The 71315-nt window shown below is 46.5% G+C and overlaps 8 protein-coding genes across 8 annotated transcripts; 7 read left to right on the top strand and 1 right to left on the bottom strand.

Moving 5' to 3' along the window:
* Nucleotides 1-2387: 2387 nt before the first annotated feature.
* On the top strand, nt 2388-3667 carry PtA15_11A278 (uncharacterized protein; the record flags this gene model as incomplete). The annotated part of the gene is made up of 4 exons (XM_053161169.1): nt 2388-2441; nt 2850-3081; nt 3149-3378; nt 3467-3667. 4 exons carry the CDS (start codon nt 2388-2390, stop codon nt 3665-3667), a joined length of 717 nt encoding a protein of 238 aa, XP_053025143.1.
* A 749-nt stretch (nt 3668-4416) lies between these two features.
* PtA15_11A279 (uncharacterized protein) lies at nt 4417-5744 on the bottom strand (the record flags this gene model as incomplete). Its single annotated transcript, XM_053161170.1, has 3 exons — nt 4417-5336; nt 5423-5488; nt 5588-5744. 3 exons carry the CDS (start codon nt 5742-5744, stop codon nt 4417-4419), a joined length of 1143 nt encoding a protein of 380 aa, XP_053025144.1.
* A 2907-nt stretch (nt 5745-8651) lies between these two features.
* On the top strand, nt 8652-9137 carry PtA15_11A280 (uncharacterized protein; the record flags this gene model as incomplete). The annotated part of the gene is made up of 3 exons (XM_053161172.1): nt 8652-8799; nt 8904-8944; nt 9048-9137. The coding sequence occupies 3 exons, from the start codon at nt 8652-8654 to the stop codon at nt 9135-9137; spliced, it is 279 nt and encodes a 92-aa protein (XP_053025145.1).
* Nucleotides 9138-26375: 17238 nt separating this feature from the next.
* On the top strand, nt 26376-27146 carry PtA15_11A281 (uncharacterized protein; the record flags this gene model as incomplete). The annotated part of the gene is made up of 2 exons (XM_053161173.1): nt 26376-26554; nt 26693-27146. The coding sequence occupies 2 exons, from the start codon at nt 26376-26378 to the stop codon at nt 27144-27146; spliced, it is 633 nt and encodes a 210-aa protein (XP_053025146.1).
* Nucleotides 27147-32671: 5525 nt separating this feature from the next.
* On the top strand, nt 32672-32945 carry PtA15_11A282 (uncharacterized protein; the record flags this gene model as incomplete). Its single annotated transcript, XM_053161174.1, has 2 exons — nt 32672-32687; nt 32761-32945. The coding sequence occupies 2 exons, from the start codon at nt 32672-32674 to the stop codon at nt 32943-32945; spliced, it is 201 nt and encodes a 66-aa protein (XP_053025147.1).
* A 5941-nt stretch (nt 32946-38886) lies between these two features.
* PtA15_11A283 (uncharacterized protein) lies at nt 38887-39855 on the top strand (the record flags this gene model as incomplete). Its single annotated transcript, XM_053161175.1, has 3 exons — nt 38887-38921; nt 38998-39144; nt 39573-39855. The coding sequence occupies 3 exons, from the start codon at nt 38887-38889 to the stop codon at nt 39853-39855; spliced, it is 465 nt and encodes a 154-aa protein (XP_053025148.1).
* A 9782-nt stretch (nt 39856-49637) lies between these two features.
* Nucleotides 49638-50327, top strand: PtA15_11A284 (uncharacterized protein; the record flags this gene model as incomplete). The annotated part of the gene is made up of 3 exons (XM_053161176.1): nt 49638-49730; nt 49796-50172; nt 50255-50327. 3 exons carry the CDS (start codon nt 49638-49640, stop codon nt 50325-50327), a joined length of 543 nt encoding a protein of 180 aa, XP_053025149.1.
* An 18211-nt stretch (nt 50328-68538) lies between these two features.
* On the top strand, nt 68539-70900 carry PtA15_11A285 (uncharacterized protein; the record flags this gene model as incomplete). Its single annotated transcript, XM_053161177.1, has 9 exons — nt 68539-68853; nt 68983-69024; nt 69112-69216; nt 69286-69351; nt 69415-69602; nt 69683-69817; nt 69886-70111; nt 70190-70483; nt 70592-70900. The coding sequence occupies 9 exons, from the start codon at nt 68539-68541 to the stop codon at nt 70898-70900; spliced, it is 1680 nt and encodes a 559-aa protein (XP_053025150.1).
* Between the last annotated feature and the right edge of the window lie 415 nt (nt 70901-71315).

The raw sequence follows: 71315 nt of genomic DNA on the forward strand, positions 1-71315 counted from the left end.
CCCCTTCTCAAAAGATCTGACGGTCTGTAACATCGGATGGAGAAAGGGAAGTCGATCCAAGTCGGCGTAGGGATCCGACACGTTCTGAGCTCTTGCATTGGTCGAGATAAGAGAATTGTACCAATTCTCCGCCGGACTGGGCTCGCGGGTTGTATCCGATGGTTTGTAACCAAAATGCCGAGAAATCCAAACGATCATCCTTGCTTGAGAAGAGAAAAACGCCTCCCGGGGGTAAAGGAAATCACGAATCAGCTGCAAGAAACAAGCCAAATGTCTGGGCTCTCCCGAAAACCAAAGATCCGCAATTTTCGGGGGCTCCAGATAAACTCGTCCCGGTCCCTGTCCTTCCACAGTTTCCACCAATTGATTGTTCGAAGGAAAGGGCATTGGCCTGCCCTGTTGAGGATTCCCGCCTGCCGATTGGAAGGTCTTGCCCGGCTGTAGCTGTGGTACCGGAGCCTCCGCGTTTGGAACAAACGCAAAGCGGGCGAAATTCGGGGTATCCGCAAAAGCTGTGGAAATTGGGTCGAATTGAACCGGAGGTGGAGGTGGATATTGACAAAGGTTGGTATCCTTCATGATGGAGATAAGCTGCTCCAAGCCCGACGCCACACGGCCCACTTGTTGATCCAACTTGTCCAACCGCTGCGATTGAGCCTCCATCGAAGAGGTATCCGCGGGAGTCTGTTCTTGAGCAGGGGGAGTTTGTCCGTTGAGATCCATCGGGTCAGACGAAGACTGCGCACTCGGAGGGGAAGAGATGTTCTGCGAAGGGACTGTAGGATTGCAAGAAGAAACAGAATCAATGTAAGAGCGTAGGCAAACACCAAAAAGGTCGGTCTCTGCGGAAAGTTCCTGCGCATGAGATCTGATCTGAGAATGAAGAATTCGAGAACGACTGAGCGGCTGGTTGTTTGGTTGATGCCGGCCAATTCTCGCCAGAGGTGAAGCGACGCGCGTCGGAGAGATGTCTGCGGGGGTGCAGAAAAATGGGGTGGGATTTGTCGATTGAATTCGGAAGTGTGAGAACCTGAGTCCGTTTGTTCTGGCAAAGGGGTATGGGATTGACGGAGGGGGGAGGGGGTCGTGGGAAGATATTGACGTGTGGGGGAAAGATTTGGAGAAAACCACGGTTGAGAGCTATTCGTTGACCGAGGCGTGGAGGATCCGGACTGATCAGACTCCTCCTCGGGGAGATTTGCGAGAGAGTAGGACGGAATTTTGAAACTGATTACGAAAGGCTGGACGAAAAGGCTGAACTAAATCTGTATACTCTGCACTATATATCTCGACTTTGTACTAAAAACACTAAGTTATGAACTATGCGCAATACTTGCTTTGTTTATACTCCGTTACTTTGTAAAAGAATTTTGATTTCAGATTTATTACCTAATTGAAGCCGACACACTTGGAAGAGAGACAAGTTAGAAGAATAAACAATAATGAGGAAATAAGAGAGGAACCAACATTGTGATCAACAGAGACATATGAAAGGCAGTTGTTGAGGATGGATAGAATAGGGTGAATGGAAAGAACAAGATAGGGACAGAACTGAAAGAGGATAACATCAGTGAAGAACCAAGAGTCGAGTATAGTGTTGAAGTGAAATCTCACCAGACAAGAGTGGAAGGAGTTTGAGTAAAGAGGAGAAAGAAAGAAGAAGAAAGAATGAGATCGAGGGTGTGATTGAAGGTTGAGAGTGTTGTGAGTTAAGGTTGTTGAGGTTGATAGGGTTGATAGAGGGTTGGAGTCAAGAGGAAGTCGAGAAGGAATAAGGAGAAAGCTGAGAATCAAGATTGAACTATGAGCGGACACAAATGAACGGACACAACGCAGAAAGGTGCATGTCACACAAGTGATATGTCTGTGATTTTTACACTTTGGAGTGTGAATTTTTGTGAGAGACTTATAATGTAAGGAACACGCCAAACTTTATGGCTTTGTGGACAGAACTAAAACTTTCGATTTTATAACTTTGAAAAGGATTTTGAGTAGGTAAACAATAATAACAAAATAAGTCTCTTGAGAAAAGGAAAAACAGCGTAATCTTTCGGTGTATTTATAACAAAAGTGAATAATTATAAAGAGAGATTTTAAATAAACCGTTTCTGATATGTGGTTATGACAACTGTAAAGTAACTCATCATAGGATCCGTACAATTGTAGATTCTTAAGAGAGATCTGTGTGACAAGTAGTTTGTAACGAAAGAATTTACATAGAATTTTACAACCGTTTATATATATATATATATATATATATATATTTTTTTTTTTTTTTTGTTCGCTTGTTTCTGACCTGAGTTTGACACAGACGATCTCGCTTTGGCACAGGATGTCAGACGATCATACAATCCATCAATGGTTTCCGGCGACCCAGGGCCAGACGGATGACGGCGGCGGAGAAACGGGTCCAAGAAGCGAGAGACCGGGAGGCCGAACGGGTCAAGAACGGCGAGCGCATCCTCGCTAAGGTTCCGATCCGGACCCCGCAGATCCGGAGAAATCCGGAAACCCCGCACGCCAGATCAGGGTTCGGGATTGAGCTCAAGGGATCCGGAATCCGGTCGGATAGTGAACAGCGCTCCAAAAGCGAGATTTATGCGGGTAAACCCACCCGAAAATAAGGTCTTTTCTCGGGGAATACCCGTTAAACCCGCATGAATCGGGCACCCTACCGGGGAATCCCCGGCATACCCGATCAAATTGGTACTTTTTTTGGGAAATGCCCCTTGCTTTCAGATCCGGGAAAATCCGGCCGGATTCCGGATAAGACCAGGGTCAGGGTGCGGGATGGGTGATATCCGGCTCCGGGGCACCGGATCGGAACCTTAATCCTCGCTGACCTCAAGTTCCGCGAATGGCTCGATTCAATCAAGGTCCATCATAAGCAAGTCGCCAAACAGGAGAAACAAAGACGCGCGGACAAGTTGATCTCTGCCCTTCATGCGGCTTATTTGGCGCTTCAGGCCAAAACTAATAACTGGTCATCGCCCAATCGCTTCCAAAATTTCTCAAACGATTTTTGTAAATGTGACCGGTCCAAAGTCAAAGATCGTCGCGTGAATTTGATCGACCTCGACAGTAAGTAGGGCCCTATTCTTGTCTGCATTTTTCCACTTCGGCCCCCAACTTATTTGTTTCCATGTAGGCCGGCGGAGAGAGCAGATACGCTTCTGTTGTTGCGCTTCCGATAACCTCCATTTGCTTGCCCGCGGGTACATAGGAGCCAGCCCCTTTGCGCCACACACCGCCTTCTCGATTCCGCTTCTCAGGTCTTATATTCAGCTCTGGAAGCAGTGCGAGGCTGGTAATCTACCGGTTGGAACGCAGGTATGGCTGGAGGCCAAGTTCGGCGACCTCCTGACACCATCGGGCAACGTATGTAGATTGTTTACATTTCGAAACCCGACTGTTTAATTGGTGCTCTTACCAAGATATGCTTGCGCTCTATACATTCTAACCCAAGCGACAAAGATTCCAGCGACATTTCCCAATAGCAGTCGGCATCTACGGGGCCCTCCTGGACCGATCGAACGAGACTCCCGAAGATACTCTGAACCTGACGAAAGAAGAAGCCGCAGGGCTCGTTTCTTGTCCGGTCTGTTCGGGTCGGACGATTCGCGAAAGCAGAGAGACCAGCCCGAACGAGATCAATCGGCCATTATGATCTGTCCCGAGGGTAACATCCAGCACCGCTTCCATTACGAAACCGACAAATCCTACATGTCGCTCGTCGTCCTGTCACCATCCTTCAATCCGAAGCAAACCCAGTCTTCCGAACCCTCCCTGCAGGCTTGAGCTCCATCTTCACGTCTCTCTTCCGGCTGCGCCCCTGGCACCGGGTACGCGATATCTTGCTACTCTTGTCCAGACTATCACTTCCCAAATTCCTCAAGTCTCCTATCTCCTACGTCCCCTCGCCGCCTTCCCGAGCCCTCTGAATGTGCCCCGCCGACCTCAAGATTTGACTGGCTGTTCCTGCTCCGAGAAAACTTGGTCACGAAACAACTACAACTGCAAGTAACTTGCATTCCATCCTCTCCAAATGAACTATCTTCGAGAAGTCAGCGGATCCTTCACCGCGGTTGGAGAGGCTCACTCCCAACCACCAAATATTTTTTAAAAAAAAACTGATGTACAACACGCTTGCAAATAGCTCTCTACCATCATTAAGTGAAGATATCATTTCACTTTTCATTCAAGATAACTACAATAGCAATAATGTAAGAAAATAGTCCATTCCAAAACATAAGTCCGTGAATGCGTGTTTTATCAATTGAACGGATAAGGTTAAGCCTCCTGCAAAAGTATGCAATAAAAAAACACGATGACAATTGGTGAGACTCGTATAAAGCAACAGCACAAACATTTTTTTCTGGGGGATCTGATTGATCATGAGACTACGCGAGAGACTCTTCAATATTCGTATTCAGCCATTCCGGCAAAATTTAGGCTGGGATTCGGAGTATCAGACAAGTGACGGAACCTGGCATCGATTGTTGGATCTGCAAAATCTTGGGGGCCGTGCGTATTTCTTTGCTCATATTGATTGGCTTCAACTCCTTCACCTCGGTCGGCGATGAGGTTCATTGCGCAGATATTGCATTCGCTTGAAGGTGGGTAGTAGGAGTCAGTTCCTGGATGGACGATCGGATGGGATGGGCGATGGTTCAGGGGTTGCATGTAGGTGTAACCGTGAAGGTCGCCAACTGGCTTATTGTTTAGCTCATATCGATTGGCTTCAAATGTTTCCCATGAGTCGGGGTTGAGGCCCATTGGGTAGATTTCATCTGGTTCTTGGGATGGGTGGGATCGAGTTCCTGGGTGGAAAAGTGGCTGGGGTGGGCGATGGTCCTGGGCTTGCACGTAGTTGTAAACCTCTTGCTCGCGAACCGGCTTGTCCTGGTGTTTGAATGGGCTACGAAGAACGGGATGGCTTGGAGGATGGTAAGAGCCATGTTCATTCTCCACTGCACTCGGAGTCGGAGGACTCGCCGGGGAGGGGCTATGTTGTGCCTGGGCCTTCGCAAAGTGCATCACCTCGGGAAAAGTCATGGCGTATTCAAGCTTCTCCGTCATCAGCCGCTTGAAGTCTTCACTGGGAGTCGGAAGCCCTTCTAGTTCTTCAGCCGTCCCGGGTAACATCGGCGAGCTGAAGTTCACGCCTCTTGAGTTCGGCTCAAAGGCTGCCGCCAAATTCGGGCTCATATTGAGTGATCGAGCCTTCGCGAGTTGCATGTATCCCGGCACGGTCAGCATCTCTTCTAAGCTCTCCCTCATCATCCGCTTAAGAAATTCATTCTCATGGTCGGGAAGGTCGACCGGCCTCGCGTTTCCTATGTTCAGTTTATAACACGTCAATTAGGAACGACAAGAATGAGAGCACAGTAACAACAACCTTGAGAGAGGGACGTCTACTTACCCGCTGCGGCAAATATCTGTCTGGAATTCTCTGGAATGATCTCGCCAATGATTTCTTCACCGTTGCCTGGCAAATCTCAAGCAGAGAGGGGGATGAAGAATGACTCCGGTTAGAACAAAGTTACACATTTTTTTTTGGAAATTGAAGACGATGAAAATGGCTGACCACGGCCATTTTCTGATGAAACTGAAAGGTTTGAAGTATACATGATATCGCCAAGCAAGTTTTGTAAAGGTTGGATGTTAGTAGTAAAGAATTGGTGGGAGTCGTCGGGTGTTGCAGGGAAAGAATGGATTGGGAAGGTGGCCTTTTGAACCTTCATGTACCTCGAATTTCTTGACTGAGGAGAGGAAGGAGCTGGCAAACGAATCTAGGCTGAGTGGCCGACATTGGTGCATCCCCTCAGTCTTCTTTGGTTCTACCTGAGATGATGTATTGGAGAGACTCAGGGGGTAGTAGATAGCCCATATTCCCTTCGTCCCACATAAGCAATCCTCCATGCTCATAATTATGGAAAGGCTACGGTACATTTAAGCTGTGCCAAAGTCAGCAAAGGCTCTACGTGACGGAGAAAAACCTTACCGTTTAACGAGATCGTCGCCTTATGATTTATCCTTACCCTAGCTTCTATCGAAATCCTGCTCAGTGTAGCTTATGTTTCCGCTAGCATCTACTTGTTACGGCTCCTGAGCCGGGCGAGGGCAGCGACGCCCCAGGCAGCGTCGTCACACTTTTGGTGAACGCGAAGCCGGCCCAAAGCACATCCGCCTGATAGCGGGATAGCGGGTCCCGTGATGTGCTCCACCTATGGTGCGAGCCGAGGCCGGTTGCTCGGCGGTTTAATTACCTGCGCCGCTTGCTCGACAGTAGCGGGCAAGAACACTCGAGTCTCGACTTGGTCTGACCTGTCCGTCGCGAGTTTAGCATACGTCGCCTGCCGGGAGCCACAGCGCAAAGGGCTTCATACCTGCGAGACAGAAAAAACGCTTGAGTCTTGACTTGGTTTGATATGGCACTGAAGTTAGCAAAATTTCTCGAATCTGATGGAAATATTGAGGTGATCAGCTGTTCACTTTTCTTTCAAAGACATCTGGGTGCCACATTCTGAACGGTTTGTTTTTTATTTGATTATTTGTGCAGTATAACACGTATATTTATGATGCGTCCAAATTAAGGATGCCACCCGGCGCATTGGGCTCGGGCAAACCTTGTCCGACATCCGAACCCGGCAAATCCGGTCCCAGCGCCGGGTACCCGCCGGATCTTAACTTGCGCTGGGGTCTCTAGACGGTCAATTGAGGCAGGGGACGAATGATCAAAGCTATGACGGTCGCTGAGGGCCACCGAGGGTCGGTAGAGGCTACCGGGGGTCGCTGGAGGCCAACAATGGTCGTTGGAGGCCATCGAAGGTCGCTGGAGCCTGGAGGCCACCGAGGGTCATACATAAAGCTTGAACAGGTCCGTAGAAAGTTGATCGGCGTGGAAGAGCGTCGATCGACAATGGAGTGATATCCCTGCGAGAGACGACGAGATCCAACGATCCTGGGCAGCCGTGAAAGGTCCCGGCATGCAGTGACGAGTCCTGACTTCGGCAACGAGTTATTAAACGATCCAACCAGTCCCGGCAAGCAACAAGTTCTTGAGCAGCCACAGAGAGCCTCCCACCAGGGGGGACTTGTGTTAAGTTAGTAGGGTGCTCAAGGGGATCATCACTTTGACTGGAGTCCCAGTTGGATGTTTGCGGTTGTAGAAAGTGGATGTGGTCGCCATTTGACAGCCGGGGGGCCATTTGACGATGGCTTCCACCCCCTGTCAATCTGACGGGCCAGACCTTAAATCGTGCAACCGCCGTTGTAGTTGAAAAGGTGTCGACATGGGTGTTCTGCTTCGGAAACACAATACAATGATGAACAATAGGTGCGATCGGTAGAGTGAATCTCGCGCTGGGAGAGTGGTGATGTGCGGGCTTGGCCGTGCTTGTCGAGGACTCGAGAGCTCTGGCCTCCACCATAAAACGCCCTGGCTCGCCCCACAACGCCCCGTTGCCCCCAGAGCCCCATCGAACTCCAGAACACACACAGAATACAAAATACAGCAAACTTAACTAAGTCCGAAGGTGGAGGCGCGAAGCGCCTCCACCGGAGGGACTTATGCGGTATCGGTGATTTAGGACTGAGAGCAATGCCCAAAACCACCATGCCCCACACATGTTGCTATAGCTCTGCAACCTGCCCTGAACCCATCAATATTTTTTGATAATCTGAAAGCTGTGGATCTTTCCTAATTTTTGATGCACTAAAATCAACATAGCTCCTCCTGCTTTGCTCAGAATACCTTGTTGAAGATGGTGGACTGCAAAAGCCAACCTGAGCTCCTTAAAACAGCATCTCTATGCAAATCCATAAGTTGCCTCGAGAAAAAAAAATGTCAACTATCCAGGACTAACATCAAACAATGTCAAATGCTATTTCACATTCCCATTTATGTACATACCCAATTGTGGCCATCCACTGTTGGTGTTCGATGCGGAGATGATGGCGGTGGACGAGACGATCAAACAGGCCCTCTGAATCCGCGACCTGCTCAAATCCCTGCTCGGCGCCAGCCTCACCATCCGGCTCAACTGCGACAGCAACCCCGTCGGCACACACGTCCATGCCGGCAAGACTATCCTGTTGAGAATAGCCGACCATCCCACTATTCGCACCGGACTCGCCGTCCTCGCCTGGATCCCTCCCGCAGACCAACTCGCCAACATCCTCATCAAGTTTTTGCTCGCTTTTGGCACTGGTTTGACAGATCTGAGACCTTCGGAAAGGTGCAGGATGCTTGTGGGAACATGCATTTGCCCCAGTTCAATCCAAATCCCGAGGGAGCCAAATCAAAAAACAATGATGCCTTGGCTGTTTTAGCAAGCATGAGGTTTTTTTTACTACATGCCTCGTATCTTGAGTTTGGGAGGGAGAAAAATAAAGATGAAGGTGGCAGGGGATAGCCAGGCTTCTAATGATTCTAAGTGTAAATGTAGAGGGTGATTAAACAAAGATGGCACCGCGCAGGGGCCTTAGCATAAAAAAGGAAGGATTATCAACATTTCTCTCAGGCAAATTTCACCGATAAGGCATAAGTCCCTCCCAGAGGGAGGCCTTCGGCCTCCCTCGGGAGGGACTTAGTTAAGTTAGAAAATACAGATCCCCTCCATCCGAGCCCCATTCAATACGATTCCAACATGAAACTGTTTGACCATGCGACCAGCATCGTCGCCAGTGCGCACATCGCGATCACCATCCTCATGCTCTCCGTTCACGTTGCGCTTCCAGCCGTTTACGGCGGTAGCGACAAACCTCCTATTCCCTGCAGCCAAGTCGGATGGGGATGTTGACGCTCGGTAAGCCAGCCACTTTTAGGCTCTCAGCACTCCAGAATCATCAGAAGCAGATCATTCAGCTAACCATTTCGGACTGTGTGTTGCTCCCCTCAGCGCCGGACACAGATGGCATTAGCAACACTCGCTTTGGTGCCGTAAGTAGCCTCTCCCGGGCCCCCTCTGCTTCCAGCCTTTGTTGCTCATCTCGGGACTCGTCACCCTCATCTCCCGCTAACCTTCAGTCGAGCGACTTCCTAGGGCAGAAACGCCGATCCCGGACTGCAGCAAGATTTCCATTCTCCTCGCACCTTTTTCATTTCTCCGTTTACAAGAGTAGTCATCCCTTAGCCAATCATGCATCATTGCGCAGAATATTTGCACACACTTGCTCTGCTCCACTCAATATGTCGCATGTCAGTGCAACTTGTACTACCACCCCTTTTCCCTCGCAATCATCTGGCCTATATTCCTATCTTGTGCGCCGCTGTGTCTGTGTTGTATGAGATATGTTGTTGCCCCCATCTCAATATAAACGGATGATCTTGATTGTCAGCAACTACTGCACTCCAAGGCCACCAAGGTATGGATTTGGAGGGGAAGACCTTGAGGAGATTCAAGAAGTTTCTTATATGTGTGATTCCCAGTGTCTTCCTTGCCCTACTCAGTTGAATTTGCGAACTACACATCCTCAGTCTCCCAATCATCAGTCGACCTGTTTGCTTCTCAGGAAGAAATTGATATGAACATATATTGCACCAGGGAAAAATTGAGGTCACCTGAGGGCAGGTGATGTGAAGAAGACTCTTGTTCAGTCTCCAATCATACTCCAAAACCCATTGAGTGGGACTCCCCAATGACCACAAAGGGGCCATTGTTTTGATAGTGGAGTCTTGCCACAGTAGCTCAGGTGTCTGAACATGTTTTACTCAATGTCACCTGCCACCAGCTGTCATCACATTTTCCCTGGTGTTGTGTTTACCAATAATCTTGGACCCAGTGCTCCTTTTTTATGGATTTATGCAAGAGGATTTAAAAACTTGAAATTGTATTTCTGCCTTGGATGTCTCACGGCCTTCATGTTCCCTGTCAGGTTGGATAGCGGACGGGCTCTTGGTTGGCCCCTCCGTTGGAGCAGAGGGCAATGAGTTGGAAAGCTGAGGGATGGGTCCCAGGGTCTACAAACTGCCCTGGTTCTGAATATGAGCTTGGATTTTCACTGGCTCTACTCCAACAGCATCTACTGGAGAATGGTGGCTCCAAGGGTAATTCCCGGTGTTGGCCTTGTCTGACAGATGTCAGGATAAAACCCTGAAGAAAAAACAACTGTATGTCTTATGTCAATACCAAGTTGAGGCAAAAGAGGTGCAAGCTTTTTGGTAAAGAAAATATAACATTCAATACAGCTGCTTGTTGACAGTGTCGGGCTGCCCAGCTAGTCCAAAGCAGAGCTCAACCGCCCTCATCGCAAAATCTCTCCCGCCAAAAGTGCGGTTCTCCCTTGCGGAGGGCAGTTCTTCCTTGCGGAGGGGAGTTCTTCCAAAAGTATTTCTCCCTTGCAAGTTCTTTGGAAAGCCGTTCTCCCTTGCGGAGGAGACGCCAAAAGCAGTTCTCCCTTGCAGAGGGCAGTAATTCCGATTCCCCTGGTCTGAGCCAACTGATGATATTGATTTCATTGGTTGGTAGTCTCCCGATTTTTATTTGCCTCGGTGAGCTACAAACCAAGTGTGATTCCATTTAAGGCTGTGCCCCGGGGTTTGGGACAGGGCATGAGGGTCATCCCAAACCCCACACCCCAACCATGCCCTGGAATGCCCTGAAGCCCTGGGGCATGCCCATTTTTTTTCTAGCCGCTGAAATGATGTGGTTATCATCACATTAGGTTTACATTTACTGTAAATGTAAAACTAACGTGATGATATCAGAGTTAACATGATGATATCCGAGTTGAGGGCTGTTGGGGTCTGGTTATTGGAATTTTAAGCTTGAAATTTGACAAATAGCATATTTACCTCCGGAGTGGAATTATTACAGATATGAAGCAAAAAGCCCCTCATCTAAATCCTCCACCATCCAACAGCCCCTCATCTAAATCCTCCACCATTCAACAGTACAATTATTGAGCTTGAAAGCAGTGACAAAGATCAAAACTCTGCCCATAAAGCCAAGCAAAGTTGTGTTTGGAATCACTTTTGAATTACAAGCAACGGCACCGGGGCAATTTGTCAAGTTACCCAGGAAGGTGGGAATATATGCGGGACCAAATTGAAAAAAGATGAAAATGGAAGCACCAAGAACTTTCACGACCATCTCTTGCAAATCCACCACCTCGCCAATCCTAAGCTCCTGAAAAAGACACAGAAATCAAAGCATATTGAAATGGAGAAGTGTTTGAAGTCTGGCTCCTGTATACCAAAAGTGAGTGCCTTTTTATCTTATAGTTATCATTGCATTAGAGTCAGGATTATTTCTGACTATGAAACATGGGTACTCTTGTAGTTGGAGCTTAATAATGTTTCATTGAAGAATGCACTTGTATACTTCCTTGCCAAGTGTGATCTACAGTTTACAATTTTTGAGCAATGTGGTAGATGGAAAAGTGAAAAATCAAAAGTTTTTTCTCATACATATGTTTACTCGTAATACACCTCAAGATACCATTAAAAGGACCTCAGAAATGGATTCTACGGCCAATTTTACCCCTAGTCACCACTGGAAGCATCACCTGAACCCCACTGGATTGGAACCTACACTTCTTTGGACACTGGACACCCATCACACGTTCAACATACCCAGTCACCAGCCTGTCACAAGCCTCAAGTCAAGGATCACAGCATTATGCTTATACACATCACAGGATACAAACATACATCTCCCCATCAGACTACAGTCATTACATATTATCAAGTACTCTTCTATTTCCATATTATGATGTCATCACACACTGACTCTGCAGCCTCAGACTTTATTTATGCACTCCCTGCATTCACCTTTTAACTCATGCAGTCTACTGTCACTTTACGCAGCCTTCACGCAGCCCTACTGCATTCTTCTGACATCATTTATGTACCCTTGACATATTATGACATCATTTGTATCTACTCCCACCAGCTAAAATCCCTCACACTGTTGTCTAGATTAGTTGAAACCCTAACCCACAAGCCCCTCTGGGGCTCCACTTTTGTCTATATAAGGTGCTCTCTCCTCCCCAGTTGTCAGCTCCTCAGCTCAGTACTCACCAGTTATTTACATACCACCCTTCACACTTACCATCACCACCACACATCACTGCATCCCGTATATTTGCAAATAACTACTGAACTCACTCTCAAAAATCTCACATACCTGTCATCAAACAACTTCATCTGGAATTAGACCAGACCTATCACTTGATTAAAACCTGCCAAGCATAGCTTGGTGGGTCTTGTTGACTGATAGCATAGAAGGGCAGAGTTTGCACCTCCATCATCCCCTTCCCCATTCAGCAAAAGGGTTTCACAACCACTTTTTGAGTCTTACAGCGACCATCTTTCCGTGCACTTGTTTGCCTACTCAAAGAAGGGGCCTCACCCCTAATTACCAGTATCTCCCGCAATGGCATTTCCACTCACCTTGACAGAGTCTTCCTCCAATTGCAAGAGACCATCAAGCTCCAGTTTCTTGCAAAGCAAGATCATCTTTTGTTCACAACCAACGCTTGGACCGCCCCTAATGTCACTGATTTCATGGCAGTGACAACTCATTACTTGGATTCCAACTTTGAGATGAAAGACTTGACCATAGCTGTCCCTCATATTCAAGGTGTGAGTTCTCATCTGTCCTTTATTTGTTATTTGAATGAAACAAAAATTTGTGAGATTATGGTCTTAGGTGACTGGCAATCTTCCCATAAATTGAGAATTCAAGAATTTCGCGAGCTAAAACAGCTGCGGAAGATGGTAAGCAAAGCAAAACCTTCTGCAGTCCAAGCGCAGAGTGGCTGATGTTGGAAAAAATCTGATCACGCCTCTGGTGCTTATAGGTCCAATGGAAGCAAGCGGCAAGACTTGGCTTGAGGAAAATCCCAACCAAAAGTCACTATCTGAAAGGATCACCACGAGTGCCAAAGGTAGGCAGTGGGATCAACACTGGAAGATAAAAGACTAGGCAGGAGCTAACGCACTGCCCATTTTCTGCTAGACAAATTTGACGCAAAAGAAATCAAAACCACCAATTCCTCTTGAAGAGAAGGAGAAAAAATCGGTGAGTTACTGTGCTACAAAGCTAAAGTAAAGGGAAACAAAAAGACTGATGAGCAAGCACAGCTGCTCAAAAAACTGCAGATAACGTTGCAAGTTTACTACGTTGTTTCTCCAAAGCTTAAAAAAAACGGGATAGCGTTCAACAGCGGTTCTTTACGTGTAAGAACCAAAAATGGACTGCACTGTGGGACAGGGCAAAAACCTGATGAAAAGAAATCTTGTGTTGGGGAACAGACCAAACGGTTTCACAGAGCTTCATCTCTATTCTTTTTTCCTTCCAAGTCTATTCAGTAGAGAGCGTTCAATCTCCTGCTCTTAGGTAAAAAAATCTCTTACCCTGAATTCTCGCAAACCTGAATGTAGCCTAAACAATGACCAACAATTACGGTTGTTGATTTGCACAAATGGCTAAAAAAGATTATGTACAACAAAAAAAAGGCAAGCAACAATGAAAAAAGACGTAAAGTAAAAAAATCCTGAGCTGCGGTGGAGATAGGGAGCAACAGTGGCGATAGAGAGCGGCAGTAGTGATAGAGAGCAGCAGTGGAGACAAAAAATACTGATTAACATGACACAAGCAAGGCAAGTATGACGGTAGAGTAACAATGGCAATAAACCGTTGGCTGTTGGTAAGGAGAGGAGCGGATTGCGCATGACAAGTCTGTGGTGTCTCCGGCGTCTGTACTTCTATACTTATAATAGCACCCGTCCCACCAGAGCACCTTCCACCCACACCTCCAACTCATCTTCCCTTGCCATTGATTATATCTAAAGCCTCTTCATCTTCTTTGTTTGACACCTTCATTGTCCTTTGACTTCATTGTACCTGTACCCTTGCCGCCAAGACCAATGTTTCCTTGAGTATCCCCACAATTTCATAGCACCGCTCCTTGAAGAGATCCATTGATACATCCGTTGAATTCGCCACAAAATTCTTTGAGTTTTGAACACCTCGCAATAGACCTTGCATCCGCTTTAAAGCTCCCAAACCCGCCACCTGAAGGTCTCCAATCAAAACACCAAGTTCCAAACCGCTCATCCGCCCAGTATTGTCAACCCCCATGAAGCTTGGGGTGGTTGTGTGAGAAATTCCTGGCACACGTTCCTCAACCAACCGCAAGAGAGAGTGACACACCCCTTGAAATTGATTCATCCCAGACGCCGACAATATTTCCACCATCTGCACCCGGTCTTTCTTCTTCTTCAGTGCTTCCAAGGCGCACTTGAGTGCCTTGGATCCACACTCAAGCTGTTGAATGTTGGATTGGGGGGTTTCCAAGACCGCTCTGGAAGGAGTTGTTGTGTTTGTTGTCTCGGCTGGTGTTGAGGTAGAAGGTCTGGATGTAGCCGGTTGAAGATTCGGGTGCGCGTCAGCAAAAGCAGTAGGTGCCAAACGTGATAGGCAGGTCCTCTTCGGATCGGGTGTGTCACGCGGTGAGAAAAGGCCAGAGTTTGATCCCTTGGTCAAGCAGTTGAGAACTTCGACGTCCGAATCGCTGTCGAGTACCATGATTGCATTGGGCTGGTTTGTATCGGGTGCACTCTTGACCACCAGGAACTTGTACTCGTGTGCCAAGTAGTACATATGTTTGCATGCACTCCCGCACCGAGTGAAGTAATGGCAGTTGCAGGTGACCACACGCCCTTCGGCAAAGCCACTTGGTGGTTGGGAGTCAACACGGTAGGATTGCAACTGTGGATTGGAGAAGGAGTCAATCAGGAACTGATTGACCAGGCTGCGTCAATCACCAGCACCCCAGGTGTAGTAATCAAACAACACACTACTTACATGATCCCGCAGCTTGTGAACCCGAGCTCCAATTTGTGCCAAGTACGCCGGTGTAAATCCCTTCGCACGGTCCTTAGCCCGCTGCTGCACCTTGTTAGCGCGTTGTTTAGCAAATCCAGTGTTCACCAGGCTAAACTGTCTTCTGAAATATGGGTCAACAATGTCGCAGAATACCTGAGTGAGCTCATCAATCCGTCGTCGCTCAGATGATGTGCTGAATTTTGTTTTCAATGTCTTGTGCCACGCCTCCGCGTAGTTGTTTGTGTTGTTTCCTTGATAAGCACCCGCGGTAACCGCCCAAGGGTGCCAGGTGCGGGTGCAGGTGTCTGTTTTGGGCAAAAAACCAGGCAGTACCCGCACCCGCCGCAGGTAACCGGGTTCACTTGGCAATCCTTATTGGAAACCAGAAAGCAGCACCACCAAAGAAAACAGCAGTAGTCACTTTCTAGAGATAGAAATATTTCACCTGTCGGTGGGAGCCCATCACCCTTCAGCAGGTATGTGTGTGCTCTTGCAGGTACCCGTTGAGGGTGAAGGGTGTTCCATTTTACTAAAGATCCAAAGAAGTAGCTCCACAACTGTAAGGGTCCAGTGAATCCTGACTGGCGACAGGAAGGAAAGGGGTGAGGGGGACAAGGCCAGAGCCTAGGGAGCTTCTAGTTCCAAACAGTTGGGGACTTGATTGCAACATGAAGCGAGCCAGGAGAGAGGATAGTTCTCTTGTGGTAAGTAAAAATAGACAAAATGAGGGATAAAGGGGAGAGAAGGAAAAGGGAAGATAAAGGGAACAGGCTCACCTATCCGGGAAAGAGGAGATCTCTCTGCCAGACTAGGAAAGGAATAGACCAAGTATAAGTACTTGTTGGTGTGGGGGTTGTAGAATGCTGTGAGTCTTTTTGTGACATCCTGTGTCAGCCATTGGCTAGTCCAGACAGTGCCAACGCTGACACAACACGCACCACAGAAGACGGGTGCGCGCCAAATGCCATTCCAGGCGCAACACGCACCACAGATGACGCGTGTGCGCATAAGCGCAAACAAGCTGGGGATTTAACCAGATGTGGATCCCTGCTGTTGGTTGTCACGCTTGGCTAGGTGATTCTCACCGGTTGTTGTGCTTGAGTGAGCACAAACACACAAATTTTCTATGCGTGGATTGTTCTCAAACAGGAACACCGTGAGGACACGGAACACCTGAGTTCCCAGCCTCCTGGGCTATAAAAGATCAGGAATCTCCGCGCAAGAGGAGGTTCCTTAGATCATTATTAGAATACTACGCCCGTCCATCTTGTTTGATACAAACAACTGGGGCTTTACTTCTATTTGCATCTCATATCCTTTTATATCCTTTCTCTTTTACTACGCTCATCCTCCACTGCTCTGTTTCCGTACCAACCTCTGACCTCACCTCATCCGGTTTTCTTCCAATTGCTACCTTTTAAGGTAAGCTAGAGTTTCACGAACCACCTTAAGGGTTCAGGTATGACTAAGCTCTACCAGCCCCTCCACCGGAGGCGCGGCTTTCTCCTCCCGCACCACGGTTGAGTTGAGCGTGTTTTCCTCTTTAGGAACTCACCACTTGTTCTTTTCTATTCAGGGTGTCGCCACTTTAGAGACGCGCCCTGACATCCTGATAACATAGGGGGCTTCACAGCACCAGCCATAGGTACCTGCAAGGACACACAGATACCTGCTGGAAGGTGACAGGACCCGCCAACAAGTGCAAACATGCCATCTCTATCACCTCCCTAATTCAACCACTGTTGAAACACTCTGAAGTAGGATTGAGGTACGTGGTTAATCTAGCAATGGTGCTAGTGGTTATATTTGCTAGAAAGAAAAAAAAAAAGAAAAATCAGGACAGTCCACAGGTGAAAGAAGAAACAGATGGGAAATTGAGATGAAACATAAAGGCTTTGAGTTTATTTGTGAAAGAGAATGTAAATATTTTGCCTTCCAGATATAGAAACAAGGAAATATAGGATCATCTAGGTTCTCAAGATGTTTGCTGAATACCACATAAAAAAATTCTTAAAATAATTGTGTAGAGTGATTTTGCTGAGATGAAAACAAGAAACCAATCACTATGGTCAAGAAGTTTCAGATCATTCTGCGGAAAAGGGGTTGAAGTCTTTTGATTGAACCAATTTTGATTTCATTCTCATAATGGATGTTTTTTTGATTTCCTCTAACATATTCATGTTTCCTAATGCAAAATACTTATGGTAGTAATCATTATCAAAATCAAAATTATATCTTGCTTGAATTTCTAGAAGTTGTTCTGTGTATTTTGAAAGTGCATCATCCATTTCGTCCAGTAGCTCTTTGTAGATGGCTGTCTCCCAAGGTATATCCAAGGCATATGGATAATACTTGAATTTATCATACAATACAGCTTCTTCATGAGCATTGTAGTATCTTGCAGTTTGCTTGACCAACTCAAAAAGTGCTCTAGGCTCTACACAATTTTGTGAACACTGGTAACCCAACAAAATGTGCAAGACTTTGAGAAATTCCGGTGAATCTAAACTGAATACCCAAGAGAATTATGCAAGCATATTTTTTGGTTTAGTTTACTGAGTCATATTCATCAGAATATTAAAAATCTTGCAGCACTTACAGCCTCAAATTAATATTTGAGTATAATTCATTCTCTATGAATACAAATAGATAAACAATACTGAACACCAGAATTTTGCCAGCTAAATACCAATGAGTCTCAATTAGCTCATAGAATGGGTGCTGAATAAATAGATTATTGATTAGATCCTTCATATTGTCTTCATCCAAATGAGAAAGCCTCATGGAAACTTGAGAATTGGCTGGCCAAATGGCAAATCTGGAATGATTTGATTGATTTGATTGATGAGATGAAATTAGCTTATTGATGTATTTTTGGCATGAAAATGATCTCTCAAAGGCTTCAATTTTCTCATTAAATGTTTTGTTTCTTGGAATGGTTCCTGTTCTGGTTGTCAACCTTTTTACAAGGAAAACAAAATTGATGATATTTTCTTCTTGCTTTGTCAGAACTATTTTCCCTTCAAGGAAATTAGAGAAACCAATTATTGAAAAATGAGAGAGATAAAGTGTCAGCTCATATTTGGAGAAAAAGGAAAAGAATATCCATACCTTGAACAAATTTATTTAAATAGGGCCAGTACCAATTTTCAGTCAACTTCTTCATGTGATTCCAAGCTGCACATCGGCCATTCAACTTTTGGAAAGTTCTTTGGGCATATTTGACAAGCTGTACCACTATTTCCTCATCCAAAAATATTGATCTAGTTGCCTGTTCACTGATAAATTCATTTTCAACCAAAAAATCAAGTGTCTTGAACACATACTCCCATGCTGCAAGGGTATCAAATTTTCCCTTCAGATCTTCATCTTCAAATAAAATGTTGAAATTTGTGACTATCTTCTTGATTCCATCAAAAATTGACAAGGATAGCTTTTCTACTATCAATTGCTCCATTACCTCAACAATGGGTGAAAATTGGATTTCATCATCTTTCTTCAAATCCTCAGAGGAACCTTCAAGATCCTTGGATGAAACTTTCAAATTCTTGGATGAACCTTTCAAATCCTTGGATGCACCAAAAATTATATCCAACATGTTGATGCTTGCATTAGGATTTCCTAGCTGCAAGAGCTTAAATGTTTTGAGTTTTTTGATTTCTTTTTCTGAGTTCTCCAATAGTTTCATCACCTCAGACAGTTCTTCACCATAAATTTTCTTCTTCTCCCTCTGTTTAAAAAGCCAATTCAACTGTCTCTTGAGTACTTTTTGGTATTCCTCTAACTTGGTGGAATAACTTTCAAGCAGTGTGACCTTATCTGTGAATCAAAATAATATTGCATTAAATACAAGCAAAAAAATCTGATCATTCCAAGAAACTGAAAAGTAATAACTGACCTTGGTTTAAATCCCAATTATTCCTTAACTCCAAGCTCACAATATTTTTACATGATCAGACTAAATCAGAAATCAGAAAGCTTTCATGAGCTGAGGAAAGAACTGACTTCTGGCATCATGTTTGAGTTCCTCAAGTGGGATATTCTTCTTGGCTAATAAGGGTTTTAGGGAAAACCAACTTTCTGATATATCTTTGTTTTCTCTTGTGTCAACAGATTTAAGTGCTGAAGCATATTGTTTAAAGATTTAATTAGCAAGCAATTCAACTGCCAAGGAATGAGTCATATATATATTTCAAGAAAAACAGCTTACCCCGGAGTGAACTAGGAGTTCTCTTGGCTTCATTGATTGAAAAAATTGACTTTTTGCCTATGTAAAACATATTTGACATAGTTGGGAGTGGATTTGAACAGAAGATTACAAGAAGTAATGGGAATCCAATCATGATTACACTGAAAAATTTCTTTTCAAGAGGATGGAGACTTTGTGGGGACTAATTTGTGGGATAAAGATAGTTTTTGAGGTGTGAAAACGTTTACCTCTGGAAGATAATCTGAGAAATAGTGGACACAAATAGAATAATGAAGCTGAATGAGGGTTTTGTGAATATGATCAAGAAAGAGAAAAAGGAAAAATTGAGGAGCCTCTCACACAGGATGGATAGTGAATGTTGAGCAGAAAAAAAAGCTATAAGTGTGATAGACTTGTTACTTTATATTACTGAGTACGGGAAGATAATTTTCAATTCAGTGGGACTCAATATATTGAACAAATACTGAGTGATGAGGTGATGGGAAGAAAGATTCATGGGCAGAGGGGGAAGGTTTTATATATAATCTGAGGGGCTGTTTACTTGTGGTTTTGGGAAAGATAAAACAGCAAAAAAATTCAACACAGGAGAAGGGAAAGATAAATGAAAAACAGGGATGAGGAAAATGAAGATGAGACAAATACTAATGCCAAAGCCTGTGTTTCATTAATCTGGTCGGCAAGTACAAATTGTATCAAAACAGAAGTCAAACAACAATCTGAAAATCTAACAGTACTAGAGGCCAAGGTGGCTATGCAGCTGCAAATACAAAGTTTGATTGCTTTAAGTCCATTACATAATCCTTCCTCTCAGAAGCACTGTGGTAAGCACAATCAGAGCACGCAGCGCACAAAACTAATAAAAGCCACTGTTTTAAATACAAAATCCATATTATTTTATACAGTTTCACTTTCACTAAGATTTCACAAATTTTCTCTAAAAATTAAGGCTAGTTATAAAAAAGTCAAAATTGGGCCACAAATATGAGAAGCACTTAGTACACAATTCTTCTGAAATGGCCACTTATGTATAATCACCAGGGGAGATATTGTAAGAGCTCGCTTGGAGGTCTTCACTGGGCCGTTGGGCGGAGGCTCAAAAGGGGACGGAGCTTGAGGCTTGGGCGGTTCTAGCTCCAACGGGTACTGTATTTCAGGGAGCTAGCACAGTAGAGAGATGAAAGGGGTCCGGGATCTCTCTGGAGTAAGTACAACTAGAAGGGAAACATGAAGAGGAAGAGAAATGAGAAGGAGAAGACTTACCTAGCACAGTAGAGAGATGAAAGGGGTCTGGGATCTCTACTGGCTAGGAAGGGGCAAGGGGGAACTCAGACTAAGTACTGATGGTTGTGACAGGAATTGTGAAAGGCATTGTAAGACCCCAAAGGAGGGGGCTTACAGATATGTTCCCACTCTCCAGGGAGTGCCCTACGTGAATTTTTTTCCATAACTGTGCTGGAGGCCTTTAGTAAATATAGCTTAAGCAGTATTGTACATAGTGAGGAAGATCATCCATAAGTGGTCTGGAACTCATCCCAAAAGTCTTCTTGTCACAGGGGAAAATTGTTCAGAACTGATGCACAGCTCACCTTGAAATCTTCCAGAAAGTATCAATAAGTAATTCATAACTGAATTCAAACTAATTTAGGAATCATCCATAACTCATCTTGAAATATAACCCAGAACTCAAATTCAAATCAGTTGTAACTGAACTGGAACATATCAAAGCACTTTCCTGTAAGTATAATTGAATTATTTGTGGCCATTTGTTTATTGCACCAGCGGGGAGTGACAAATCCAAGTTTCTTAAATCCACACAAATGTGGAAACCTAGATCTAAGTTTCGGCGTATTTCTAATTTACAAAGGGCACACTGCCAGCACAATTGGCTGGGTTGAGGTTATCCCAGTTAAACTGGGATGCACTTAACCAATTTAAACTTGGGTGATCTGAACTGATGAAATATAAATCCAAGGTACCCCCCTTGGGTTTATATTAAACTAGGGAAATTGCGGCTGCGCCGCAGGAACCTAGACTGAACTCAACAGATAATCAAAGGAAAACCAGTTAATGTCCGCAAAACTTGCAACCTTTGCAACATTGATGCACGGAATGCCATTACCGCTACAATTTCTTGACTCTTGAACCACAGTTATGTACCTGATCAGACACATAATAGCTGTCACATTAATAAAATGTATAGCAAACCACAAGAACAGTTGTGCTGAATAGTTTTACAATGAGTACACTTTTTGTAATGTGTCCCGGAGACTTCAAATGTTGGCAATGTTTTGTTCTAATTCCCAGTGGAGTGCTCCACATTGCAGGAATGTGTTGCTGCAAGTTTTGTGACCAAAATTCTCCAAAATATATTCTTCTGCAGTGTGGTGTGATATTAACTTGGTAACTATACCAGGGGCTAATTGAGGGATATTATGAGTGAAGATTTGAATAATATTACTTTGTATTCAGAGGTGTTGAGATTGGTGATGGGGAAAGTATTGCATGCAAGAGTGTAAGGGTTGGGAGACCCTTCACTGTTTGGAGGCTGAGTGGTGAAGTGGGACAAGGCACAAGGCCTGGGACGTTCTAGAACCAACGTCATCGGGGGCTATATATTTCAGGGCTAGCCAGGCGGAGAGAGATAGTGTTCCAGTTCTCTCTGTTAGTCTAGGTACAAGCAGAGAGTCAGAAAAGAGAAGAGAGAGAGAAATACACAGCTCACCTGGCCAGGTGGAGAGAGATAGCGGTCCGGTTCTCTGCCAGGCTAGGTGGGGGCAGGGTGATGGCTGGACTATAGTCACTGTCATGTGACATGGCCCGTGAGGCCTTGTGAAACCCGCAGGGAGTGCGGGGCTTCACAAAGAGTTGGGTACAAGAGCGTGAACTGATCTGACCCTGATTAATGTATACTCCTGGTGATTGAAAAATTGGCTGCATCCCAAGAATATTGTTTGCCAGAAGTGCAATTCATCACTGGCCCACGACCAAGTTGTTATGGAGAGTATAGACTCACCCCTAAATGTATGTTATAACTGACCCAACAACACAAATCAGCAGCCGGCTCCAGATTGAGCATTGAGGAGGTTGCTCCGAGGCACAGGATTAGGACCTCATCTACACCTCACAGCATTAAATATTGTAGATGGTTTGCATTGACTAAAAATGTAAACCTGGGATGAGAGGGCTGTTTTTGGACCAGGTATGCCCCTGAATATGATTAGGTGAACTGGGTGAGATGTTACTTAAATTTGTTTGTTACATCACAAGACAGGTAGAGTACCAGGGGTATAGATGTGTGAGGCATACCTGGGTGAATATAGATACATACTCTGCCTTGTAGGCAAGCTGGTTGGAAAATGGAAACACATTAATGTGTGGGATTGTAGATTAGCTGGACCTGGTTGATAGGTTTTGTATAGTTAATTTTTGTTGGATGAAGCCATCTCAACATGGAAAGCACTAATTTGGATATAATGGCAAAAGGACACTCTGGCCACACAACCGGGATAAGAAATCCAATATCAGTTACCAGAATTAGGCCTGGGACTATTTATTTTATGGTTTAGACTTTTTGCAGCGGTTTCTTAATGCTACAGGCACAAGTCTCATTCAGTGGGCTAGAGTAGTGCAGAGGAAGAGATGTCATCACAATCCATCACAGGATCACAAAATTAGCCATAATAGGAACAGAGACTTGTGAACATGAAGCCAGGATATGATTCCATTTTAATTACTGGAATTAGTGTTGGTGTGGCCTGCTAAGGCCCATAATTTGGGCTAGGAAAATGGTACATAGGAACAGAGATTGTGACAGTGAAGCCAGGATATGATTCCATTTTAATTACTGGAATTGGTATTGGTGTGGCCTGTTAAGGCCCATGATTTGGGCTAGAAAAATGGTACAGGGCCTCGAGATGATGCAACCGGAATGCGAGTAAATTTACATTTACATCAAATTGTACACAGTGTTACCGGTTTACGGCACATGATTTGGTGGTGAAATTGCAGTTCAGGGTTGAGTGGAGGAAAAGAGGTCAGGTGAGTTAATTTGAGCACACAGAATAGGAACATGGAATGGTAATGCAGGCAAAGCAATTTATTGGAATTGGAACTATAGTTTTGACGCGCATGGTACATAGAAATTCTGATTTGTGGAAATGACCGCACTGGGAAAAACTGCTGTGGAAACAACCAAAAAAATTGATGTGCTGCATTTGGTGTTTGGTTTCAGATAGTGCTGAGTCATGGAGATGTATCTAGAACCAAATGTTTAGAGGGCAGAGATGAGGGGCAGGCTAGGTGGCGTTAGGAATTGGGATAATGCCACTCACGTGTCATGTGCTGCATTTGGTAGTTGGTTGTAGATAATTCCAAGTCATGGAGATGTAACTACATATATCCAAATGTATAGAGGGTAGAGGGGCAGCTTAGCTTTAATTGGGAATTGGGATACTGCCACTCGCGCAGCTTTTGCTGTATATATGTCTTGTGAGGTAAGAAGCATCAGCATGCCAAGAGCCGAGGATAGTGCGAACCCCATCGGAATAACATGCCAAGAGCCGAGGGAAGTGCAACCCATTGGGCCTCAGCTCTTTGGAAAAAAGTTGTTATGTGCTCAGCGTGTGTTTCCATGGAAGGAAATCTGCAGAAACAATGGAACTATTTTGATGTATCCCCTGGACAATAAGTGTGTGATTAACTGCTGAAATGCGCAGAAGAAGAAAAACAACAGCTGTCAAAATAATTCAGCAACTGGGTCGTGTATAGCAAAAGGAAATGCTGTGGCGAGGAAATGAATGATGCGGCTGTATCAAATGTAATAAGACGGGGGCATTCAAGACAACAAGACACATTTAGATGATAGTATAACGTATTGAGTTTATCAATTGGTGCAATGCTGCAGATACCAAATGCAATGCAACAGACGTTGTTGTGATGCTTGCCGGTTTCACGAGCGGGAAAGGTGTGAGCAAACTTGGTTGGGGGTTCATTGCAGGGATGGGGAGGTCTATTTATAGCTTGGGAGAAGGTGGAGCTCGCCTAGAAGAGCATAAAAGGTATACAAGAGGACCCTAGACTTATTGGATGAGCTCTTTGGGATCAGGGAAGATAGAAAAAGAAGGCCGGACTGGATTTGTACCGCTAACGGCTATATATGAGATATTGGGCCGAGAGCGGCGAAAAAGCGAACAGGAAAGAAACGCTACTGACAGCTGGGTCTCTTACCTTAATAGGGCGACCGGAGGTCGTTTACTATACGAGGAAGTGGGAGACTTCACATTGTCATGGGTGGAGAACACCAATACGGAGAATATCACATATAGCGGTGCAATTTTACGAAGATGGTTGAAGTCCCGGATGTGGAAATTGCACTTAACAATATGTTGTGGCAGAGTTAATGTCGCATATAGCGGTGCAATCACAAATATGGTTGAAGTCCCGGATGTGGAAATTGCATTTAACAATGTGTTGCGGAAACAAAAGCAAAGCCTTCCGGAAGAGAACCTGGCTGCAGGAGGAGACCCTGGCTAGCTGCGACCTGAAGAATATAAAAGGAGGACGCTGACGGTCAGTTGGAACGGCAAAGCCGCTGGGGGGTATTGACTGGCAAAGCCATGATTGTTGTCCTCCCAGCAATGGTCTTTTCTTAAAGATCACTGATTACATCAACAACTCCTTTTCCTGCAGACCCGACATGGGGAAATGCTGCGCAAAAAATGGGGTTGTCGACGTAATTAGGGATTTTTAATTGGTTGAGATCAACCAAGTTTAAATTGGTTGAGTGCATCCCAGTTAAACTGGGATGACTTCAACCCAGCCAAATACTGGCAGTGGCACAATTTGGACAATACACACAGCAGTTGAAAATATCCCCAAAGACCAAAGGCCCTATGGATGACCCTCCAGCTGTGCCAGAGCAACAAGCAAAAAAGGGCCGGTGGTGAAAAACTCTGTGAAGAGCTGTCAAGGAGGGGCCTAATCAAGCAACTAGGGGGCTTCCAGGGAGGGGGCGGACGAAACCGGAACCCCTGGGGCAACAATTGTGCGTTACTCCACTCTCTTTAAATACTTGTCAACAACCTACATACAAATCACGCCACACTTGATCTCCTGCAGTCTCATCCCCACCGCCATGCTTTTTGTACGGCAACCGTGTCTGCCACTCTTCTCCTGCCTTGGTCCACAAACCCTGTCAACTGACATCCCCGCTGCCGTTGCACCAGCCTGGTCCTTCACAATCACTGCACACCACAACAATACTTTCCTTTGACCCAACTAAACCACCAACGGTCCAAGGCCTGGACAGACGACGAGCTTGAAACTGGCTTGGTTTGGAGTCTTGTGTAAGGCAACCTTATCAGTGTGGCGCCGGAAAGAGGCGGCGGTGTAGAACAACCAACTCCAAGGGCCCGAGCCCTACTGCTCTCTCACAACGGTGAGTGTCCTTTTTATGCCCAATAGGGCACCGGCCCAATCCTCAGGACCAGAAATTGATTCCCGCTGCTTTTGCCAGTTATTGCGTCCATGATCTCATTGATCCCAATACTTGAGGTACCTATCAAGCCAGAGCCATGGCTGCCTCCATTACTCCGTCGACTGAGTAACATCTTGGTGGCCTGTTTACTTTGTAGCGAGTCTGAGCCGATCAAACTCACACTGCTGTTATCATCAGAGTTCCTCAGAGTCGCGGCACACAAGTTGCTCTTCTTGGGGACCACAAAGGGTAATGTGAAGTTTTAACCTTGGCGCACAGTTCAACTTGAATCAACCCGCAACTGCCACCCATACTGTGCACAACTTATCCAACAACAGCAAGTCCGAGACTACTTGACTCACACATCCGATCATCCTGGGCTTCTCCAGAGCCGACTTGTTCACACGCACAGAAGATGTTTTCCAGTCGAGCTTTGAGAGTGCTTTCGCCAGTATCAGTAACAGCTACAAAAATTCTGACCCCATTGGTCAGTCACAAACCATCAAGCATATCAGCAGAGGGTTGAGAAGCCTACCTAACAATGTTTTTGGGCAGAATTTCCCAGAAGATCCAAATTTGCCTTGCTTGACAAACTCCTTCCAATACCAAAACCGAAGCGGGCCGCGTAAGTCAATCAGCTTTGGCTCGACCGAAGGGTCCAAAGGGAGCTGGAGTGCGCAATCACCTGGCAGTAACATGGATGGCGATATGGCTCGCCGTTGGATCAGCCCAGCATCCTATCAGAGCCTCTCTAGCAGAGGACACCATGAGACACAAATGGAAATGTCTCACGCTGCCCCTGCTTCGCCGAGGCAGATGCCCGCAGATCAGATGATCAAACCCCCCCAAAAAAATGCTGTCCACAGATACCAGTTCCCAGAACATGAAGGAGCCACCCCAGTCCGACCCCGTCAAGCCTTCTCACCCGCCCTCTGGCTCACCGCTTCCATATTATTACTGGTACTCGGCGCTGTCCTCGCCACTTCTTTTGCCTGCCCTCTCCGATTCCCTCCCCTGTCATCGCCAGAATCTGTTGAGCCTACCGCGCCATGGTGCAGAACTTGCAATGAGCTGGTGCAGCCTGTCCTTTATACAGTCAAGACCGTCATCTTCACAGAGAAAGAGGGCGGGGTTTTTCTTTGCAAATGATTTTTATGTCACACTGGCCAGACTCCCGCCCTCTTGCTGGTCCGAGGCCCAACCCGCCGCCAATCTCCTAAAGCCCTTTGTCCTGACCATCCTTGGGCTCTGCATTGAATATGCTCCCGCGAAGCTCGCATCTTCTCTCTCAGCTCTTGGCCAAGCCTGTATATCCATCCTTGGCCCTGCGGAGGCTTCACGGGTGTGTTTGGGGGAGTCTTCCGGCGAAGGCTCCGCCGACAAAGACTCAGCCAACAAATCTCGGAAATCCGGCCCCAACGCCGAGTACCAAGTCGCCCCAGGCACAACCCCAATCACCGTACCGATCCATGCCAGCCTCCACCCGCCACCCTCCTTGCCCAGACCCTTCTTTTCTGACGCGGCGCCTCTGTGTCCGGCACGGTGGGCAAACGGGCTATTGCTTGCACCCTCCGGGCCTCCGTTGAAGTACACATGCAAAAACAATCCTATTATCTTGGAATGACATTAGATTTGGTGAAATTATAAAGGCAAATTTTTAATTCCCCTGGTGCCTTTGAAAACACAAAGTGTTGATGAAAATTTCTATGCATTGTGTGATGATCCTTCATTTGATGTTTGGTTGGCATCAAATTTGCTTCCTATCTATTCACTGGTTCTTTATTTCTTTATCTCCCAACAAGAGACTCACAACCAACTGGAGGAAAAGTGGGACAAGAAATCAAAGGCCAAATAATCATGTGAACACTGAAATTATGATATTGCCAATACTTTCCTAGAAGCATCTTTAAAATGCCTTAGGGTCTACTGGAGTTGAATGGAGCCTCTCCTAAGGTACTGTCAAGTCATCCATAACTTGTTCTGTGGCATGGATACATAACACAACAGTTGAACCAAAATAATTTTTGACTTGGAATCATAGTTCAACTTTCAACTGAATGATAACTGGGAATTGATGTGGTGAATATACTATGTAGTATGTAGAGATGTTTTTGTTGGGGGAATGGAGAATGAGTTGATTTCAAGGTTAATACATGAGCACCTTGAAGATTTAAATTTGACATGAAGGCAACAAACAATGCAACTTGTAAATTGGAATATCTTTCACAGTCATTTGAATAGAAATGGGGATTCAGAAGCAGTTTTGGCAAAGCCCCAGATGTGTTGTGAGTAGCTAGAGGTCTACTGAGTATATATGGTGGCAATTTTCAGAGTGTGCTTTGGACACCACAGGTGTGTAGGCAGAAACCTTAGATTTAATGACATGTTTGCTTTGAATTTCCAGTGTGCTTTGGACACCTTGTAGAGGATGTAATATGTGCTTGTGTGATCTTGGTCAAGTACCACTTTGGTATTGATATGTCTTGCGTGGTGGATTTAGTGGGCATTTGAGGAGTGATTTAAACCAGGGGTGGAGCGGCTGAACCATGGCGTTGCAGTGGCGAAGCCGCCTTGGCCTCTAGTGATAATGATGAATGAGATGATAATGGAATGAATAATTACAATATTGCTTGAAGCTAGGTATATTTAATATACCAATGCCCACCATTGGTGGGTGTGCACAAGCCCATAAGTTCCTCCTCTTCTGTTGAAGCATTTGATTATACTCGCTTTCTCTGTCCTTTTTACTCGTCGCATTCTGTACTTTCCGAGTGTCACTCGGCGCTTCTTAGCTATTCCACTTTTTGCCCAAAAGGCTTTTCTCTTTTTTGCATTTAGTCCTGTTGCTGCTTTTACCTTACTTTTGATGGCCTTTTTATTGGCGTCTATGAGCTCAGCTAGTTACTTGCTTGAGATTTTATCACACTGCTTTGCTTTTATCTGAGTGTACTGCTTTTGGCGCTGGCCAAAAGCAATCCAAACATGCTTTGCATGTTCCAAGGACTGTAGTTTGGGTAGTCGGGGGTCTTTGATGTCGAGGTCTGAAGCTCTGATGACCTTAGGTTTCTGTGACATCTTGTGGTGATTGAGTCAAGAGTACACATAGGCTTGCAGACGCCTTCTGCTCAACAATAGACTGATACCAAATGTTGCAAGTTTTATCTTCCTGCACTTTAGAAAGTTGGATATATTCCAAGCCCAGCTGCTTGCCAAGTTGAATTATTACCAAGATCACACCTCTCTCTGTCAATTCTCGCTAGAATGGTGGCAAAATTGCTACATAGAAATTCAATCAGAAAAGGCTTTTGAACGTGGATATGTGTGAGATGATTCAATGGTAAATGATCCACCAAAATGACCCACCAATGAAAAATGCAATAGAAATTGACACTATGCATCTTGTGATCCAGTCCATAAGTAACAACAAGATTGTAACAGCCTGGAATATCTGACAAACTGGCCCTGCAAGTTGCTAATATTCAGTAGCCATTCAGCATTCCTAGGAACACCGTGGTAAACAAGAAGCAGCCTTGTTAGGCTGATGATGTATCTGGGCAACCCCGGGATTGCAGGGGGCAATCTTACTAACAGCTTTGTGGGACCGCAGGATCGTGGTGGGCCATCTTTTTGGCAGTTTTTTTAGCAGGGAAAAACGGCAATGGTGGATGGGGGCTCATCGGAGGGCAAGGGTGGGACCAATGTGAGACTCCAAAAGCGGTTTGCACCTCTTATGGCTGAATTTAGAGAAGTATGTGTGGGGAAACCCCTGCTTCTCTGAAAGACAAAGACTTAAAACACCCCCAGCTAGGCTGGAAGCCAGAAGACAGTGGTCTAGTGTAGTTGAATACTTTTCTCACAAGTGGCTCACAATGGACTGTGTATTGCAAAATATAAAGCTAGTATTTTATTATGTGGCGGAGAGTGTGAGGGTGAAAATTTATTTGAATCTTGTGGGGGGAATTATCTCCTTGATTGGATTGGATTCAATGGGGGAAAAAGTAAGAGAGAGCCCCTCTTTATATAGGAAAATGTGAGCCATTTATGCTGGTGGTATATGTACATGAGGGGTTTTGGCTGGTGTGCCTTTTACAAATGAGATATTTTGGCTGGTCTGCTGTGCAATATACATCTATGTACAGTGTGGCAGTGTAGACATGAGCAACTTAAGCTGGTGATCTAGTTACAAGTGTGGCTTACACGGCCCTCTGGTTGCTATGGAGTCTTCTCAAGTGACCTTCACAGCTTTCTGTATTGCTGTGTAGTCTGCTTGAGTGACTTGCACAGCCCCATGGTTACTATGCCGCTTTATTCATGTGGCTTGTGGTTGCTAGGTTACTGTAACAAGTGGCTTGTGTTTGCTATACAGCCACATCTAAGGCTGGCTGGTTGGTAAGCAGCCGCATATATACACACAGATATATGTAAAAGGGTTGTATGAAGCTATACACATGCAGTTTTGTACAACTGTGTATGTAAACTGGAGGGAGTGTGTGTATCAAAAGAGGGTGGAATGTAACACTACATATTTAAACTAGATTTTTTTTAATTTTTCCATCCGGAACAAAAGCGTCTACCACAACGGGAAACGGGCGGGGCAGGAGAGGTCGTGAAGCAGTGCCAGGTGAGGGCGACCGCAGGGCTAAGATTGACGAAGCGCAGCCGTTCGGGAAGGGGATCTATGGCGCAGGGATATGATACCTCTGGGGCCAATGCACAAACTAAGAGGAACACTGAAGAGGTGGGGACACATTTTGCAAGGGTATGATTAGCCCTAGCCTGGCCCCATTCCTTGCAAATAGATTTGTGGATGATGCAGTGGACAAAGTAGGTGAAGCTGCTTTTGCCGCGCTTGGGGCCGCCGGAGGAGTGGATCTGGACTGGGTCGAGTGCCTGCAGATTCCTGGTGTGGATGATTGAGTTCCATGCCTGTTGCAAACACAAACAACCAAGGCAGAAAATCAGAAGTTGCCAAATGGATTTCAGTATGTGCTGCACATCTGTGTGGTGGAGAGGCGCCTTTCATGGTAGGCAAATTGCTTGGAGTGGTTAAAGTCCCAATTGGTGGTCCACAGGTCTTCTTATTTCCTTGATAAGCAAAAAAACAAAAAGAAAAGTGGATAAAAGAAGGCATGAAGGGTGCAAAGGGAATCTCCAGGACGATTGGATTGCGCGGGCCCACCGGCTCATCCACCGTTTCCAAGCCCGTCCGGCACGCTAAAGTCGGTCGCGGTCATGCTTCTTGGCTTAGCGCGACTTCCTGGATTGCTGTAGTCTTGGAGAGCCTTGAGGCGGATGATCTGTCCGGCGCGAGGTCAGTCGCATAGGTGTGTGTTGTAGATCTTGGTTACCTGAGTGAATGATGCACGCAGGAAGATGAGCTGAGAAGAGACGGCTGCGGAGGCGTCGGTGTGGCGTTGGCGATGATGTGGTGGCACTGGCAACGATGCAGTGGGTGGCAAAAAAAATTTGAACTTTGAACAATGTGTTCAAAGTCACCAGACATGTATCACATGTAAACTATACATTTTTGAGCCCTACAGACGTAGGAGAACTCAAAAATATAACTTTGAAGTCTGTGCAATGCCTCAAAAAAAAGTTTCATTTTTTTCAGATGCAAAATTTGGAACAGCTGGTTTGAAGACCATAGTATGTGGTTACAGACATGTACTATGGACTTATAGAATATTTATTATGTATTTAGAGACTAAATTATCTATGTACATACATACTACAGGTGTAGGTATTTATGTAAACATGTACCTCCTTAGTTATTGATGATTGCCATATCCATCAGTACACTCTTTGGAATGTGGCAATGTGAAGAATATTTCTTCATTGCTCTCTTGGCAGCAAGTCCAGTGAAATTTCAATGACTTTGGCCTATTATCATGCATGTTACCAGGTCTGGTTGGTGAAATGTGACATTAGCATCAAAAAATGGGCCAAAAGAGCCCAGCATCAGCCCACTTTTAAAAGAATTTTTGGAAAAAAAAATCTCCAAAATTTGGAACCCCCCTGTAGGGGTAGTTGAGAAGTTGTGGGGGGAACTGTAGTGTTGGCAACGACATGGTGGGCAACGGGTGTGGCGCCAAAGGCGGCTAGAGTCTTCACAAGTCACAACTCACCGCCTATGGATGGGCTACTTTGAAACCAGGGGGCAGCAAGTGGGTTTGGGGGCGAGGGGAGGGAGGCGTGGGACGGCAATGCAATAGCCTGTACAAGTCGGATGAGTAGTATGGGTGACAGACCAACTTTTCGCCTCCCATGCCAACAGGAAGGGATGGTATATGTTGGTGCGCTCAGAGACAGTTGGGAGGGCAATGCGGGGCTTTTTCTACGGCTGGAATGGGGCGGTTGTAGAGTCAGTTTCAGGTGGAGTGACGGGTACGCGTATAAATAGGAGGACCTGTGGCAAATATCAACCGCCAGTCGACTTGCTGCGCTGCACTTCCAGCCAGTGATTGACCCAATCCCCTCTGCTGTCGCAGTTGCACAGTTTGAGGTTTAATTTTTGATGGCCCCCCTCTGCAATTGCCTTCAATGCGGCGCGCTGGTGGTCATCGGCGCAATAATTGCAGCCTCTCTAAAAGGGGATGGGTATTGGCCAGGTGGTGTTGCTTGAGCAGGTTTTTGTTGTTTTTTGTTTGGCTTGTTAGTAGGATTTTTTTTTTGTGTTTGTCTGTCTTTAATAAACTTAGATTTGATTACAAGTCAAAGTGAGATTAATCATTAAGACCACTCTCTTTGAGTATGTTTTCAGAGTCCTTTGATCCCAAGGTATCTTGAAGTATCCTTGCCAAGAAATTTAAGATTAAGCAATGATGTAACCGCTGCGCTACACTAAAAAAAGCGGCCATTTAGCGCAGCGCAGCGGTCACACCGCTACGTCCTCGCGGCATTTAGCGGAAGCTGTAACAAAACCGCTACCGCTAGCGCTAATTTCTAGCGATGTACCGCTTTAATTTGAGAGGTGTTAGCTTTAGCATAGCGGAAAATATGGCACTAAAGCTGCGAAATAGCGCAGCGCAGCGCAAAACCGCTACAAGGGCGCTTACTGAAAGCTAAACGCTGCGGCGGCCGCTCGACGCTGCGCACTTGCCGCCCGCTGCAACATGCTTGACCACCAGCCCAGCCCGTTGGTCTGGTTGCATGTCAGAGGCACCAGGTCAGCAACAATCTCTCTCCACCAGTCTCAACGCTCATTGACATCATGGTTGGGTCTCAATCTGTCATACCAGCGGAATCCAATATCAATCACCCGTCTACCTCACCTGATACCGGAAATGGAAATCATCCACCTCCGTCTCATCGCTGGGAGTCCAGTCCAGTCGTGTTCGTACTCCAAGCCACCAGCCAGGATTCATACCCATCCAAGGCAATTCTTGCCGGTTGCTTGTCACTGAAAGTCCGGCCCCACCACTGAACGGCTCCGTGTTCCAAAGAACAACAAAAAAATAGTTGCCATTCATTCAGAAGACATAACCCCCCCCCCCGCCAAAAAAAAAAAAAAAAAAAAAATTGGTATTTTTTCTTGTTATCCTCAATAGTTTCCTCTTTATTTACCTAGGTTTTTTTCCCCCTGAATATGTAGAATAGCGGTTTTTTACCGCTGCGCTACCGCTAAAATTAGTGGAAAAGCGCTGCGCTGCCGCTAATTATTAGTGGTATGCCACTACATGGCTGCTGATTTTAGCACGCTAAAATACTATTTTTTTCTTAGGCCCCGTTTGGCTGCTGCGTTATACATGATAAATGGGCTTATTTATCACGCGCGACCCCCGAGGGGTCAAAGTTTTTGGTGGAGACGGGGGGTGAACTTTGGATTGCGCGTGATAAATTTGCACATTGATCACGTATAACACGGCAGCCAAACGGGGCCTTAGGGATTTTGTTTAGCAGAAGCAGTAGCAGTCTGACAGCTACCCTTTAGCGCAGCGCAGCGGTGCAGAAAACCGCTGCGCTAACCCGCTGCGCTGCGCTTTTTGAAGCTTAGCTGTTACAACATTGGATTAAGTCACATCTCTTATTTTTCTTTGTAATACATTCTCCCAGAGCTATAGGAGGGCAGCCTTTCAAGCAACTTTTCCCTCCAAGCTGATATCCCTGCCGTGAGAAGTTCCACAGTGCCTTATCAAGATTTCATATCTCAACAGTGAAATTTCAGCACTGCTTGTAGTTTTACTCCAAAATGAAACAAAGCATTCCGCTCAAGGCTTTTAAGTGTTGTGGAACCCTCCCCAATATGTAATATTCATTCTCCACACCCATTCTCTTTCCACAAAAAATCTCCATTGATTGGCCTCACCAGAGACCCATAGCACAATTATGGATTTTATTGGTCCTAGCTGCTCACTGGTGTTCTTATCCTTTAGATATTCTGGGATATAGAATAGCTTCAGCAAATTGGTTATCCTCAAGTAGAGAGTTGAGAGTATGATGATTACATAATTGTCAATTGAGCTGATGAAAGTAATATTTCTTCCTTAAATCTTCTTTCTGATCCCCATTCATCTCATCACAGATCAATGGCTTACAAAATTTTTTCATTCAGACACTCTCAGATGTATGAGTTTTATTTTGTGTTTGGAACTGTAGAAGACCGTCATATGAGTAAAAGTGAAAGGGGCAAATTTAAACAATTGGCAGCATTCCAGATCACAACATTGCAAAGTGAGTTTGTAATTTTGATATATCCATTTCAATTTCATAGGCCAATGAATTGAAGCCGCAAGTGTTGGTCTTAGGCATGGCTATTGGGCGGGCCCGGGCCACCGCGGGCCAGCCTGAGTCAGGCCGCAATATTATTGGGCGGGTTGGCCCGGGCAAATTTTCCTCAAATAGTTGCCCGGCCCAAACCCGTTTAGCTGCCGGGCAGCCCGTGGGCCGCCCAGGGGCTCCAGAAAAAAAATTGAAAAAACATTTTTTTTGATAATTGAGCATGTCATGTAGTTTTTTGAGCCTATCAAATACTCCTTCCACTATTATGGAGGGAGTGGCCAGTCATAAACAAAAGAAACCAAAGAAAAAATAACCCTTTCAGTTCTTTCCTGGCTGCTAGCAACGCTGCAAAGATTACAATACATGTATTGTATAGGCTATACATTGTATCGTATTTTCATGCAGATACATTCAATTACAATAAATACGTTTTGTATTGGTTTCACCAAACAATTCCAATGATACATATGTACAGTTTTTGGAAAAAATTACAATACAGATACATTTATTTTGATATTTTTCCAATACAATACAGTGAAATACAATTACATGTATTGTACTTGTTGCACCGTTGCTGCTAGCTTGCTGGCCTTCATCCAATCTTGAGTGCAAATCAACACCTTGATTGTGTCTTTGCTCAAGCGCATCCAGAAATTGTCAAGAACTCGTCCACCTGTAGAGAAAGCGGACTCGGATGCAACTGAGTTCATGGGAATCATGAGTAAAGTCCTGGCAACCTTGGATAATGATGGAAATCGTGAGGTGTTTAATTTCCACCAGCCAAGTAGATCAAATTTGGAATTGTCAGCAAGGATCAGGATTTGTTCTTCAAGATACTTCAAGATACAGATCCAACTTGGCTGCTGGCGCGTTATGTGGCAATGAATCCATTGACCCAGCCATGTAGGTGATATCATTTTGCTTGGCATCAGAAGCTGCCATGTCAACCAAAGGGTGGCCAGCCACCAAATGATGTTTGTGAATTGGGAATCCGGGATCGTCAATTTCGAGCCCGGCCAGTCGGTAGTTACTAAGAGCATCTCCACTGCGGGTGCTAAAACGGGTTGCTAAACCAGATATAGCACCCCAAACCCGCTTTAGCAACGCCACCGCGGGTGCCAAACACACATCAAATCTGCCAACTCGCCTCTTGGGAGCTATCCTGCTTGAAAATTTGGAAACCGGATAGCACCCCAACCTCGCGCCACCCTTGCGAGTATCACGCATCTCTCATGTGATACTCTCACCTTCTCCCCCGACAGAAACACAAAAGCACACATTTCACAACCGCAAGCTACCAATCATGGCAACTCGCAGTGCAAAGCTGCCTCGCTGCAGGTTTCTAAAACTGCGCTCCAGTCGCGGTCCATTGTGTCCTGCGCGCAAAATTGAACCTTGAGTTGGACCTTTGGAATTTTGTACCAACTGGAAAATTTCCAACTGTCCCAAATTGTGTTAGAATTGGCATGCTACAGTGCCCATAGGGCTCGGGTAGGACTTGTCCAACATCAGAACCCGGCAAATCCAGATACTGGGTTGCAGTTGTATGTGATTGTAGTTCAAAACAAAGAATTGCATCAAAGAGTCTCGAACTTAAAAGTCCCTCCCGTGCTCGCGGGGTGCGAGCACTCTCCCGCCAGGGAGGGGCTTGCATGCAATGTCGAGGTTCTTGCGCGAGCAGTACCAGCCAAATGGCTGGAAAGACCATAAAACCCCCCACATGACCCCCAACCCCTCTGAAATTTGAGAAAGCCAATGGCACCATTGGAATCCTCAGGACTTCCTACATGTTCTGAACTGTTGAAATCTTTAAAAAAGCTGCTGCTGTGTTTGAAACCATTTGTAAAGCTGGCCAGTAGCCAATCATCTGTCACAGGAATGACAGATTGGTTGCCGGGGCAAAACAATATCACACCCCTTTCACACCCCTCAGAGCCCTTAAAATGGCTTTCTTGAAACACATGTAGAAACCTCAACAATGTCACTTTTGACATAGTTTTTTTTGGAAATCATAGGCAAGAAGGTAGGCTCCACTTCCCTCATTTTGATTCTTTGTTGGGGTGCTCAGTTGTAGGTGCTACAGGATCTTAAAAACAAAATACAACAAAATAACACAAAAAACCCGGTCTTCTCAGGCTGCAACCCCAACTTTACACGTAGGCCTCTCTGAGGAGGTGCTTCATGCCTTTGAAGGAGAGGCTTAGTTAAGCTCAAAAGAGTCCTGTTGCTCACTTTGAGGCCCAGCAGGGGCCTACTTTCCACCCGGCGGGATGCCAGATGTACACAGAGTAAGGTTCTGATCTGGTGCCCCAGAGCCGGATATCACCTATTCTGCACCCTGACTCTGCTCATATCTGGAATCCAGCCGGATTCACCCAGATCTGAAACAGGTACAAAAGCAAGGAGCATTTCCCAAGAGAAGTGCCAATTTGATCAGGTATGCTGGCCCCCGGGGATTCCCCTGTAAAGTCCTTGATTCATGTGGGTTTGACGGGTATTCCCCAAGAAAATACCCAATTTTAGGGTGTTTTCTGAGTTTTACCCGCATAAATCCCACTTTTGGAGTGCTTTTCACTATCCGACCGGATTCCGGATCTCTCAATGTTAATCTTGACCCAGATCTTGCCTGCAGGGTTTCCATATTTCTCCAGATCTGCGGGGTCTGGATTGGAACCTTAACACAGAGCCCTGCCAACATTCAACCCAACCCAACATCCGATTGGGTAGTGCTGGATTACCCGGGTCTGGGTGGCATCCTTACACCACGGAGCGCGGTTGACACAGCAACGATGCAATGAATTGCGCCACCCCCCCCCCCCCCCCCCCGACGCCACCAATTTGCTTTGGTGGCCAATGTGATGTCTCTACGCAGGAGGCAATTGGCGCCGCTGTTGGCATTTCCTTGACAGAGGCCCTGCGTCAAGGTTCGCCATTGGAATTTCATTGACGGAGGCCCTGCGTGATGGAAGTGCATCGGCACATCCTTGACGCAAGCCCAGCGCAACACAAAATGCATTGCGCCGGGCTTGCACAATGCAAATTGCAGTACGCAATGCCTGCGTACTATTTTCACTCGCTTGGCTGGTGCAAAAAGGGGCTCAAGCTTGGGCTTGAACCCGGAGCTATCAGACTTCATCTGGTCCAGCAACCAGGGTCATACTCCCCCTGCTAGACTAAAGACCTTCTTTTTGGTCACTGATTGTGCTAAAATAACCCCCACATTTTCTTGTTCAGTATTCCTGCTGACAGTTGCCAACCCGGACGGCGAGCCAATCATGACCAATGCTTGACGCGGGCCCAACCAGCCGACGGCGTTGGCTTGCTGCTGCTGGCAAGCCTCCGTTGGCTGGTTCGCCGTGTCAGAAGCTCTTCTGACACTCAGTCAGGCCAACAGGGCCGTCAGGTTGGCCCAACCCAGCCGTACCGTTGGCATGCTCAGCAGGGCCAAAAGGGGTTGGCTGGGTAAAGCCATTGCAGTAACTTTACCCCTCTGTCATGCCAGCGCAATGCACCGTTGATGCTGGCTTGACAGCTACGTTGGATGGGTCAGACCAACGTCAATCTGACCCATCCCCGGGGTTGACCTGCCTTCGCAGTCAAATTGTGGCAGGCAGGTCAAACCTGACATTCCCTTGACCCTGTGGGTGTGCCAACGCAACTCGAAGTTGAGAATTGAGTGGTGGTGTAGTCCAAATGGGGCCTAAGGTATACTTTAATAATAATGTTACATGTAACTTAACTCTTATAACAGCAGTAAATTGGTGTAACTATATTTAACTATGGTTTAGTGTAATGTAATGCACAACAAGAGTAAATTCTAAGGCCCTGTTTGGAGCCAATATAAATATAGGTGACATAATCATTTGTAAATCTAAGTTTATTAAAACCACAGATTCACCAAAGAAAAATTCAAGGGCTTCCCCTATACACAAGCAATCACAAAAAAAGCACTATGTAAAAGCCAAACCAACAACCAAATAAAAAATACAATTTATAAAAGACTATGTACATGAAAGTCAATTGATTTAACAAACTCCCAGCCTGTGACATGCCACAGGTGAAAAGAGACCGGATTTAACCCGCTCAGCCTGGCACAAGTGTGAGAAGCAAAAGTCGGGGCTGTGAGGACATCAACCTACGCAAGTGCAGCGGGGGATGCCCTAGAGGATTTTCAGTCATTTCGAGAGACTCATCTTATACCTGCGCCAGGAGCCTCCACAAGGCTCAACCACCCTACCCACCAGCCACCTCCTTCAAATCAAGTAACCGTCAACGCCACGATCCCAAGCAGCCACAAACCTCAAGCCAAGGACGACTGCATACATGGCAGCGCAAGATCTTGGCTATGTATTTCCGTCCCCTATGTTATGGTTCCCTCCCCTGGCCTGGCAATCAAATTCATTCCCAGTGCCACAGCTTACATACGACAATAATCTTGACCAAACTGGCATTTAGTTTCCGGCGCCCTGGCAACCCCCCATCCACCCAGCCCAGTTGCCAAGAAAATACAGCTACAGCCGTCTTCACTCTTGGTCGGGCTCTTTCCCTCTTTTTCTGGCAGAGCTACCAGGACGTTTATCACAGACGTACCAACTTCAAGAGCAGCATCAGGCCAAGGGAAAGCTGGGCACATCTGATCGCACCAGATGGACCATTGGGATTTGGACACACAGCCAACCCGGTCAGTCTGCCTTCTTCTCCCCCCTCACCTCCCATCTTTTTGTCTAACCTCAGTTTTTTGTTTTACAGAATGGCAGATTGTGGCCCACGCATGTGCGGAATACTCGCTCTACGAGGCCCTCGGCCCGACAACGGCTGGTGGTGCACAACGCCCATGCCGCCCTGTCCATGAAGGTCACTATCTCCTCAGACAGACGGCAGGACCTCCTGCCCATCGAGCCAAAGTGCGTCTCCGCCAACAACCAGTGCCGCATCCTTAACAGTCGTGGCCACTGATATATATACAACATCTTTCAGTCAAAGCTTCAGTCGGCGCCTACGGCTCACATCCCTCCCAGCCCATCTGCACCCAACTCAATCTGCTACACCTCTGGAACGAACGGGATTCAGCCCAAGGGGTCTGTATTACTCCACCAGACCATTACTGCAGCCTGTTGCATGGCTCCGCTTGGGCCCAAGGGGACAACAATGTGTTCCTCTCTCATATTACTCAAGCCCACAATCTTCCTCAGGTGTGAATTGATTCCTCTGTGCTCAAGCTCAAAAGCACGAGCTAACTTGATCTATTCTCTCTCATCTCGTCATTCCCACTCATTTTAACGAAAAAAGAGGGGGGTTCAATGTATGATGATTAGATGAATGCGCTGCGCAGCTACCCCCACAAACGCTGGGAGCCACCAAACTTCGGACCCTATCTGCCAGACAATCCTCTGTTGGGCAGCATCAGGACAAACGGTACCGACTTTGTTGCCCTCCTTGTCCTTGCCAACTGGCCTATTGGCGCGCCTGCCGACCGCTTCAACACCCACGACTCCCTCCTCTCGGCTCCAGCAAACTGCCTTGAAGACACAAAGGATGGTGGCCCATCAAACTCCCAAACAACCTCCAACCACCTTCGTCGACTGGCATCCTGGCGCCTTCTTCACCAAGCCTGACCACAAAATTGCATTGGCTCATCCACCACGTGCAGCTCATGTACGGTGCCACATCTTCCTCAGAAGACCTCTCTCCGACAGATGCGAAGGGCATTTTGGGGGAGGGGGACCTACCGGGCTTCTTCTAGTAGGAAACCCACATAGTGAGCCTCATTTCTTTTCCCGTTGCTGCTGATATCCTCGACGCCTTGGTGGTATTGTCACCTTTTGTGACACCCTCAAAGGTGCCGGCCGTGTGACGCTATGGTCGGAACGAGATTTCTTGATATTGTCAAGCTTTCTTGACCCCCAGACCTGATCATGTGGCTCTCTCTTTCGCTCCTTCTATAGTATCAAATTTTTTAAGCATAAAAGCTGAGCCTCAAATTGTTCCCCAACACAATCATGCTATGTATCCATCCCAATAATTCCACCAGACAAAGGCAAGAACCTCTCATTCCTCAAGATGAGGACAGCTGCAAGCTCAATTATGAGCAAGAATAAGTAGAGAATGAAGAACCAAATTTGCCAAGAAATTGGGGCAAGGCCATTGTCAACATAACAGCTGGAAAAATGAGTGTTCTGTTTACATAGTTCAGTCATGTTTGACCTTTTTTTGCCTGTTGCCCATTTGTTCCTCAGCATAATTATCTGATGTGGCAATAAAAAAAGGAAGTTTTGACTTGGCCTTAGACAAATTGGATACAAAGACTTGGGTCCCTCAGTAAAGCTGAGCATCTGACAGACCAATCTCCAGTTGTGTGGATAATTGATCTTTTTCCTCCTGTGGAATGGTGAAATCTAAAATGCTTCAAGTTTCAAATACAAATTGGGTTGATAATATGTGTAGGATTGACTTGTTATGAGGGGTGCACAAGTAGATCTTGAATTATCAGATCATCTGAATTAGTGTGGGTGTAACTTGAGGAGTAGCAGATCAGCTTACTCCCAGATTAGTGCTAATCCGGACCATCAACCACATGCAGGGTGCAGGTTAAATAGATGACTATGTATGTTGTATGAACCTAGATCTTATGTAAGATGTGTTTGGTGGGGAGGAGTGTCTGTATGCATGTGAATATGCATGCCACACTTACTCCAAGGATCAACAAAGAGTAAATTTACTCCCACTTAGTCCAAATCATACTCCCAGGAGGAGTTTAGTCCAATTAAATTGGAACCAATGCAGTTGCCAAGGAGGATTAGTTACATTAATCCCTCCTTAATCCACAACTGATGTGGATGCTCTCACAGTGGCTTGTGGGAAAAGAGGTTCACTGTGAAAAAAAATCAAGAAACTGCTGCCAGTTGACATGCAATATTACAAAGGCACCTTTGTAATATTGCATGTCAACTGACAGCAGTTTCTTGAGTTTTTTTCACAGTGGTTGCTGGATGACCACTATTTTAAATTGGGATTTGTTCCCATACAGTGTGAGCAGGGTGTGATAGAGGCTCCTGGCATGGGACCATGGATGGGAGGTGGGAATTTGAACTGAACCATTGAAAGTGCGGCGGCGTAGCCGCCTTGGACTCTAGTTCAATAAAAAATACAAAACTCAACATAAAGAATCCAATTTTTTTTTGTAGGAAACCTACAGTACTGGTCTCATCAACTATGAAGTCAGATTTAACTGATTCAGCCATCTTCAGCACCATAATACCATTATATTGCTTTGTTTTGGTCAAAAGCAATGTAATGGTACTACAGTACTGAATATGGCTGAATCAGTTGAATCGGACTTCATAATTGAAGAGACCAGTATTGTAGGTTGCCTATAAAAAATATTTGGAGGCTTTATGTTAAATTTTGTAGTTTTCATTGAATTAACCAATTATTATATCACCTATATTTATATTGGCTCCAAACAAAGCCTAAAGCTTGTATTCAATGATATATATATGTAATAAAGATTTAAAAGAGTGTACTATGAGTAATGTAAACAATTGCAGCTACTTGATATGTGTAAGGTACTGTGGCATGTACTCTGTGGCTGATGATTGTTCTTACTCCAAGAAACTTGAGATTTTTTGTGCCCCCAGAAGATTCACAACAATAAAGTCAGTCACCCACAGGGCAATCACAGCTTTTTTGTGCTCCACGTCATCAAACAAATGTTTGCTACAAATGGGATTTGCTCAACCAATGCACAAAAACCAATATCACAGGGCCTGGCTGGCTCTTCTGGGCTAAAATGCCAGAGTTTTAACAACTCCCAACCCCAAAAAAACCTGTTGAATTAAGACCACCAATATATAAGACAAACCATGTCCCAGTAGCTGCCTTGATGAAGTCTTGCTCATCTCTTTCCCTGAATCCAAATCTCCACCTCACCTCTACTTTCACATCAACATATTGGTGATTACCTATGAATATGAACAGAAGGAGTTTATGGGAAAGATGAACTGGCTTTTCAAGCTGAATGTCTCTGGTGAGTTCTACACCTTGATCTCACACGGGTATTGGGGCGCTAATCACTATTGGGGCAATTTGTTGCGGGGAATTTGGGGAGTTACCAGTGTTTGGCTCCACAATGATCAAATCAATGCCTGCTTCACTCAGATGGTTGACCTGCTCCCCTGAAATATCTGTAATGCCCATCTACACACAAGCTAGCTGATCTACTTGTCACAATCAAAAATGGGCCGCTACACTAAATTACACTCTTTTAGCCTTAAAGTTTAGCGTAGTGACAAAAAGCACCGGCCTTTTTTGAATAGTGTGTAGCAGCGCTAATTTCAGCGGCGCTAAAAGCACATCAATTTTTTGTTTAGCGTTAGCGCTTCGCTACGCTACGTTGCGCTAGGAAAAATGCCTTTTTGTAGCAAAAAGCGCTGTAGCACACGCTCTTTTTTGCTCTGCGTGCTTAGTATTAGCAAAATTTCGCGCATCTGCGCTAACGCTACGCTAAAAGCCAAACAAAAAAGCTTTGCACCCTGTGCGTGTAGCGTTAGCGCAGATGCGCGCGATTGCGCTAATGCTACTCTGAAAAATAGCGCATTTGCGCTGCGCCATGCTACGCTAACAGCTATGGTTAGCCTAGCTGACCCACTATTGCTACAATGGACCAACAATGAAGCAGTGTTAGTGGATCAAAGCCTTGAAATACTCCACTGAAATAACTTCAAAGGCACCTCACAGATCCTGTTTACTCACATGAAGAACATTTTGAAGATATCTGTAAGGGTCCGGTGGATCCTCACTGGAGAGAGTAGGAAACGGCGCTTGGGACGCGCCGGAGCCAACGCTTTATACTTCCAAACGGTGGGGCTTTGGATTTCAAGGGCTAGCCGGGAGAGAGGAGAGCTCTTTCTGGAAGTAAAACTAGACAAAGATGAGAGAAGGAGAGAAGAAAGGAAATGAGCTTACCTAGCCAGGAGAGAGGGGAGCTCTCTCTGGAATTAAAACTAGACAAAGATGAGAGAAGGAGAGAAGAAAGGAACTGAGCTTACTCAGCCAGGAGAGAGGAGAGTTCTCTGCCGGACTAGGAAAGGAAGACACCAAGTATAAGTACTTTTCTACGTGGGGTCACAATCCTGTGAACTGTCATGTGAAACCCTGCTGAAGGCAGGGTCTTCACAATATCTTACAACGGTGACGTGTCCATAGACAATTGTTTTCCTCCCAAAACTACCCAATCAGCGACTAGTAAGCATTATCATGGCAAGATTGGTGACAAAATTGATGATTCTAGCTTGTGCACCCCCACCAAAGAGGTCACTGAAAATTATGACCTAGGCAAGGCAATCAGGCGGGTTTGGGGGGTCACTTTGGGCATACCAGACAAGCTCCAAATCAAAATCATGGATTTTGGCAGCCTTGAACCCAAGGAATTTGATTACATGGAATTCAAGAAGGATGACTCAATGTATGTGGATGGTATCACACAGCTGGAGGCCTCCCAAGCTTGACTGAAAAAATTCCATGTTAAACCCCCCTGGGGGCAATTTTCTTTGGAGACTATGCTTCTACCTTGAATCCACGGGCCAATTCCACTTTTGCAAAATTTATTGTGGAAATAACGCACACCTGCCTGGGGCCTCTTGACCACTTGCGCTTCAAAATCCCTCTGTCCTTCAAAACCCCTCCCAAACACACTAATTAAAAACAACTCAAGGCCCAATCTGTGGATAAAGCCAACAGGTAGACCATTGGCTCCCCCAGCAGCTGTAGCCAGTTTGGAAGAAAAAAATCTCTTCCCAAACTTCAGCACCTCCTCCATTTCCTTATACTCAGAGTTAGACACCCAAGCGGATTCAAATTTTCTTCCCCAAGAATCAGGCTCCACATTGATTTTAATGGATAATATCCTTGAAGAAGATAAGCAAGAAAAGCCTAATTTTTCAAGTGAGTAACACCGCGGCAGCCGCCAATGACCATTGGAATATCTATCAAATACAACAACCACCAAGGCTGAAACGCTGCACTGCGCTACAAAAAAGCGGTCTTTTAGTGCAGCCCAGCACAGCGGGGAACCGCTGCGCGGTCAGACCAAAAAGCGGTAGCGCAGCGCCAGTCCCGTTGCACTACCGCTGCAAATAGCGGGGCCCCTCTTTTTCCCCAACCCAAAAAGCGGTAGCGCAGCAGGCGGGGACGCTCCTTGCATCGCAGCGCAGCAGCCACCAAAACCGCTGCGCTTTTTGAAGCGCAGCGCTTTCACCCTTGCAACCACCCAATTGGAAAAAATGAACCTACCTTTCCCAATGGATGCCTTAACGCCGTTGGAGTTGAATTCCCAATGACCCCAAAAAAGCGGAGTACACTGCCTTCTCCCCTCCCTCCCATCCTCAAATTCACCAATTTCATGCAGGCCAGTTCTTATGGAACCATGCCAAAACAGGTCTACTGAATAGGATTTTACCAATCCTACCTGGACAATTGTTGGAATATATGCTTCAAGCTCCATTTTAGGGGCCAAGCCACATGATCTAATTTCCCAAAATCACCAGTAAGACCAACTGTGTGTTTAGCTCAGTGGGATAAGAGCAGCTCTCATGAATGTAGAAGGTCGTGGGTTCAAATCCCACAACACACAATTCTTTTCACCTGAGTAATTTCAACAACAATGAGTCCATATTTGTAATTCGCCACTGCCACCCCCTTCCCCCAACACTCTCCCATTTTGATTAAGCACTCAACAATCCTGAATTGCCTCTACTGTTTCATCCATCCCACCACCCCTCTCTTACGAAATTTTACCATGCACAGCCACCCCATCAATGTTATGATGTCCCCTTCCTCTTTTCCTACCTCTCCACCTTTAAATTTACCCCACAGTCCCTCCCATTGCTACCCTATTTTTACAGGGGGAGAGACTGTGAAGCCCCCATGAATTGTGGGTTTCCCAAGAACACACATCATAGATTAAGTAAGTGCCAGGCTTTATAATCCCTGCCTCCTCCTGCCTCTCTTAGCTTGGAAGAGAATATTGGACAACATTACTCTTCTCCCAAGCTACACCATGAAAAATCTGAGGGGAGTAGGTGGTAGGTGACGTGAAGCTAACTCCATCCTTAACTCCAACCATGCACTTTTGTAAAAGTGGTAGAACCCCCTGATGATGAAAAAGGGGCCATTGTTATTCAAGGGGAGTAGTGTTGGAGTACCACTGGAATTTCAGCATATTTTACTGAATGTCACCTGACACCTATTCACATCAATTTTTTCATGGTGCTAGGTGAGGATTTCCCATTTCCTTCAATTACTCTCCTATTTTCATCTTATCCATCCTGATTTTACTGCAAGAAAAAGTTAAGCAACTTCAAGCAGTTGACATGTGAGAGCTACAAGCAAGCTTGTGGTATTACACAAGCCTTTGTCAAGGCTTACATTTGGCCAAGCTTCTATGCACTGTCACTGTGCATCATGCACAGTGACTGTGCAAGAAAATCTTATGTGTGTTTGGGCGGAGCTAGAACAGCAGTTCCACAGCTGTAAACCACATTTCAACTGCTAGCAGTTGCTTGACTTTTTCTTGCAGTGGTTGCATATAATAATCCTGAGTGAAGATTGGGCAAAATTACTCTTCTCCCAAGCTAACTATGAAATACATACCCAAGTACTATAATTTGTGTCCCCCAACCCACCCCGAGTGAAGAGATCTTTGGATCTCTTACAGACAGATGTATGTTTATGCCTACCTCATCCTTATATGCAGGGTCCATATACAGCAGCCAGCTAAGCTCAATCAGCCACTCTTCATTATTGTTTCATAATTCTGATTCTAGAATTGAGCAATTTTAGTGATTCTGTCAGCCGCCTGCGCGTACATACTGCACAGAGACTGACAATAAGCAGGCCGCTGCAAAGGACAGTGGCACACCTAACTTAACAAAGTCCCTCCTCTGCGGGGCTGAGTGGGGAGCAGAGTGCCGCCGACCGCAGGGAGGGACTTTGACCCAAAGCGGGGGTGCTCGCCTGAGACCATCAGGCTAAATCCTGGTTCAACTTTGAGACCCTGTAGCTCGCTTGTTGTGCAAGCTACATATGAGGTCCCGAGCATTGACAGATGCACCTGCACCTCATCTTCCTTCCGGTCAGCTCAGATTTTCAAAGGAGAAAGTAGAACAGACAAGCCAAGCCAAAATAAGAGAAACAAAAACTTGAACCGCACAGACCTGCGGGGCCAGGCACCGCCTGAGCAGACCGCGCCGTCTTGAGTCTGGGTGGGCTTTTCAAAAATTTATTGAGAAAAACTCAGAAAATGTGATGATGATGTGATAAGCTCAAAAAATCAACAAAGTGTAAAGCAGCTTAAGTTCCAATAATGGGGGGGGGGCAGAGTTGAAGCTGCAGGCTACAAAATTTAAAGAGTGATTTTCCATCACTTTTTGGTGGGTGGTCTCCCACCCAAACAGTGTCCCTGCCTGCGGGAGGGGTGGCTTTGCCACCAGCCAAACTTAAGCTCCACTCAAATGAGTTACCCCCCGGACCACCACCTGAACTCCAAACTCCGACCTCCCGCATGGGGAGGGACTTTGATAAGTTAGGTGGCACACACACTGAGGGAATGTCAGGCCTTTGTTTCTGACTAGGATGTGTTTTTCCCCAGGTTGCCAACCTCAAGTGAGCACACATCCTCCGTGCTCCCAGGGGATGGATGTTCCACCAGCTGTGTTGAGTTGTCTGTTAGTCTGCTACCATGATGTATCACCACAGTATGGAGGGCTGTTGGATTGACCCATGAGCACTACCAACCAACCACCCAGCTGGCAGCCAGAAGCAACTGACTATTGCTACCATGTAGAGACTGTAAAATGAAGATGTGTCTGGTGAGAGTTGAACTCACGACCTCAGCTATGCTGAGACACATACTAGAGTGCTGCCTTTACCAACCACCACCCGCAAATGGGTGTGGTTTTCTCTGCAGCCACACCCAGTGGTTTTCCTGCAGGTATTGCGCGGCCCCCCAAAAACTTGTGCAGCCCCCAGACCCCTTAGCTGCATATCATTTGGGGTGCTTGTGGGGCCAACCGTTCATCGAGGTGTATTATACCTCAATGAAAATCTGAACGGTCATTGAGGTATGGATACATCTTGATGACTGGCAAGCTGGCTGGTCATTGAGGTACACAGGTCCTTGATGACCAGAGCTGATCATCAAGGCATACACCTTGATGACCGGAGCCAGGCAGACATCTGGATACCACACCTCAATGACCAGAGCCAGCCGGTCATCTGGATACCACACCTTGATGACCGGAGCCAGCCAGTCATCTGGATACCACACCTCAATGACCGTCTCAATTGAACCATCATTGAGGTGTATGCGTTGATGACTGTCTCAATTGAACGGTCATCAACGTGTATGTGTTGATGACCAGTCAGCTCCGGTCATTGAGGTATACATACACCACAATGACCGGCCAGCTGGCTGGCCCTTGAGGTACATAGGTACCTTGATGACTGGAGCCAACCGGTCTTCAACGCATACACCTCAATGACCTTTCAATTGAGACGGTCATTGAGAACAGTCATCTGGATGACCGGAGTCAACCGGTAATCAAGGCATACACCTTGATGACCTTTCAATTGAGATGGTCATTGAGGTATACAGATGCCTGGCCAGCCCTATTCATCAAGGTTCATGCCTTGATGATCGGTCGGCTCCAGTCATCAAGGACCTATGTACCTCCAGCTTGCCGGTCATCAAGATCTATGCCTTGATGACCGGTTTGCTCCGGTCATTGAGGTGTTAGCCTTCATGACCAGTTGGCTCCGTCATTGAGGTGTATGCTGTATGCCTTGATGACCAGTCGGCCCCACAAGCACCCTGAATGATATGCAGTTAAGGGGTGCGGGGGCCACACAAGTTTTTGGGGGGCCGTGTGAGTTCCGCAGGAGAACCACTGGGTGTGGCTGCGGAGAAAACCACACCCATTTGCGAGTGGTGAACTAGGCTAAAGACGCTTGTGGCTGCCAGCTGGGTGGTTGGTTGGTAGTGCTCATGGTTCAATCCAACAGCCCTCCACACTGTGGTGATACATTGTGGTAGCAGACTAACAGACAACTCAACAAGCTGTTTGATGAACAGTAGACCACAGGCCAACCAGCTAAAGCTGGGTTATAAAGTACAAGGGAACTCTGCACAAAGGAAGTTCCCTCAGATAATACACCTACCACGTCCGCTTTTATTTCTGTATACTGATGTACACCAATTGTGATCCACCTTTCCCTTTTCCTCTTTTCCCTCAACTTTCTTGGCTACTCGCCCGCTCCTGCTTGTAAGTCTTCATCTCCTTTTCCATCTTACAGTCCTATTTAGGACCCATCAGAGAGTCTACAGTTAGACTCCAGGTTGTATACGCTCAACCAGCCCCTTCAGAAGAAGGCGCGGCTTCCCTCCTTGCGCCTACGCGGCTGAGTTGAGCTTCAGCCCGGTAGTTGTGACAGCTGAGAACAGCTGAAACCTTAGTTATTCCTGAGGTTTATATTCATGGTGGCGTCACTTTAGAGACTTGCCCTGACAGATTCTACCTCAGAGCACCAACTACTACCAGCCGCAGTTTAAGATGGTGCTGGGCCCAGCGGCCAGTGTTTTTGTTTTTTGCTACCAAATGGCTTAATTGGTGGCATCCTGCAAGCAACTGCACCTGCAGGTCTGAATATGATGTGTCCAACCTTGATCTTGGATGCACATAGGTTGGCAAATCCAGAAGGAATTTCCACTGGAAATTCCTCCCCAAGAAGCCAAGCTTTCTTGGTATGGCTGTAATTTTCATTTTTGGTGGATGACTCAAAAATGCTGTGCCCCAAAATGGGGCCCGTCTTGGTGTTGGGTGCCGTGGCTGGTTGAGAACCGGTCCCCGCAACTTAAATGAGTTTTGGGAGTTGTTTTCCCAATTTTTGGGAGTTGTGTTTCCAAGCCTCTTGTAATATTGGCAAAAATGTGGTCCCTGCAACCGCCACAGGACGTCTTGTTGATTTTGCAAGGTGTTTTCCCAATTTTGCGCATCATTTGACGAGGATGGCTTCCTGTCGAGTCTGGGAGCCTCCCAGATCTCAATTTACACCACCAAACTCTTAATTTGTAGACAAAAGGGAAATGTTTTCCTAAGCCTGTAGTTTACTATCATGTGTGCAGTTTGTTGTTTTGGTAGATGTCGTAATTTAGGAGTTAGAAGGGCTTCTAGAGCTCTCTAAATGCCGACGGGAAGTCAGATCTTGATGGGTGTTGAGGCAGTTGGGGGTTCGGTTATTTAAGGTTGTAGTACTGCTTGTTTGAACCGCATCGATCGCCGTCGGTTGGTTTTCCGGAGCACAGAATTAAGGATGTGAACAATTTGTTTGAGAACAAACGTTCATGTTTCAGTTACTACCGCGGCTCCGCAATGCCACGTCCCCCAGGCTTCGATCACCCTGGCACTTCCTGACCGATGGGATCCGAGCCAACCATGTGAGTGGTATGTAGTCTACATAGTCTACCATTATCAGAAAATACTGACGCTTTTCTTCAAGCAGTTCGTCACTTGGAGCAGCAGTAGGCAATCCGAATCTGAAGAGGCGAATGATAAGCTCGTCAATGGAAATACGCCGTTAGATACGTCTGGCGAACCTTTGGCCCCAGACGACCAGCAAGACAATGGTTGTGCTACAACCGGCCGATTAGTCACGTTGAGGACGTTTCTTGTACACGCCTTGAAGCTTCAGTCTCCCATTGTTCAGCTCGACCTCAAGAGTGCCTTCCATCATTTACTACCTCGGGATTCATCGGAACGACCTGGAGACACGCATGCAGACTCGTCAGACTCCCCATCAGCAGCTATCAAATGGACCCCTACCAGTCGATGCAAGGCTGTCGCGACGTGGCTTGAGGACCATCGACTCAAACGATCGAGGTCCGACCCATGCTTACTTCTTGGACCTCAGTTTCACGTTTTTTTCTTGAGCGACAGTATATTAGTTATTGGTGATATCAAGAGCTTCAAATCGCAAATCCTCTGCCCACGCTTCTCGAGCATTCCAAACCTGCATGAAGTCGATACAATCCTAGGAATCCAAATCAGAAGAAGAGAGGATCAGAACAGTCTTTATCTATCCCAGCCACGACAAATCAGCAAAGCTCTCAGCGAATTGAAGATCTTGAATGAGGATGCACAAGATATACCTACGCCACTGACGCCTAAGTTTCATCTAGTCGAGGCTAGCGATGAAGAGCATGAAAAATTTCTGGAGAAAGGATTGAATTATCGACAAAGTGTGGGGCTCCTCAACCACATTGCAAGCAACACAAGACCCGACGTTTCCTACGCGAGCTCAAGTCTCTCTCAGTTTACCGAGAAGCCGGGGATGTGCCACTGGAAGGAGCTTGAGCGGTGCTGGAAATACTTGAAGGCCACTGAGGAGAAGGCACTCGAGTTCAAGATCAACGAGACCGCGTTCGATCTCGAGGTCTGGAGCGATGCCAACTGGGCGGGCGACCCGACCAGCCGGAAGTCTCAGTCGGGATATCTGGCCTGTCTCCATGGATCGTGCATCAGCTGGAACTCGGCTCGCCAAATGACCGTCAGTCTGTCATCGACTGAGTCAGAGATGCGAGCGCTGGTCGAAGCCACACAGGAGCTCATCTGGCTGCAACAGCTGATAGCCGAACTAAACACGCTATGTCCCGAGAACACCAGGAAGACGACTCATATGAACTATATCGACAACAACGCCCTGGCTTGTCTACTCGCAAACTCCACATTTCATTCCAGAACTAAACATATCGACGTCCATACTAAATGGCTGAGAGAACATGTCCAATGCAAAACCCTCTCTTACCAATGGATTCCTACTAAAAGCATGTTGGCCGATTGTCTCACAAAACCGGCTCCCAAATCCTCTTACTCACTGCTGTGCTCCAAGGTTTCCCTTATCTAGCTGCGCTTTCTCTCCGCCTACAATCCCCAACACCGTTTTTCAATGTCTCTTTGGATCACCCAATTCATCACATCAATCATTCAAGAATATCTGTTCCTATGATCACATGATTTGAGGAAAACCATCTAAGGTGATCATGAACAATTTTCACCTGAATAGCCTGGGAAGTTTGGAAGGCAGACAGAGTTGCCTGGTTTATTGGCTCTGAACAGTCTTTTTGGCGATGCGAAATCTTCATTGAAAGAAGATGGGCTATGGCTGGGGTGCCCTGAGTATAACGCTGTAACACAGGCATCAAAAACTATACGAGCACGTCATACATCGGCCGTCTCTTAGGCCGCGGTAGGCTTTCCAAGTTGGAATGAATTGGCGTCTGGTACATCAAGGGTTGTCCTCTGCGCTCATGAACACTGATTCTTTGGGCAGCACAGCAAGTGTCGCCGCGCTGCGCTACACTACTTTTTAGAGGGTCTTGCCGCCCAGTGCAGTGTAACACCTTGTTGTTTTAGTGTAGCGGCACTCACACTACAAAATCAATCTATGATTCTGGGGCTGCCAAATTGAACATTATTATTGGACAAAAAGTGTAATGTAGTGACTTGGTATTGGAAGAGCAGGATTAAACCATGTTTAAAACAAAGGCACAAAGTGAATAATTTATTGATACTTGTAAGTTGTTGGATGCTGCTCACAGTGGTGGAATTGCTAGACCAAACAGCTCTCCAGTTTGGGGGCGCTGAGCAGGAGGCCACAGTGATTGATTTTCTAGATTGTTGTTTTTTCATTCTTTCCATTTCAAAAAACACAATTCTAATACTTATTGAAGCAGAAAATTTTTACAAGGGAACTCAGTCAAGATATAGAAGGAAATTTGAATTGAAATAGCTTCAGGAAGGGTGTTTTCAACTGCTGATCTTGAATCCAGATGGACTTGGGAGGGGATGTGAAGTATGACACAATAGAGAATATGACAGAAAAAGTAGGAAAGCTACAGAGTGACCTTTACCATGAATCAATCCCAGAAAAAAGCACTCAAATACGGTGACATAGCAATATTGACAAGGTAATCATCACCATAGAAAGATATAGGAAAAAGAATGAAGGCTGATGCTTGAAGAAAAGAAGATGAAATGGATCAAAGACACTTGAATATATTGCTGAAGTAATTGAGAAAGATAGGTTGAATAACTTTTGCTCAGGATCACTAACTAAGAACTCAAATTCCTGTTTTAATTTAGGTAAATCTTCAATGAACTTGTTCAGCTGATTCATAATATCATTGTACATTATGAATTTTGAATACTCTTCTAACCTGTTGCTTTGTTCATTTTTCAACTTTTCATAAGCGCCAAGGTTTTCCAACATCTTGTTCCAAAGGACCATTCCTATTTGTTTGCGGCTATTTGCTGGTGCCTCATGAGATTTCCCCTTGGTCATGAATTTTGAGGCATAATGAGAATAATACAAAAGCGTATATCTCCATTCCCAACTATTTTGAAGAATGCAGTACAGTTGAAATCTGGGTTTGAAATCAGTAGTATCTTCATTGTATTCCTTGAATTCTGGTTCATTCATGTAATCTGAGCCAATCCTCTCATGAATGAACATCAAAGCAGAAGCTCTGTAATGGAAAACATCCACAAATTCCTCTCTGTTGTATCCAGGAGGGAGGCGTGGGTCAAAATAGAATTTTCTCATTTCCATCAATTCATCTTTCACTTCTAGAAAGAACTCCTTTTTTTTGGCCTTGCTTGGGTTTTCATTTTCTAATTCTGCCTCAATAAATTTCCTTACTTTCCGCATAAAGTAAATATGCTCAATCATGGGTTTGCTAAATGGTTTTCTGATTTCTTCCTCCTCCCAACACGCATCACCTTCTCCAATTCCGTATCTATCAGTAGCCAAAATCAACAACACAAAATCTTGCTGTTTTTTTTGAAGAACTACATTGAATTTTTTATTTATTTCAAAACACAAAAAATAAAAAAAAACAATCAATTGGTTCAAATAGCCATTCCACAACAAGAGAATTATTATTCACTAACATTTGAATGTAGTGTAAATCTCCTTCATATGAGGATGATATTTCATTGATTCTTCCACCCTTGTATGGAAATGAAATTCATTCCAGTGCTCTGTTTTTGTTCTGAATACACCATCAATGTTACATACCAACCACCTCAAGCCCCATTTGCTTGAAAATCCTTGCTGAAGGTTCTTTAAAACCTGTTCTTCAGCAAGGTTATATCTGCGGATGAAATTGATGGTTTCTAATATACAATTATTTCCAGCCACCCGCAGATGATGAATTGGTTTTGGATAATTCAAGACCCTCCGGTAGATTCTGAAAACTCTATATATTGTGTTACTGTATTCCTCCATTTGTTCTCTTGAAGATTGGAACTCCCATTCTGGTCCAAAATGTCTTTCCATCTGCCCATGGAGGTTTTTCAATCCTAAAATTGTTTACCTTATCACACGAGGGTATTTAGGCTGGAATCCCTCTACATTTGCTCTTAAATATTCTTTATCAAGTTGGTTGACAGACTCAATAATTGATTTCCATTTCCTGTGTTTTGAATCTATAACACCAACTAGGGAAATTCAGCACTCAATTAAACAGTTGATAGACCATGATGATTAGCCTTACCGCTCTCTGAACTCTCACTGTTACTTTCCCACATCCAATCTACAGGTTTTTGTTCTGGAAACTGAACCATATTCAGTCCCAAATGGACCCTGTCCTGAAGGTCAACAGAAGTCATTCCTGAGTCACAATCACTTTTCCTTGAGTCTAGAAAACTGATCAACATTCAGTTCCACATGAAAATTATATTCAGAGATCCCAATAAGACACACATATTTCTGATAGCCCATTGTGACTACCCCCCACTGAAGCTGAATAGAGTAAAAGTTTTGCATCATTAATTTGAGGAAAATGTCAGCTTCATGATCTGTGGAAATTTTCATATTTTGTGTAAATCTTGAGAACCTACAGGCCTCCATATCTATTGCAGCCTCAACTTTGTTTAAAAGATTTTTGTGCAATGCTGAGTGACAAATCCAGCCTTGCAGCAGAACTGCTAAGCTGAAGCTGAATTTCTTTGAGTAGATCATCTCTAGAACTGCAGCCTGTGGCGATTGCACTGAGCAGAACAGATCAGAAATAATTGCTTGAATCTGGGAACAAGAGGTAGAAAATAATTGATTTTAAAATCCACGTGTACCATAAAGAAGTCAAATTCCTATGCTAGATGCTGAGAGTTGTTGAGACTCCTTGAGATTTTTAACCTGGGAGGGTGCCAGTTGGAGCAGATTACATGCTTGCAAAGCCAATACCAAGACTGAATATTTTCATCATCCCAGAAAAAATACAGGTGTGAAAATTTCCCTGCCTGAACTTGTACATACTGCTTGGAAAGCCCAGACCAACAGTATACAGGTCTCCGCCCAATCCTGCAGGTGACCTCCAGATGAATTGTCCAGTTTTTTGCTGAGCAGTAATCCAAGTGCTTCAAGACCAGAATAAATGAGCTTCTCAGATAAACTCCCCCAATGAGACATGCAGGTTCATCTGTCTCACTGTGGCCATGGGAGATTGGGAATTTTAAACAACGTGTTCCAACTGTTTTTTGCAATCCTTGACCTCTCTTGTTGACCTGCAATCAGAGCTTTAACTTGTTTTAGATTCTGTACAGTTTAAGATGTGTAATACAGGATGAATCAGGACACATTTCAGTTACAAAAAATCAGTTCATCAGTCACCCAAGGGCCTGAAAAATAGCCATATTATTCACAAAGATTCTTCATGATGTTGTGTATCAATAGTGGCAAGTGTTCAAAAAAGATCCAAATTGAAGATCCAGGCCCTGTTTGGCTGTGTTATCAATATATGTAACCTGGGCAAGATATGTGTGATTTTGCCTGACAGCCTAAGTGAAAGCTGACCAGTTCTGTAGATACTTGATCAAATTTTCCACAAATCCAGATCATATTATGTGATTTGTTGCTGCCAAACAAGTCCTTAATTACACCTTGCTGCATGATACCCACAGGAGAGAACTTCATTCAATCAGAAAAATCATAAGAGTGAACTCAGTCAAGATAAAAAAGTGAATGTGTAGCATACTCAGGGAATCCCTGTGTGATAGGGATGGCACTTCACACCTGGGTACCCGGACGGGTGCGGGTACCCGGATAGAATTTCAGTAAAATCAAACACCTGCACCCTCAGAGTGGGTACCTGTGTGCAAGTGGCGGGTACGTGGAGGGTACCCGGGTGCAAGTGGCCAGTACTGAGGTGCAATTGGCAATTTATTTAAATTTTCTCCCTACTTTGCTAATTCCAATCATGTATCACATGTATTTTCACTTCCCCACTCTCTTTCCTTTCTCCGCAGCCTCCTGCTTTGCTTTCCACTCACACAGCACTCCGCTCTCTATCTTACCGGTCTTGGAGTAAAAAGCTACTGTCATCCCTCTGGTGAGGGAAAAAGAACTGAGTCGGTGCCTTCTGGCTGACACATAATCCTGTCCAAAGTTGAAAGATCACTCAACATCCACTGTTGTTGGTGTTTTAAAATACAGGTAGTTAGGATGAGACCAAGAAAAAAATTCATAATCAGAACCAAATAACATGCCTGGGCAACTGAGCACCTCCAGTGCCATCTGTAGCAGCCCATGACTGTGAGTATTACCTGCGCGGCCTTGTTGAATCCACCACTTGAAAGGATTAACTGGCTGCCCTTTGTCATCCAAGGTTAATCCTCCTGCAAGCCATATGTTGAGCGGATTGGCTCACACATTTCCTTGCTGTGCTTCAGAATCCCCGCTCAGTTCAGCAAGAATACCGGTCTGAGGCTATTTTGAGGTGTGTTAGCTTGTGTGATGAAGGCCAAGGAGGTGAAGGAATTATGGATTAACCTACCTTAGCATGGGGATTGGATGAGTTGGATGGGGCTGGCTGAGGCAATGGTTTGTAGTGAAGCTCGTACATTTCTTGGGTCACTCTGATTTCTTCGGCGATCCATTTGCTTTCCCACTTTGCCAATTTGAAGTACACATCCTTCAATGAGGGTTGGAGAACTTCATAAAGGAAAATTTAGTATTCAAACCCTAATTGAAATAGAAAGCCAACAAACTTACCCACAGGGCCTTGGTATAGCGGCAAGCAGTCTGTCAAGGTGTAGTATTTGTTTGTCAATTGGAGGCCCCCACATCAAGCGTTCCTTAAGGCTGGGGGATATACCTCTTTCCAATCGCTGATAGCCGTTGATAAGTGGCTAGTTATCTGGTCAATGAAGACCACTACCTGCGATATCTGAGCCCCTCCACGAGTCAACACTTGAAGGGTGATTTCTTGAAAGATCTGAAGGATGTTGACCAGGTCTTGTGCCAAGTCAAGGTCAGCCTGATTGGTTTGATGAGCTCGCAACGTTCCATGTCACTTATCCTTCTGCCACTCAAGACTGGATAGACAAAATTAGCATGGTTCATTGATATGTGTCAGCCTTAGAGCCAGTGCAGCTGGCCTAAAGTCTGCCTTTTTCTTCTCCATTATATCTAAATTAATCTATATCTTTTTTACCTTAAGGTTTAACCTTGATTTGACTTCAGATTCTGTTTTCTCATTTAATCTTAACCCTGGTTACAACTTACCACTTTCAAATAACTCTACTCCTTCATAGAGTTCTTGAGTTGTGGCGCACATGAGCAGCAGTGATGTGTAAGCGCTACCAGGCGCTCCAAACCACATGTACATGTGTGATTATGTCATCCAACTTTGAAAATTTTCGAAGTTGGGATCCCCCATGCAGCTGGAGGATCCACAGACTTCAGCACACCAGAACCACACCCCAGATGACCCAAGGATCACCACCAAAGAGTTTACAACACTCCCAGTATACCTACTGTCACAGGCGCCTAGGATATTGACAGTAAGTAACCTCTTTCACTGAACCTTGTTTATATCAGAGGTACAACTCTGTGTCTTGCTTGATCTGCTCTTCTTTGCTGGCCTGTGCCTCATTCTTGATCACAGGGCTGTCCCTGCTTAACTGCTTTCTTTTTCTGTGGTTTTTGTAAGAAACAAACCACATAGGTTTCCCTTCAAAGAACCTTGACTATCCAGAAGGAAGCTAAAAAATTGTGGCTGGATTAAACTTGTCTAATCCAGGATCCCTCCATGTTTCTTTGGTGAGAGGAGGCTGTAGCACTCTCTAGCACAGCTTGGCAGCACTCTTCTGAAGAGATAGCATTGCCAGTGGACGTGCATTCCCACCAGAATAACCTTGTATAACTGCTTATCTTGATCTTGCTCAGTTTCTCTCTCTCTCTTATATCTGTACTTTCTTTATCCAAAGAAATCCAAATATTCCCCCCTTATTTCTTGTGTCCTGCTGCCACTATAGAGACTCAGGCTCACAATATGAGTGAAAAAATCTCAGCTCACATGGCCTTTGAGCATTGTAGAATGCTTGATAGTTGGACCAACATCAAATTCCATTGCGTCCTCACATCACGCTTGACGGTATGCGGCTTTGAGCAATTCATGTCGTTGCATATCTCCACAAAGAGCATCTTTGAGTTGGGGGACTTCTTGAGCTTGCGTGCTATTGATTGAAACTTGGCCAAGGTCACCTTGCATGATTGAGAAGTATATTGTTTGCTATCCTCTTCATCACTCAAGTCAACAACGTCGTCAATATCCAGCTCAATCTTGTCATCATTGATTGGATCCAACACCAGCTCTTTAATCTCCAAAATGTGCGCATCATCTTTGTCTTTGGAATATTCTGGTTGTTTATTAATACTATTTATTATGTAATGAAAAGAAATTAATATTAACTAGATAGCGACAATAAAAACAAAGACGTACATTGCAATCTGATCTTCTGAATCATCCCAATTGTCAACATCTGATTCATCCTTGTCTACTATAGCACTTTTTTTTTCTTTTCTTCTGGATTCTGAAGGGTCTCAAGATTTCCTGGACTATAAGATTTAAGATGTGGGAAAAACACCTCACCTTTGAAGTGTTGCCATTTGAACTTTCTGATTTCTTCAACCATCACCCGGTTGTTTGTTGTGTTATCCAAGTTTATTAAAATCACAGAAAGACAGAAGAAAAGATCATGGTTTTTTGCCTGTACTCATTAGCAAAAATCACATAACAAGTTGAAAATAATCCCCAAATACCCCGTAGGGCACCTCGGATTGACCCTCCAGCTTGTGCCACAGCAACAAGCAAAAGTGGGCCGGTCAAATTGAATTTCAAGGGGGGCCTAATCAAATGATTAGCGCGCTCCAGGGAGGGGGTAGGACGAAACTGGATCCCCTGGGGGGGAAACCTCTATTTTCCACTCATTTATATACCCAACGCACCCTCCACTTGTCATGGGTTCAAATTTTCGGAGATTGATGCGCCTCCAAGTCACGCCTGGGTGTGAAGGGAGAACGCCACAGAAGGAACAAGGACTCTTTGTGAGACCGCCGTCTCCCAGTCTGTCTGGATAGCGTCAGGGTCTTCCTTCCACTAGCGCCGGCGCTTGTTGCCATCGGGAACAGAATGTCTGGTTGTCAAAAGCAGCTAAGTTCCGTCCGAATTCTTCCAAATTTCATTTGTATCCATCCAACTCGCGAGTCGTGTTGGCCATCAGTCACTCGTGACTCAACTTCGCGTCGTGCACCACACAACATGCATACAGCCTTCCAAGTATATGCGCGGAATTGGACACACCAATAGAGCAAGAAGAATTCATTCAAGACTCGCTGCCATGATACGGCGCAGGTACATACCCTGGCCGTTGAGCGGAAGAAAGCATGCAAACCCCTTTTTTCTTCAAGTCGCCCAGGCTGCGCGCCAACCCTGTCCAACAACAACCCATCGGCTACTGTGTTCCCAACAGGAACTCGCACTCATCCGCTGATGATGAGTTCTACGTCCACTCTTCCTCCTCCTGTCCTCCGGCCCCCAAACTCCCACGACCAGCCCCTCCTGCTCCTGCTCCTCATGCCATCAATCCCCATACAAACAACAACAGCAACAACAACCCTTTCAACGACAGCATCATCACTCCCGTCAAACGCTCCGAGAAAGCCCTTGGTAAAATGCGCAGGTTTAGTGGAAGGTCTAGCTCCCTCGCTGCTCCTATTGGCGGCGTTGACTCCAACCATATCCAGCTCAACCATAACCTCCACGATCTTGACAATCAGCATCCGACTTCTCACAATTAATCCTCTTCTTAGGGGGGTTCACGTAAGGCTGATTTCGCAAATCAGCCACCAAAACCAGCAAATGCAGCTTTTGAAAATCCTGAGAAAGCAAAAAGGTTTGGCTGGGCAGCTCCCCTTTGGAAGCAATCTGCAAGGCATAAACCTTACTCACACGTGCATGAGTAGACGAAATCAGCATTTCTTTTTTTGCAACGTGAACCCCCCTCTTTGCTCTCTCTCTCTGTTTGGGTTGGGAATTGTATCTTCTCTTTTTGCTGCTCCCTGAATATCAATTTTTTTGTATCCTTTTTGTTGTTACTATTCTTGTCTTGAATCATCATTGTTGTTCTATTTCCTTTAAACACACAATCACACACAAAAACACTATTGTTTTTTTTTCCTTTCATCTTGGTTACCCAATGTCTATGACACCTCTCTGTCTCTTTGAAACACACTCTCACAAAAATATGCACCCAAACAACATATGTCTTAACGCAAAGGACAAGGTATCAGAGTGTGTCTTCCTTTTCCTTTGAGTCTCTTGATCGTCTAATATAGTGCATAAATAGTGACATAAAAGCAAATCCTACCATATCCACACTCCAGCTTTGTGCAAGCTGGTCTTCAAGGCTGTGTTTTCTGTCCTCATTTCCTGCTCAACATTTACCCCCCGCCCCAAGTATAATTTCTTTAATCATATTGAAATTGGGATGGATTTTGAGAAACTTGTATCTACATCTTAGATATCCCCCCCTTGAGGTGTTGCGATGACCTGTTTCCAGTTCAAAAAGAGGAGGAGGAGGAGCCGCCGGCGACGGGCCCGTTGTCGGCGGTGAGCAACGAGCTTGTCTGGGGGTACCGGCCAGCTTGGTGTTTTGACAGTTCCTTGGCCTCTTGCAGCTCGCGCTTGGCTCGGGCCAGGCTTTTGACCTTGTCGTACTTTTGAAAGGCATTGACCGGCTCAGTGTTCACTGACAGTAACAGCAACAGCAGCTGCTCTTCCCGCGAACTCCCACGCTCCCCATTCGGAGTCCCCTTGTTCTCATATGGATTTGTTCGCCCTACCCGCGGCTCTTGTGGTTGAGCCGATTGAGCGGCAGCCGCTTATTTTTCATAATAGGCTTGGGCGTGCTTGGCTTGTTTGGTCGCCCAAGGGATATCATCCATCAGTTGGTTTCAGCTCTGATAACACTTTGTGTAAAATCCCTATAAATATAAAAAGAGAAACATAAGTTAGCAGGTTGGTTGTGTGCAAGGTATTTTCTGAGAAAGAGGGGGGTATTAACCTGGATGATTTTGTTGGACTCCCTTTCAGATGGATGGGTGAAAGCGAGGGCCTCAATCAGCAGCCTAGCATTACGCCTTGCTATCTCAGCCTCTTCCCAGACGTTGCGCATTGCCGGGATTGTCTGTTGCACGGCCTTGAGGGTCGGCTGGGGTGGGTATAGACCTGTTGCCTGTTGCTGAATACCGTTACTGTCAGCCTTAGAGTCAACTCAGCTGACCTAAAGTCTGCCCTTTTCTACTTTTTACATATGAATTAATTTATATCTTTTTCATTTTTAGAGATAAAATTATTTTGACTTCATATTCTGTTTCCTCATGCAATTTTATCCCTAGTTACAACTTACCAATTCTTTGTAAGTATACTCCTTCCCTGAGTTCTTGAGTTGTGGTGCGCATGCACAGTTGTGACGTGTCAGCGCTACCAGGCGCGCCAAACCACATGTACATATGTAAATTACATAAGCAAACTGTAAAAAATTTTGTAGTCAGGATCCCCCTTGCCTGAGGCGGATCTACAGACTTCAGCACACCAGAACCACACCCCAGATGACCCAAGGATCACCACCAAAGAGTTTACAACACTCCCAGCATACCTACTGTCACAGGCGCCTAGGATATTGACAGTAAGTAACCTCTTTAACTGAACCTTGTTTATATCAGAGGTACAACTCTGTGTCTTGCTTGATCTGCTCTTCTTTGCTGGCCTGTGCCTCATTCTTGATCACAGGGCTGTCCCTGCTTAACTGCTTTCTTTTTCTGTGGTTTTTGTAAGAAACAAACCACATAGGTTTCCCTTCAAAGAACCTTGACTATCCAGAAGGAAGCTAAAAAAATTGTGGCTGGATTAAACTTGTCTAATCCAGGATCCCTCCATGTTTCTTTGGTGAGAGGAGGCTGTAGCACTCTCTAGCACAGCTTGGCAGCACTCTTCTGAAGAGGTAGCATTGCCAGTGGACGTGCATTCCCACCAGAATAACCTTGAATATCTGCTTATCTTGATCTTACTCAGTTTCTCTCTCTCTCTCTCTCTCTCTCTCTCTCTCTCTCTCTCTCTCTCTCTCTCTCTCTCTCTCTCTCTCTCTCTCTCTCTCTCTCTCTCTCTCTCTCTCTCTCTCTCTCTCTCTCTCTCTCTCTCTCTCTCTCTCTCTCTCTCTCTCTCTCTCTCTCTCTCTCTCTCTCTCTCTCTCTCTCTCTCTCTCTCTCTCTTATATTTGTATTCTCTTTATCCAAAGAAATCCAAATATTCCCCCCTTATTTCTTGTGTCCTGCTGTCACTATAGAGACTCAGTTTCACAGAGACCCTGTATCTCGCTTGTTGTGCAAGCTACATATGAGGTCCCAAGCATTGACAGATGCACCTGCACCTCATCTTCCTTCCTGTCAGCTCAGATTTTCAAAGGAGAAAGTAGAACAGACAAGCAAAGCTGAAATAAGGGAAACAAAAACTTGACCTGCACAGACCTGCGGGGCCAGGCACCGCCTGTGAAGACCGCTTTCTTGAGTCTGGGTGGGCTTTTCAAAAATTCATCAAAAAAAAACTTGGAAAATGTGATGATGATGTGATGAGCTCAAAAAAACAACAAAGTACAAAGCGGTTAAGTTCCCATAATGGGGGGGTGGGGGGCAGCATTGAAGCTGCAGGCTACAAAATTCAACAAGTGATTTTCCATCACTTTTTGGTGGGTGGTCTCCCACCCAAACAGTTGCTTTAGCCGGAAGTCCCTCCCTGCGGGAGGGGTGGCTTCGCCACCAGCCAAACTTAAGCTCCACCCAAATGAGTTACCCCCTGGACCACCACCCAAGCTCCAAACTCCGACCTCCCGCATGGGGAGGGACTTTGATAAGTTAGCAGCAGCTCCCAGGGCAAGGCAAAACTCCTTTAATACTGACCCAATGTGCTTTTGGGGCAGGCCCAATCAAGGCCCAATCAAGCCCGCTCCAGGCCCGGCAGGCCGGTGAAAAAAAACCATCCCAAAACATTTTCCAATTATTTTTGCTTAGTTTGGGCCATTTTATTTTTTTGGCTCAGCATGCTCAGTTTGTTCCCCTGAGTGAAATTTTGGTTTTATTTTTTTTATGTTGACTTCTATTTTTTTGGGGGCAAAATAATAAGGCCCCGTTTGGAGCCAATATAATTGCGCAATATAATCTGGAATTTTTTGACATCTGATCAAGTTTTGGCGGACCTGATCAGATGTCACAAAGGATGTCAGGCAAAAAAACTCATATATTGCCCGGATTATATTGGCTCCAAAAGGGGCCTAAGTGTTTGTAGTGTGGATAGCACAACTAGTCATTGGGATGACCTATCCTTGAAAGCATGACCAGGTATCAACTAGGGGTCCTGTGTTTTGTTGCTTAAAGATGGGTGCCATATTGATACATATTGCTTACTTACAGAGGGGGTTGGATGGGCACAAGGGTGGTGGTGGGATTGTTATCTAATCATGTGTGTTACCTACCAAGCCAATACTGGCTGATGAGGGTGGTTTTTTTCTTTATCTAAGCAACTGAGCCTCACAGGACTCGCTGGCTACCTAAAGATTTACACCACAACAAGGGTGGATGCTCTAAATGTTAGATACCTCTTGGCAAGCAGGCTTATGCATACCAGCTATCCAAGAGGAATCCCTCTTGGCAAGCAGTTTTATGTATACCAGCCCGCCCAGAGGGATCCCTCTTGGCGAGCAGGTTTATGGAAACCAGCTCGCCCAGAGGGAGCTTTGGTGGTTGCAGTGCCCCAAGGGCGCAATAGCCCCATTGTTGCGTGGGCAGAGACCAGGTCGCCCAAAGGCTGTCCCTGGTCTCTGAGCCGGACGTGAGGGCGTGCCAGTGTCACAACTGGCCCTGGGGGAAAACTTGGGTGCGATTGGGGAGCACTAACTGCCAGGGGGCAAGTGTGACATTTGGGGGTGCGCAAGTGTCACTTTCAGGCTGCAACCAATGCTGTAACAGATACAATAAAGTTATTGGTATCATATCTGTATTGTATTGTTTGTTGATGCTAATACATGTATCTGTATTGTATTGCCAAACCAATATGATACACAGAAATGAATTTATGTGTATTGGCACTCTGATACACACAGATACATGATGTATTGGAGTGATTTCAATTGGATTGGCACACAATCCAATACAAATACATGTATTTGAATATCCAATACAATACATGATTGGCAAAAATTAAGTACCATACTATCCAATACAATACAGATAAATATGTGATACTGTATTTGCAAGCCCCGCGCGCTCCGTGGGCCCACAAAGCAATCACAAGAATATCACACACTCAGCTCGACTCAAATACTTAGTCTCAACAACTCCACCTCCTTCCTAGCTCATTAGAGAACAATACTGATTCTTCTACTGAGCTAGGTAATCCTTTTCTTCCTTTCCTTTTCCTTTTCATTTCTCATCATCACCAATTGTACATACAGAGAGAACAATACTGATTCTTCTACTGAGCTAGAAATAAAACACTGTTGGGTTCTAGAATTCTCTCCAAGACATTGGTCTTGTCTTGAGCCCCTCCTTGATCCATTTGGTGGATCCCCTTCCCTTCAAAAGCCCTTGAGTGAAGAGTCTATTTCAGACTCTTACAGTATTGTATTGGATCTGTTACAGTGTTGGTGCACCACCAATTCTTGATTCGTCCTGCTTTGTAAGTTATCAGTAACGGAAATTAACTCACAAAATAAGGAATTAAAAACACATGATCATCCATTATCCAGTCAAAAAAATGGTTCTGAATATCATCTACCAACTTTCAAAGGATAATGGAGGAGTTTCTGTCAATCTGGAATGCCAGATCTGAGCTGCCAGATTTCAGATTTTGCAGGGAAATCCAGGTCCCCACAGATCCCAAAGTGATCCAGAGCTCCAAACTTCACATTTCCCTGCAAAATCTGAAAATCCAGATCTATTCAAAATTAATGGGAAGTCCTGTGATTTGGTTTTTTTTTTAGAATTTTTCTTACATAAGATATCACCAGATGAAAGTTGAGTAACTTTTCAGCAACTTCCCATTTCTGGTCTTGGTGCCCTTGGCTGCTAGATTCTCTTTGATAGTGGTTGAAACTTGAGGATGTGGAGCACCAGGAAAAAAATATAGTCACTTGATGGCAAGTGACATCATGCAGCTTTTGATTCTGCTCCAGCGCTGCTCCAAGTCTGCTCCACCAGCACTTGTAGAGCTTGCATGACTGCACCAGAGCACTCAATGTGGCACAGTCAGCTGATCCTAAATTTTTCACAGGAACAGCTGATGCTCTTCAAAAGCTGAGCAGCAGGCATTGACTGAGCCTGGGCCAAAGCTGAGCATTTGCTGAGCCTGGGCCACAGCTGAGCATTGGCTATTCCAAGCCTGATACAAATCCAAGTGTCAGCTGGACCAAGAATATTCCAAATCTGAGCATCAGCTTAGCAGACAATGGTGCAAAGCTGAGCATCACCTTGGAAAAGGCTTCTGCAGCGCTGAGAATCAGCTGGGACAATACTGTTCCAAAGATTAACAACAGCTGGGCAAAGAATTTTCAAGAGCTGAGCATCAGCTGAGCCAATACTGGTCCAAAGCTGAGCATTGGCTGAGTCGAGGCTGTTCCAAAGCTGAGAATCAGGTGTTTTAAGACTATTCAAAAGATGAGTATCACCTGAGCCAAGGCTGTTCCACAGCTGAGAATCAGCTGAGCCAAGGCTGGTCCATAGCTGAGTATTGTCTGAGCCAAGGCTGGTCCACAGATGAGCATCAGCCGTTACAGGAGTGGTCAGAAGCATTGGCTGGGCCAGGTTTGATCCAAAGCTGAAAATCTGCTGAGCCAATACTGGTCCAAAGCTGAGCATTGGCTGGGCCAATGATAGTCCTAATCTGAGTCTAAGCTGAGCCATGACTGGACTAAAGCTTGAGCATGAGCTGGACACCAAATATGAGCATGAGCTGGGCACCAAAGCTGAGCATGAGCTGGGAGCCAAAGCTGGGTATTAGCTGACCAGAAATGTGGATTAGTGGTGCCCAGCCAAAACTGAGGATCTCCTGTGGAAATTCTGAGAGGTAAGTAGATGGGGGGGGGGGGAGGGATGTGGGTAGATGGTGGGTAGATGGTGTGTAGCCCGCTGGAGCTGGCATGATGTCTCTTTTCATCAAGTGACTGTTTTTTTTTCCTTGGTGGAGGAGTTGGGTGATTGGTGGTGTCCACTGTTGGCCATGTTGTGATGTGTAGAGGTGGCATGTGGTGAATTGAAGAGGGGCGGGGGAGGATGGCTGGGGAGGGATATGTTGGGGAAGTTGAACTGATGGCGGCTGGCCCAGAGCTGCCAAAGTAGGCAGCCTCTAGAGATAGAACTTGGTGCCTGCCGGCGGGTACCCGTCACACTCCAGCACATAATTTCATGCGCCTGCAGGCGCCCATGGGGAGTACCAGGGGTTCCATTTTAGTGAAAATACATGCAGGGAGCTGCACGCGCGCAATGGGTACCTGCAAGCGCATAGAATTATGTGCTGAAGTGTGGCGGGTGCCAAGTTCCATCTCTAGCAGCCTCTGGTGGGTTTCATCCACCCCTGAAATATTTGGCAGCTCCACTGGAGGCCAAAAATTCTGCCTTAACTAAGTCCCTCTATTGGAGGGGAGACACCATCCCGCAGGGACCCTCTAAAGGAGGGACTTATGTGCTATGTTGACCCTGTGGCAGTAGAGAATTAGAAAAATGATGTTTTTCAATCCTTTCTGGACACACCATTTGTTGTCAGGTAATAGTTTGTTGGGGGGCAAAATGTGCACAACATCATGGAGTTCCTTTCTAAATATTTTACAGCTTTTTTGGGGGCCTTGGCCGGTGCCCCATGAAGTCCTTTTCTGTGACTGACAAGTGTCCACTGCATTTTGTATTCCGCATTTTGCACTGTACAGGATCTGAAATTGATAATGTTACAGCTCTGATTGCAGCTCAGCCAGAGGAGTTGAGGATGAGAAAAAATAGTAGGAAGATGGGGACGGCTTACGCAAGCCATCCCAGAAATGCAGATTAGAGCAAACCAAGGTCCAGAAACTCATGTGGGAGATTGGTTTTAAAAAAGGCCCCACCAAAGGGTCTAATTCTCTTCTGCTGCGGGGTTGACATCGCGCGAAGTTCCTCCTTCGGCCCCCTTCGGAGCTCGCTTGGCTCCCCCAAGGAGGAGGGAATCAGCTTGCCTTGCGGCCCGCCAGCGTTGGCCTCAGGTCGGGCAACAGCGGCTCCGTTGGAGATGCTGTTGCCCGACCCGCAAGGCCCTCCCTGCGGAAGGGGGGCGGCTTCGCTGCCAGCCAGCGGTTACACAGCAAGCCTCCCGCCAGGGGGGCTAAGCTGGGGTCCTTTGGATGATTCAAAACTGAGTGGGTCTGCGCCCGAGACTGAAGGCATGAGAGGACTAACGCCTCATGCTCTGAGGTCCACATTGCCCGTTTATAGGTCCCCGCCTCCCCTTTGTGCTTTCCATCTCGCCGAGTGACGAGGATCGTTCGGTTGGAAAAGTCGTTTGGACCAATCCGGCTTGTATTATTTGCAGGACTGTACGGGGGCAGTGAATGGCTGGTGGGCGAGTCGGTTGCAATGTGATCCGGATGCGGTAATTGTGTAGCCAAGCCCCCTTCGAGCAGCCTGCAGGGGGCGTTCAGTGTTTTTTTTTTTTTTTTGTTGGGCTCGGCTGGGGGTGGGCTGCGCCTGAATCGCTGAGACCCGGCTTGGCTCTTTCAGTCCATCCCCCACCAGATATTCATATTCCCACCAGCACCTCTTCCGGACACCACCAACCACCAACCACCTCAAAAACCCAACCCCATCCCTATCATCGACCGACCAACCATTCATTCATCCCGACTGCCCACCACCATCGCAACCATCTCCAGCAGAGCCCTGCCCCAGCCTCAAGCCGACAGCTATACCACCCTCTCATTCTCTCTCATTCTCTCTCTGTCTCTCTGTCGTCCCAAAGAAACCTTGAAAGAATCAGCAATTAGCTTCTCTAAGATAAGACATCCAATCTAGCCGAGTAAGAAGCACCTTGAGCGAGCCAACCTATCCCACCCCACCAGCCCACTCCCTTCCGCTCTACTCTTGAAAGCCCGTCTCTACCGGACTGAAGAAGCACTGGCTGACCGAGAGAAAAAAAAGGAAGGAAAGAGAACAGGAAGCCCAAAAAGCGTTTACAAGCAATGAGTCGACACCATCCCTACTCTGGCTATGATGAGCCAGCAGGCCACAATTCGGGCACCGGGCAGCGTAAGAACGGCTTTGGAAACCGGCCAGCCAACGGACGCGGGCATGGGTTTGGAGGACGAGCCGCTCGGCGAGGAGGAGCTGGAGGAGGAGCAGGAGGAGGAGGAGGAGGATCAGGAGGCCCGCATGGGTTTGGAGGAGCCAGCAAGTCGGGCTGGGACTCCCCCGCACCCCTCTCCACCCTTGACCCCACCACCACCAGCACCACCAGTAACAACTCTACCAGGTCCTTTGAGCGTGAGTTGGCAAATGCACCCCGCGGCCCTTCTGCCAAGGGCTTCAAGAACCGCGGCGGGATGAGAGGAAATAAGCAGAAAGTCTTCCCTAAGTTCGACCCTGGTGAGCGTGTCCCTCCTCTCCCTCTGCAACAACAAGCCTCTGCTTCTTCTTCTCCTTCTTGACTCGAATAAGCTCCCCCGTCGTCTGCTTCCTCCGGCGCAGTGAGTGGGGAAGGAAGAGAAGGCCCCCCCTGAACGTTCCTGCATCCCGGCCTGAAGCCATGAGGTCCTTGAGCGTGAGAAGCCAGATACCCGACTCGTTCCATGCCCCAACTGCTGACCACCCCCACTTGAGGAAGAGATGCGCCTCGCATGAGCCGGTCTGCCCGGGGAGATGAGGACGGCATACGTATCTGCACCCGGCGCCGCTCGAGCCTGCCCCACCCGCACCTCCTAAGAACCCCGGATGTGTCCGGCGGCCGACGACCAATGGCTGAGCTGAGACAACTGAGTTTCGCCGGAGCATCCCCCATCTCCACCCTGGATGCGCTCTTCGAAAGCCTCCGCCGAGGCTCTGCGTTGCCACACCCGCCCGGACCCCGTTTTTCAGATGCGCTTGAGATGCTGACTGTCCGCTTTACTCCGACCCCGCCCGCTGTCTCTGTCCCCCTTTCGCCGACGTCTCTTGTTTGCTCGCTTATGTTCTGCGCTTGGTGCTGTGTATGGGCAACACTTCGACATCGGGGCGGATATGTGTGGCTGTGGATTGGGTGAGCAGTGGGAGAGCGGGAGTTGTCGATTGGCGAGCGGATCCAGCGGGAGCGGCCGTGCAGGACGTTGTTCGTCCGGAATGTCAAGGTGAGTCGACTTCCTTCGTTGGGTTCCCCCCGGTCTCTGTGCAGGAAGAACAAGCTGGCTGATTTGCTGTTGCGCATGTCTTCGTAGTATGAGACTGACTCTCAAGAGGTCCGCGATAAGTTCGAACAGATGGGCGAGATCAAGATATTTTTTGACCTGATCTCCACCCGAGGGATGGCCTTTATTACTTATGTGAGCACAGCGAGTCGCTGGGTGACCGGCAGGGTGGTTGTGTGCGATGCTGATTGGTGAACCGGACAGTATGACCTGCGAGCAGCGACGATGGCCAAGCAAAGGCTGCAGGGCACGGAGGTCTCTGGCCGGCCGGTAAGCAGCTTTCGACCGGATGGGAGAAGCCCGTCTCTGATCATCTGTGGCTTTTTTTTGCAGATCGATGTGCATTACTCGTTGCCCAAAGACAACGAGCTCGAGCGACGCTGCGACCGGGACAAGAACCAGGCCACCCTGTTCCTGTCCATCAACGAAGCCAGCAGGCCGATCATCGACGGCGAGCTGCGGGCCAAGTTTGAGATCTACGGCGAGATCAGGAGCATCAAGCCCTTCAAGGACTCTCCCTAGTCCGTCCCCCCCCCCCCCCCCCTCCCTCCCCACTCATAACTAGCTCAAATCCTGATGAGCCCCCTTTGTTGTTTGCCAGCCAAAGGTTCGTCGAGTATTGGGACACCAGGGCGTGCGAGAGCGCCCATGATAGCCTCGTCGGAGCGCATTATCTCGGCGGACAGCTGGAGCTCAAGTTTGCGTGGGACACCGGCATGGTTCCCAAAGGGCGACCGTGAGTTGTGCTTGCATGATCTTGTCCAGAAAGCAGACACTGAGTCGGATGTGCCCTTCCGCCTCCAGAGACTGGCGCGCTGGACAGGACGAGGACAGGGCCGAGTTCTACGGGCCGAATGACGGCCCAGATTATTACGAGCACGACGACGACTATCCCGCGCACAATGGCACCCGAGATACAGGTAATGGCAACGGATATAGGGCCCCTCAGATGGCACAGCCGTACAACTCGACGCACATCGGAAAGGAGATCGACGAGCAGCGTCTCAGCCAAGCCCAGAAGGTGCAAGAGGTAAGCCGACGCCTTCCTGAGCCGCCCTCTTTGCGGGCAGCCCGACTGATCTCCCTCATCTTGCACCGCCCGTTCTAGCTGCTGGAGTCGCTGACCAAGGCCGGTGCGAATGGGCATTTGAATGGCGCAAGCGGGCCGGGGCCTCTGGTGAGCAACTACCCGAGCGAGCCTGCGGCGGCGGGCCCGAAGCCGATGGGCCCGCCGGGGTTCCAGCTGGGGACGGCCCTCCCGAGCAACTTCGTGCCGAACTACCCGGCCTATCCGGCCGCCCCGGCGCCCGAGTACGGCCAGCCGACCGCCGCCCCGGCCCCTCCACAGGGCCCGACCCAGCTGGCCCAGATCATGGGCCAGCTGTCCAGCTTTTCCGCGCCCGTCGGCCCCCAGCCCTATCCCGCCGCCCCCGCCCGCCGGCTCTCGGCCGCCGCCAGCCCCGCCGCCCCGCTCGGCCTCCCGCCCGCAATGCTCGCCTTGTTCCCCCAGACCGGAGCCCCCACCGGGCCCGCACAAGGCCCCCAGCAAGCCGCGCTCTCCAAGCCCATCCCCACCGCCCCTCGGGCCATGCAAGCGGCCGCCGCTATCGCCAGCCTCTCGTCCGTCGCCGCACAGAACCAGGGCCCGGCCCCCGCTCCGCCCCCCGCCCTATTCTCCGCCCCGGCCGCCGCAGCTCCCACAGCGAATCCGCAGGCCGCCGTCCAGCAACTCCTGGCCCTCCTCGTGAGCTCCCCCCTCCCCACGTCTCTCGCTCCCGCCCCCTCCCGCTCCGCTCCTCCACCTCCCCTGCACCGCTAACTCTCTCTTCTATGGCTCGTCGTAGCAACAACAGCAGCAGCAGAAACAGCATCAGCATCAGCAATAGCAGCAGTACAAATCCACCTCTCGCCGCAGTGTAACCGCAATTCTCTGCTCGTTTTTCCGCTGTGGCCTCGGCAGCATCCATCTCTTCAACTCTCTCCCTCTCAGCACACACAAACACGTATATGTTATCTCATTCGAATGAAAGTATATATCCGCCTCCATGTCGTCGTCCGCCGATTCCTCTGTTTCAAGCCCTTTTCGGTTCTGTCATGTCTCTTTTTTTTCTTGGTCTTTATAACAAACCCCTTTATTTCATTTCTTTGGCCAGGCGGGAGAGGAAAGAGCCTTGGACTCTTCCTGTGCCCGGTCCTCTTGTCGCGCAGAGCACCGTCTGTCCCTGCCAGCCATC

This window comes from Puccinia triticina, chromosome 11A, assembly GCF_026914185.1.
Source record: "Puccinia triticina chromosome 11A, complete sequence".
Classification (NCBI taxonomy): Eukaryota; Fungi; Basidiomycota; class Pucciniomycetes; order Pucciniales; family Pucciniaceae; genus Puccinia; species Puccinia triticina.